General features: G+C 46.4%; 12 protein-coding genes and 1 long non-coding RNA gene across 18 annotated transcripts; 6 read left to right on the top strand and 7 right to left on the bottom strand.

The window, feature by feature from the left end:
* Positions 1-26,047: 26,047 nt before the first annotated feature.
* On the bottom strand, positions 26,048-27,570 carry LOC118504773 (protein FAM177A1). The gene is made up of 2 exons (XM_036039702.1): positions 27,207-27,570; positions 26,048-26,922 (listed from the first exon to the last, which is right to left on the bottom strand). The coding sequence occupies exons 1-2, from the start codon at positions 27,396-27,398 to the stop codon at positions 26,587-26,589; spliced, it is 528 nt and encodes a 175-aa protein (XP_035895595.1). The 5' UTR covers positions 27,399-27,570; the 3' UTR covers positions 26,048-26,586.
* A 351-nt stretch (positions 27,571-27,921) lies between these two features.
* Positions 27,922-28,404, bottom strand: LOC118504774 (NADH dehydrogenase [ubiquinone] flavoprotein 3, mitochondrial). Its single transcript, XM_036039703.1, has one exon. The coding sequence runs from the start codon at positions 28,296-28,298 to the stop codon at positions 27,999-28,001; it is 300 nt and encodes a 99-aa protein (XP_035895596.1). The 5' UTR covers positions 28,299-28,404; the 3' UTR covers positions 27,922-27,998.
* A 1,171-nt stretch (positions 28,405-29,575) lies between these two features.
* LOC118504767 (ribokinase) lies at positions 29,576-31,361 on the top strand. Its single transcript, XM_036039697.1, has 4 exons — positions 29,576-30,069; positions 30,164-30,712; positions 30,790-30,943; positions 31,037-31,361. Exons 1-4 carry the CDS (start codon positions 30,002-30,004, stop codon positions 31,241-31,243), a joined length of 978 nt encoding a protein of 325 aa, XP_035895590.1. The 5' UTR covers positions 29,576-30,001; the 3' UTR covers positions 31,244-31,361.
* Positions 30,805-37,682, top strand: LOC118504768 (26S proteasome non-ATPase regulatory subunit 8). The gene is made up of 4 exons (XM_036039698.1): positions 30,805-30,943; positions 36,515-36,717; positions 36,806-36,981; positions 37,068-37,682. The coding sequence occupies exons 2-4, from the start codon at positions 36,619-36,621 to the stop codon at positions 37,579-37,581; spliced, it is 789 nt and encodes a 262-aa protein (XP_035895591.1). The 5' UTR covers positions 30,805-30,943; positions 36,515-36,618; the 3' UTR covers positions 37,582-37,682.
* Positions 31,261-36,337, bottom strand: LOC118504764. Of its 6 annotated transcripts, XR_004905345.1 has the most exons (6): positions 35,656-36,337; positions 35,328-35,558; positions 34,700-35,231; positions 33,659-34,617; positions 32,352-33,556; positions 31,261-31,788 (listed from the first exon to the last, which is right to left on the bottom strand). XR_004905345.1 is itself a non-coding variant. In XM_036039694.1 (5 exons), exons 3-5 carry the CDS (start codon positions 35,181-35,183, stop codon positions 32,513-32,515), a joined length of 2,487 nt encoding a protein of 828 aa, XP_035895587.1. In that variant the 5' UTR covers positions 35,184-35,231; positions 35,328-35,558; positions 35,656-36,337; the 3' UTR covers positions 32,143-32,512. The 6 variants fall into 6 exon arrangements, 2 of the variants coding, with proteins under 2 accessions (XP_035895585.1, XP_035895587.1); XR_004905344.1 differs by having other exon boundaries at positions 31,262-31,788; positions 32,352-34,617; positions 35,328-35,583; XR_004905343.1 differs by having other exon boundaries at positions 31,262-31,788; positions 32,352-34,617; positions 34,700-35,255.
* On the bottom strand, positions 37,618-41,097 carry LOC118504766 (DNA repair protein XRCC1). The gene is made up of 5 exons (XM_036039696.1): positions 40,942-41,097; positions 39,558-40,871; positions 38,496-38,584; positions 37,940-38,422; positions 37,618-37,875 (listed from the first exon to the last, which is right to left on the bottom strand). The coding sequence occupies exons 1-5, from the start codon at positions 40,990-40,992 to the stop codon at positions 37,716-37,718; spliced, it is 2,097 nt and encodes a 698-aa protein (XP_035895589.1). The 5' UTR covers positions 40,993-41,097; the 3' UTR covers positions 37,618-37,715.
* Positions 38,632-39,571, top strand: LOC118504769 (serine-aspartate repeat-containing protein F-like). The gene is made up of 2 exons (XM_036039699.1): positions 38,632-38,764; positions 38,839-39,571. Exons 1-2 carry the CDS (start codon positions 38,671-38,673, stop codon positions 39,486-39,488), a joined length of 744 nt encoding a protein of 247 aa, XP_035895592.1. The 5' UTR covers positions 38,632-38,670; the 3' UTR covers positions 39,489-39,571.
* Positions 41,098-41,326: 229 nt separating the features above from the next.
* Positions 41,327-45,823, top strand: LOC118504770 (ADP-ribose glycohydrolase OARD1-like). Its single transcript, XM_036039700.1, has 2 exons — positions 41,327-41,480; positions 45,265-45,823. The coding sequence occupies exons 1-2, from the start codon at positions 41,379-41,381 to the stop codon at positions 45,733-45,735; spliced, it is 573 nt and encodes a 190-aa protein (XP_035895593.1). The 5' UTR covers positions 41,327-41,378; the 3' UTR covers positions 45,736-45,823.
* Positions 41,489-44,159, top strand: LOC118504775. Its single transcript, XR_004905346.1, has 4 exons — positions 41,489-41,952; positions 42,063-42,752; positions 42,822-42,922; positions 42,999-44,159. It is a non-coding gene; the product is annotated as an uncharacterized LOC118504775 (long non-coding RNA).
* Positions 45,824-45,827: 4 nt separating the features above from the next.
* LOC118504765 (HBS1-like protein) lies at positions 45,828-50,206 on the bottom strand. Its single transcript, XM_036039695.1, has 6 exons — positions 49,970-50,206; positions 49,685-49,899; positions 49,395-49,629; positions 47,122-47,705; positions 46,645-47,050; positions 45,828-46,579 (listed from the first exon to the last, which is right to left on the bottom strand). Exons 1-6 carry the CDS (start codon positions 50,007-50,009, stop codon positions 45,948-45,950), a joined length of 2,112 nt encoding a protein of 703 aa, XP_035895588.1. The 5' UTR covers positions 50,010-50,206; the 3' UTR covers positions 45,828-45,947.
* A 219-nt stretch (positions 50,207-50,425) lies between these two features.
* LOC118504763 (peptidyl-prolyl cis-trans isomerase NIMA-interacting 4) lies at positions 50,426-51,061 on the top strand. Its single transcript, XM_036039691.1, has 2 exons — positions 50,426-50,640; positions 50,714-51,061. The coding sequence occupies exons 1-2, from the start codon at positions 50,544-50,546 to the stop codon at positions 51,028-51,030; spliced, it is 414 nt and encodes a 137-aa protein (XP_035895584.1). The 5' UTR covers positions 50,426-50,543; the 3' UTR covers positions 51,031-51,061.
* LOC118504762 (protein-cysteine N-palmitoyltransferase Rasp) lies at positions 51,028-52,894 on the bottom strand. The gene is made up of 2 exons (XM_036039690.1): positions 52,493-52,894; positions 51,028-52,433 (listed from the first exon to the last, which is right to left on the bottom strand). The coding sequence occupies exons 1-2, from the start codon at positions 52,587-52,589 to the stop codon at positions 51,055-51,057; spliced, it is 1,476 nt and encodes a 491-aa protein (XP_035895583.1). The 5' UTR covers positions 52,590-52,894; the 3' UTR covers positions 51,028-51,054.
* Positions 52,895-52,993: 99 nt separating this feature from the next.
* LOC118504761 (insulinoma-associated protein 1) lies at positions 52,994-57,601 on the bottom strand. Its single transcript, XM_036039689.1, has one exon. It carries the CDS (start codon positions 57,345-57,347, stop codon positions 55,773-55,775), a length of 1,575 nt encoding a protein of 524 aa, XP_035895582.1. The 5' UTR covers positions 57,348-57,601; the 3' UTR covers positions 52,994-55,772.
* Positions 57,602-66,943: the final 9,342 nt, after the last annotated feature.

Below are 66,943 nucleotides of genomic sequence, written 5' to 3'. Positions count from 1 at the left end.
CTTCAACCGTGTCTAATAGAAGTAAAAAAAAACCAGCTGCCTACCAGCAAAACCCAGAGCCATCGGGTACAGCCCACAAACGGACTGATAATATCAAACGCTTCAATGACTTTTCTAATGCGACAGCACCGATCCATCCAACCATCCATCCTGCCGAACCTGACGTACCATTATGTGGAAGGCGAGCGAGTGAGAGTGTGGAACCCGAATGCCAAGGAAACAACAGTGTACTTTCTTCCAATCAACAAAATCGTGAAAAGAACGCGAGTGAAAGCGCGAACCACCCCGTTTCACAGCCACAACATCCATGTCATTTGATCTTGTTTTCGCAACAACAAAAAAATTCTCGTCCTTGCTATGTGCGTCCTACTCTGTCTCTTATTTTGCACTCGCTTTTTCGATTACAAATTCCCAACCACCTCCACCGCCAGTCGCATTTGATGGCGCTGGTATGAAAAATTTGCAAACGTGACATTAACCTATCGACGGGGCCAGAAACCAAGGGTCGAAACCATTCGCACACTTATCCCACGTGCGTTCGCCCGTTTGCCATCGCGAAGGGTAAGATTACTTTCATCCCGATGCTTGCCTATGTCCCATCTCCCACTACCACCTCCCTCCCCCCCTTACATAGGTTGTGCAAAAAATATTTTCTTATTTCATTTGTTTATTTCCCCGGGAATTGGGACATCGGGTGAGGGTAGGGTATTGCCGTTTCCAATTCCCTGGTGGCAGGTTGCGAAAAAAATAATTGGATCGCAACCGTGTGCCGGCAATGGGCGTTTAATTCGCGAGGGGGATTCGCACGCGAATAGCTAACGAACTCACCGGGTCCGTACCGGCTGGCACGAAACACTTGCCTCTGACAGCCATCGACAGGAATCGCGAACACCCCATTAGGATTGGCGAGTATTTATTAACGCTCGCGTTTTCGCCACCTCGCCGCCATGGCCCCAAGAGTGATGCATCAATATTTATGCGTCGTTTACATCTTTGCAACTCCGGGATGGAGTTGTCATTCTTTGAATGTATGTCTCACACCTACTAAAAGCCGAACACTTTTGCGTGGAGGTTATGTGGATTGGAAATGTATTTAGAGAGCATTTTCTTGGTTTCTTAGTGGGTCTCAATGGTATTTGATTGCTAGGTTTTTAAAGACCTAAACATTATAATAGTATTATACAATATTTCTTACTGAAATGACGCTGGACAAAAAATTAACTAACTTCATAATTACTTAATAATAATAAAAAATAACGAAAAGCCTAGAAAAGACTGGACTAAAGGACGAAACGTAAGATCTGGCCATAAAGAGCATTTCATCAGTATATCAGACTCAGGAGCATGAATAACCATTTGTAGTTTCCAATTTCTTTAAACCTTAGTTGTTTGCTAACTTAATAACAGCTTCAGAACTTGTTTCGTACTTCATTTACTAGTCAGAAATTACAACCATACCGCTTACTTCTATGTATGCTTACATCTCGTCCGTTAATGGCCTACAAACACTATACGTTCTGGGTTGTCCGGTAAAATTTTCATGACATGCCAAACCCATCTGAAGTATAGAATTAACAGCTCAAACAAGCTCGGCATTATAGCAACTCCTTCCATTACAAAAATAGGACCAGGAAACCTTGTAAGCATCTTTCTCTCAAACGTGCCAAAATGGGGTTTGCCAGTGTCGAACAGGGTCCATGTCTCTTATTCTATTGTATGATTTTGAGAACCAGTCTGGCACAGGACTCAAAGTCTTTAAGAAAAACAGAATAAATTTATTATTCTATAGCTGAAGGCTTTATTTCCTGAACATATAGTCCAATGACATGTCCTCTATCGACGTAGATGCCTTAATAAGACTAATGACTCTTAGACACGATGATAGCTCTCTCGGTAGAAAACTATGGAAAAGACTAACAGCTTCACCAGAGATTAAATCACTAGTCACTCCTTAAGAATGACATTGGACAGTATTGATCTTGGTCCAAAAGAACCTGGATACATAATTTACAGATCTTCTTCTTCTTCCTTAACACTACAACCTCGAGAGGTCTCAGCCTGCCATTTCTGGCTTTCTGTGACTTAGTTTTACCCGTAGTAAAGTAGTCAGCCTTATGTACGGGAAGGCGGTCTGGGTGGGATTTGAACCCCGGCCCTGTTGTGTGAAGACCGACGCCGCTGTCGTCTTGGCCACCGCCCCAATTTACAGAACAGGTCACTCAATTGTGACTTTTAACAATCACATAACATCTCAATACTGCTCGACAGATGCAAAAACTTATTGATAGGCTTATATTATTGCTTATTGCCAGGTTATACAATATCCTTCTTTCAAGCAACTGAAAGCCCCAATACAAAGTAAATCAAACAAGTAATCCTTCCAACATGCCCTTACAGGTCCAATATACATGCTAATTATACTACAAGTGTTGTTAAAGCTAAATCCTTTTGAGAGATAACACGGCATACATTGTAACAGTAGCAAATACATGGCCAATATGACCAAACACGAGCCGTACACCCTTGACGTGCTGGCAGTTGTTTATTGCTCCACATAAAGCACCGAACTGCTGCTGTCCCTGTCGTGACCACCCAGCTTATTAGCCCGTACGGTAGCACTGCTAGTGAACGCCGGTCGTCGGTGTCATTCGTCGTAAAACGCTACAGCCACTCCCAATGTGTTGCAATTGTTAGAATCGGTTGGTCCTGTCAGTTTGCTGGTGTCTAATTTAATCCGTTCCGTCGCTCTTTTCGGATCCATGTGTATTAGTCGTATGTACACGTTTCTTATCTCGTACAGTACCTACCATCCCCTGGCCAGCCGGGGACCCGGGAATGGGAGCTTCATTAAACTTTCTTCTGTTTCCACCGGCACCTCCTCCCGGCCCTACGTTCGACGCGGTCTCCGACCACAAACCGACCCCTCCAAAAACTCCCGATTCGCTCTTGACTCTCGGCGAACGGAGGCGAACTGATTGTATCTGTGACAACACAACACAAATCTTTCGCGCACAACTCCATCCCGTAATCTTCCCGCTTCCCGCTCCAAACTCTGTCCGTACATCGAGACGGAGTGAATAAATATAAATGAAAAGACTTTTCTATTTCTTCGCTCGTCCTTCTGCGTGCCAGCGCGGCATTCGCCGGGATTCACCCTCGAGGTCCTGCTGGGTGGGCTTCAACGTCGTCGTTCGAACCAGATTGCTATGTGCGAAATGGCTGTACCATACATTCGCCCTGTCGCTAGGACAACCCATGCATTTGGCGAAAACCATCCAAATTCCAGTCTCCGGGTGCTCGGGAGCCACAGTTTTTGGAGCCTGAGTTTTTGCCCAAGAAATCTCTTCCTCCTCACCAGAAGGTTTCTCTCTCTCTCTCCTCCGCGCCGATAACTCCCGACGGGTGATTCTGATGGGTGGCCGTCGACATCACCCCATCTCAAGACCGCTCCCCGCGCCAAGGGGTTCTAAATTTCGACGACTAGCACAGTAACCGCACACATTTCCCATTATTTAACGCTTGGAAGCATCGCAATATGGCTTATGAGATTTGTTCGAGTGTGCATACTTTATATTCCACGACTCTCCAGCGGCACAATTGGTGCACTTGGAGCTGGTGGATCGGGCGGATGCATGGCGGGGATCGGGTTCGAGGATGTTGTGAAAGATGTACTGCCGTGGATGTTTGCCGTCCCGGAAGCAGGAACCACCAGGATGTATCGCGTATGTGTGTGGATCTGTGCATGTGTGTGTGTGTATGAGATCGCGTCCCGTTTGTCTTCTACCGGTTGCACCATGCTCTCTCTCTCTCTGTCTCGTGATTCTGCAACTGGATCTCATTAGAATTATTCATGAACTTCAGCTCAGTCTCCAAGGCCCAGGCCTTTTCAATTCGTTGCCTTGACTTCTTTTTCGACCGGCTGGTTTCTTTATAAATTGGCTTAATTTTTGCCCTTACCATAGGAGAGAGATTTCGCTTCCTCCTCCGAACCCCGACTCAATTCTCTATTCTCCAACTCTTCCAGGCAAAACTATCCCCTGTAACATATGCAACCGCAACTCGTTCAACACTCTCGAACGACTCTCATTCGATGAAAAACCAATCAATCGATCAAACTATCATTAATCACGCAGCGCTCACCAGCGCACTAGTCTACACGCGGTGTGAGTGTCAAAAGAAAGCAAAACCCGATCATTAATCATGCCCAGTTAGGGACCATTGATCAAACAGTTGAAAAGTGACGCTTTCTAACTAGTTTTAAATTATTATTTGCCCGAACGACACCCTTGTCTTTCTAACGCTTAATTGTTGTAATAGTTTTGCCGTGTGATAAAGTACATTAAGTTATACGTTCAACACGTAAATCTGATCTCCCAATGATGTATGTAAACACGTACAATTACGCACCTCTTCACAATCCGTACCACAAATTCCAGAAGTTAATTACATCGCCAAACAAAGACACATGCAGCACAAATTAACAACCAACAAGCCCCAAATGCTTCATTCTCCTACCCAGCTTCGGGGGGCAACCAGTTCGGATTTCAAAACACTCATTATGAGCTCTCATTCAACCATAAATAACACACATTCCACAGCCATCCATCGCGGCCCTTACTTCGCCATTAACTCGTCCCGGGGAAAACCGGAAGCTGAAAAACATAAAATTCAAATTATCGAACCAGAAGGAAACAAAATAGCACCACACACACAAAAAAAAAACAACGAACACACGCTTTCCCAATTTCTCCGTATGTCCGCTTGTGCGAAACCGTCGTACTTTCCGGGGTTTTTTTTTTTTTTGCTAGCAAACTTTTCCACTCCAAGCTGCTGTCACTCAGCGAAACGAAGCGGTTGCGTTCCCGAACCCCCCACCCCTGTACACACATACGCTCGTATGTACGTGCCCGATGGTGGTCCAAGCATTTGCTTTTCCGGTTATCTCTCGTCCTCTCTGCCCGATCTCTTTAAACGGACAAGCGACACGTACACGTTCGCTTTTCAGTCGGTTCGCTTCGCCAGGTTCGTCGCTTGCGCGTCCCGCAAGTCCTCACCGTCCAGGGCATCCGTGCAGCGGCAAACGGTTCTGTGTGCGGATTTTAATTTAAGCTTGTTTTATTATAAAATTTATACTCCAAAAACCACTGTCGACGAATCCGGACGTTTCTCTCTCACTCTCCCCCTCTGACTCCTCGTTTACGTCTGCTATCCGAATGTCCCTTCTTCGGCTAGTCGCGTAGAACCATCCTTCAGTTCACTCATGGCAGGGAGTTTTGTGTGGGGTCGGGGGAGGAAGATTTCGTTCTGTCTTTCGTTTGGACCGATGTGTAGGAATCTCTCCCAACCAACCAACCAACCAACCAACTCCCAGCCAGGATGTGCGCTGTCGTATCAAACATGCAAATATCTCATATCCTTTTTCCCAACTTTGCGTCCCGCGTTTCCAACCCATCCTCTTGCCCATCCTCCCACACTGCCTAGGGCCACCGTGTGTACTGGCAACACAGGATGCTTCATATGAAGCATCAGGAGAAGAAACAGCGGGGGGCACATTCGAAAGCCTTTCCCTAGCGCCGACGCTTCCAAACCGAACCACGTCCACGTCTTCGCATTTACCGCATTCGAAGAATCCTGTTTGATGGCCGACCAGAACTCGCTGCCGATGGAGGTGGCAGTGATGGTGGTGATGGTGGTGGTGATGTTGCTCCTTCTACCACTTCTCCCCTCTTCCACTACTTCTGTTGCTGTTGCTTATTTTTAGGACTTGAGGCTAACTTTATTTTCTTCACAAGTACTTTCAGAAGGGAGCATAAGCACACGCTATTATATATTTTACCTTACGCTCGGGCATGGACATCTTGAGAGCCCTTACACACTCCTTCTTGTCTCACTCACACATGGCATTTCTCGTTCTTCCAGTGAAAGAAACCCTCACCCACACATCCTCCCTCCTCCCATCCCCGCCGCTCGAGCGATTCGCATGTCCCAATCAACTCGCCCATATCCTTCGGATTCGTCTTCCGGGACAGTGTGCTTTCAATTTAGTTCACCTCCCACCCACCCTCACGCCCTCCTTTGTTCCCCCGCCCTTCCTACCGGCTTTCTCCCGGTCAATCATACGACAAAGTACGGAATGGTACGGTACGGATGGCCAAAAACCGCCCGGTGTCCTTTTTCGCCTGACAGCGTGTGCTTCACTTGAGGTGGAAGCTATCGCTGGTGAAGCTTTATTGAGGATCGATGCGAGCTAGCGGAAGATTTCTGTTGAATTGGAATTCTTTGGCTTTTCCGAAGCGTTCCTAGCAACGACTCACAAGAAGATGGTTGAATCGTTTTGAATGAAGGGATTTATTGTTCAATAAGAAATTGGATTTTTTTTTAATTTAGAAACTACATATTTGTTGTGAAATAAAACTAATAACATTAGGAGCTTGTGATTTAAGCCTAATGAGTGGGACTTCAATATCTGTAAACGACTGTACTCCGCCTCTAGCAGCTCTTCATTTATAAATCTCATTCTACATGATTCTCTACTCTTCAAGCGTCCCCTCAAACGTCCAATCTGTAGTCCAAGCTAACGAAATTCACATATCCGAAAGCTCACAACTTATCTCCAAATTTATAATGCATGTATTTGCCCGTCCGATTTTTCGTCCATCCTCAACCAACCAACCAACCAACCAGCCAAACACACACACACACGCAGCCACATGGCCACAAAATTCGGCTGCGCGGACATCTTCTCGGAAAACCTTCGCCGGAAAAGCCCCGGTTTTCGGTTTTTGGTTAAATGGATTTTTTGTTTACCTCGCATGGTCCGCTCACACACACACCGGGAGGTTCGGATGGATATTGGAAAAACCCGTTGGCTGTGGCTATGTACGCCCCATCGCGATGGGCTGTTTGTTCTCCGCGACGTTCTGTTATCGATCGATTCGCTCATTCTCTTCCCCACCGGATCACACACAAACACACACACACACACGGTTAAAGTGGTTCGGTAGCGAGAATAATTGGAAGGTGGATTGAAAGGATGTAGCGAACCTGCGAGAAAGGATGCCCAAACGTGGCTGCGTGGGACCGGGTGGGAAGAAACACCGGGGATCGGCGGTAATGGATGGTAACCTATGGCTATGGCTTTTCATGGAAAGCCATTTTTCTGCTCTCGTTGATAGGGACACACACACACATCTAAGCTCGCGGCAGGAAGCCCACTCCAAACATGCCTTTCTGGTGGAGGGTCTGGTGTTTTTGTGGCCTTTCGGTCGCGTATTTTACATCCGATGCCGATAACTTTTCCATCAAATTTTAGAAAATGGCAAGAGAGAGAAAGCGAGAGAAACATGGGGAAAGGCTTTCCGGTGTGTTGTGCAGTATCGGTAAATGTCTTGACGTGATGGGTGTTTTTTTACCAACTTTTTACGTTGACTTTGATAAATCTGACCATCGAAACAGTGGAAGAGATGGTGCAACATCGCTCAATATTGATGATTTTATTAAATAGCATGATTTTTTTTTTACATTTTTTGTATATTTCTTTCGCGTAAGATTTTAAATACTATTTTTTAAACTTATCTTACAGCTCTTAGCCACTTTGCATAATGGCAGGCGCACGCGATACTAATATAACCCCTCAAAGTATGCAATATTGTGCTAATTTTCGAATCTTTCGAAATTTAGCAAAAATTAAATCGTTTTTTTATGTATCAAGTGTATTTAAACACGATATGACCTCACGCATCTCGGTGTCAAAAGAAAAAACTAAAACCAAAAATCGTTGATCAGAAATTGCAAGCCAATCAACTCACCGTCCGCCCAAAGGACACGCAGCCAATAAGAGCTAATGACATGCGACACATTTTCCATGCATGCGTGCAAAAATAATAAAAAAAGAGCTCGGCTAGTAAAATCAAGTGACACACTATCATCAATAGAAGCAGTGTCATAAATGGTGTAACGCTTCCCTAAAGAACGAGCAACAGAACGTTGACATTTATCATCGCAAAAAAGATATTTGTGGCATCGGAAGCGTATGTAATCTTTTTCCCAAACTTCAAAAAGACACCCTGCTGCTGTATGCAAAAAAAATTGGCCTGCATTGGCTTGCATACACAACGAGACAGAGAGAGAGAGCGAGAGAAAAATAGCCCCCGAAATAGGATGAACCATGTACAGCAAAACCATGAAATCAAATATTCTCCTACTTCAATAGCTATCGAGTGATAAAGTTACACACGCATACGTTCCGCTACCGCTGTCAAGAGTGTCATCCTAGTTGGACCGTTTTTTTTTTGTTGCATTATTGTAAACATATTTAAGTAAGTTTACGCTACTTTTCAAATCAAACTTTACGGCTTTCTCTCTCGCTGCCGGTCGCCTGTGACCCTTTAGAATAATTTCACCCCATTGGAAGTGTTGCCCGTATGCAATCAACCGATGCAACGCATCCTCGCTGCTGGTGTGTTGCACACATCCTGACGTGGCGGCACACAAGTGATAAATTTAAATTGGGAAGAGCCATATCCGCGCAAACAATGGCTTACGGGGTGTCATGTTTTCCTTTCACTCTCCGGTCCGGGACCTCCCGGAACCTTGTATCGATCTTAAATTGGCATATGCAACTGGAACGCATATGCGAACCGTAATCGAATCCGGCCGGAAAAGGGTTCGCGAGCCCCGTGTATGCTGATTTCGGTTGCTGAGCTCCCTTTATCCGTTCTATATCCCTCGATCGCGTGGTTTTCTGTTCGTACCTCGGTTTTTTTTCTTCTCTCTAGCATGGCAGCTTCATGCTACTGATTAATAGATTTGCGTATCGTGTGATTTTGGGACACAACAAAAAAAAGCGTAGACACAACAGGCTCACCGAGGGACGATTCCAGAATAAAAAAAAAAGGATTCACAGTTATAGTTGTTGGCTTGGTTGTGTTTTCGGTTACTGGAACTTCATCATAAGTCACGTCCGCATGCGAATCGCGTGGACCCCTGCGTTTCGGGACCGACCGAGACCGAAGAATTATTATTAATGGGAAGGGTTGGATTTATTTGCGTACACTTTTACATTTTACGCTGGCGCCGATTCCGATTTGCTGATTTGCGCTTGCTGTGCGGCAACAGCATCCTTAGCTCAGGTATTCGGACCGTAATACCCTTAGGGCGTCCGAATACCTAGTTACCCCTTTTTTTTCTCTGCGCTCTTCGCACGAACAAAAGGACGAGCCGAGAATGTTCGTCCAGGCATGCCAAGACAGTGTTTTGTTTCGCACCGGTCCCTCGTCTTGCCACAGCAATGTTGATCAGGGATCGAATTCCTTTCCATCGGAAAAGTGCAACGGTGCTGCGAAGGAAGTGTCGGTTCGCACACTCGGAAGAGGAAGAAGTATGCAATTTTTCCACCCCGTACCAGTCAAAGTGGAAGAAAGTGTTTTGTGTGGAATGTTTGGAACCCTCCGTGTGTGTGTGTGTGTGTGTGTGTGCGTGTGTGTGTTTGGAATTATTTTTCTCACCAGTAACCATCAAGCCCGGTGGGGAGGGGAGTGGGCCTCTTTAGGCCTGTCCAAAACCTCCCCATTGAATATCAATCAAACGGATCAGACTTCTGCCGTGTATCTCCGCGGGAGGGCGATATGCATTTAACGGAGATTAAAATTCATTTTCTCGTCTAATGAGGAGGCATTGTTTTAATGTGCAGTCTGGATTCCCCGCGGGGGTTCCTTTGAGGTCCTTTAGAAAACCAAGCAAAAACATGCTGAGGTCTCTTGGTAAATTGGGAATTAAATCTTGTATGGTTTGTGGGTTGCAATAAGAACTACATAGATAGTTATAGAATTCGGTCATTTTTCAATGCCTTCTTCTTCCTCGAATACCTTATCGCCCAGAACATTGTCCTAAACATGTGAATCATATGATGATGTCTAAGTCCAGAGTACAGGGCGAATAGTGTAGAGTTTTCTAATAAAATGAATTGATGGTAAACAAGAAGGAATTATCAGACCTTTCCTGGGGTATTTTGAGGCTTTGATTCTTTCACTCCATGGTTCGATTGGAGACATGAAGAGCCCAACTCTAGGTTTAAAATTCAAATCCTGTCACGTATCCTTTTTTGCATATTATTTTGTTCATGCTGTTATCTAGGTTTGCTGTTACTTGCTCCAGCTTCACAAAATTTCCCTTTATTAGTGTCCAGACCTCTTCCATGGCTTAATTATCTGCTATGTAATGCCAGCCATCTAAAGAATTAAAAGGCTCATTGATGTTAGTTGGATTGATAATCCTCAACTCGGGGAACGGTTTGCATGGGATTTGATCCCCGGTCCTCATGTGTAACTATGATACTACGCACTAAACTATTAAGAAAAGGTTGAACTTCAAATGAGGATAATTTTAAGGTACCTCTTACATATTACTCTATAAATCCTTACCACAGCCAAGTCACTCAAAACGGACCCTAGTAGTAAGGTATTGAATAAGACAAAAATTACCTAGTGAGCCGTTAAGCAAGAACGCAGATTGAACAAGATCCGATTCCCCTTATTGTGATCGTGCTAAGCCTCACACGTTACTTTCACTCATACGAGGCAAACCAGGCAGCAGGCATGTTTATTGCTTTCAACTGGTTGCGCTTAATAAACATCCTTCAAGTAAACGAAACACATCGCAACCCCCCCAACACTACTACGGTTCATAAGCACAGTGTGTGTGTGTGTTTGTGAAAACAGCAACAAAAAGGGAAGGCAAAAAAACGCACAGAAACACAGCTCCTTTTCAACCGAGCACTCAGTGCACCGCTGCGAACATAAATTCCTGCGCTCTACCAACAATACCCAGAATTCATTTGCTCTATTGGATAGCTGCCAGCGATCTAATCGAGCAAATAAACAACCCGCCCCGGACTGGAGCGTAACGGAAGGAAAAACTGCACTCACACGCCCGCTCATCCCACCCGGATCGAAGTGATTTTCATTACGCAAAACCTCCTTCCCATGGCGGCATGTGTCTGCACACACACACACATTGGCACACATTTCTCGCACTTGACGCGGGGCACGAACGAGGTTTCGATTTTCATTCCACGTTCCGCCATTTGACACCTTTTTCCGGATTGGCGCTTGTCCTTCAAATGGCAGTGAAGAGGGGGGGGGGGGGGAGGTGGGGTTGCAAGGGAGGAGAAATCTCACGGGAGCATCCCGAAAGTGACATGTGATGGTGGAACCGTACGAGGAAGTGTTTGACTTCTGAAGACGATCCTACTGGGAAGCGTCGTACGAGAACGAATCTTAATCCTGCCAGCAGAGGGAGCGAACCAGAGACACGGTAAAAGAAATAGAAAACATTTGATTGAAATCCCACTAAGAAGGGAGCGCATCAAACGGAATGCGCCGCGTTACGGTTACGGAGATTTCTTTGTGGCAGCGGCAGGAATACCCACATATGTCAGATCGGCCCGAGCCAGGGAGTATGGGCACTCGATCCGGGTTTGACGCGCTGACGAGCTGAAGGCTACCCCGACTACAAAAGACTTTCATCTTCCCGTGCCGAGACTCTGCACCTCTGTCTACCCCTCCAGGGCTCGCGAGTTCCGGCGACCTAGCTACCAAAAGGAAAAGGTCCAAGCAGTCACGCATCCGTGGGCCCCTGTTTCTTGTACGTCGGTACGCATCCGGAAGAGCAAAAAAAACCTTCCGATGGTCTTTGTCTCCGCGTGCCGGATTCGGAAGCTATTTATATTTTATGTTTTTCCTGGATTCGCGTTTTATCTGCGTTTGACGAAGTAAAAATCGTGCAAGCATGAAATATTTATGCGCCAGTACGGCTGAGTTGAATGTGCTGTTCCGTTCGCCATCTCCGTGCCATCCCACCGCTGGACCATCCTTCTCACGGCCAGACTTGTGCGATAAGCGTCCGGGGGGAAGCGTACGCAGTTGAGGGTTGGGCGAATGGGACACATCATTTGCGTTTTTTTTTTTCTTCTTTCGCCCTGTGCTGCGGATAAGAGTTTTGCTATATGTCCACGGGCGAGTCCCGCAGGACTTATCGGGACCGGAGCGTAACTTCGCGATTTGCAACCCATGCCTCCTGCTCATCTGTCTTATCCGTTTGCTAAAATCATCCATTTCTTTCACCTTTGCGAAACGCCAACCTTTTCTGCGAAGGGTGCGACAGAACGGATACATGTATCGAACGAGGGAGGGCGAAGCGCGGGGGCAAAATGGTCGCCAATGTCCCTGCTGAATTTTTCACCAAAGCAAGACAAATGGCAGATATGGGGTTTTTTTCCAACAGGCAGAAGAAGAACTAAATTTGCGAGGGTGCAAACGTTGACCCCTTCCTGTGCGTTGTGGATTCACCCTCGGCTAGCTGCCTGACCGGTACGTGGTAGTTGATGAGGGATGTTTGCTTTCTGCTTCCCTCGAAACGATTCCGAACGTTCCGATTGGTTGTACAACTACTCGATAAAATCGAGTAATGGCACAACAGTTCTATAATGCGAAGCAAATCGGATATAATTTATACCTTTGCGCTTCTTTGCAAACGGTTGATAACGATTACCAATGGGAAAATGGACATATTTCTCTTGAGATTCACTGTTTGGATTATGTATATAAACTAAAGCAACAGTTGGAAAAATTTAGAATCAAATGCAGTATTTTTTAGTTCCATCAACTGTCATCTTAAATGCCGTGTATCGAAACTCATCCAAAGAAGTCCCTCAAAGAGGAGGACTTAAAATCTTCGAGAGGTATTAAAAATAAACTAAACAATAAGGAAGAGAATCAGAGAAAGGGTAGCTTTGCCAATACTATCGAGAATTGTTCAATAAATTGATACTAAATTACCAATTTAATGCTTAAAAGCACAATTTCATAATACTCCAATTTTTATTTTCAACTTTATCGTCTCTTCTTTCCCTTTCTCTTAAGTGTTTTATCCCTTTCTAAAGGTTTTCTTTTAACATACTTAATTGAGTTTATGTGTATTTTTCCTTTTGGTTTCCTTTTGGAATCTTTTTTTTTATTGGTTCTTAACTACTGGAATAATTTTTTAGACATTGATGACTTCAACAATAAGAAATTTATCTCTTTTTCCACGAAGCGTCTCTTTTCTTTGCTAATAGATTGTTAAGAAATATAATTATGGAAGCTCTCTACATGCGTTGAGAGCTCGCTTCTCTAGTTTCAAAATTATTTGTCATGTCGTAATGATCATAATCGTTTCCATACAACTGTTTTCCTTTTCCCACAAAATATTGTTACTCAATTAAACCGTTCATATGGCTTGACGCGGCTTGATGCACCGCCATTCTAGCCGAAGCCAATTATTTGTCACAATACAATTTCGTCGTCGTCGTCGCCCTGATATCCACCGTTGGCGAGAAGCGATTCTTTTCCCATTGAGTTTCGCAACTCATTCTAAGCGGATTTATGCAACTAAACCTCCAGCACAATAAGTGTCCTCGCGAGCAGCGGTATTGTAGCCTGCCTTTTTCGGTAGCTCGGTCCTCCTTTCATTGCATCACTAATTGGTTTGCCAGTGCGGAGACTCGTTAGAAAAATCCTTTCTCGACAATGCATGCACGGCAAATATATATATTGATAAGAGTGCTCTAGTGGAAAATAATCCCAGGCCAGTGTGGTGGAGGGTTGGTGGACGCATGCACGCGCATTCAGTCACGTACGAGGGAAACCGTGCCGTACGGCCGTGTGACGATCGTTTCCGGTATAGTTTATGTTTTGCTGCTCCATTAGTTCATTCAAATCGTTCCTCCTGCGCCATGGAATGGGGGTTCCGTTGGGAGAGAAAATGTTGGAAAATAAGTAAAGTCCGTTTCCTAAGCGACTGGCCAAGCGTAACAGTGCGCCATGGATGTCGTTGTCGTCGTCGTCATGGTATGGTTATTTTCGTTCGTTATGGTTGAATTTAACAACAGCAGAACGTACCACAGCGCAGCGAGACGGAATGTCAAGTACAATCATTTTCCTCATCATTATTACGCCGGAGCATCAAACTGGAACTCGTTCCGAACTCTCTGCCCCTGCACCGCTCTCCAGGGTGGCCATAGCAATAGCCAAAGGACATCGCATCCACATCCTACCCCCTTTCACCCAACCCCCCTCCCTTCTGTTTTATGTATCACCCACACCCACTTCATACGCGCGCGAGAAAACACATCGCACATATTAAACATTCCAACGCGTCGTCCCGAGTGTGCTCCGTTTACCGTTCCACGCCATCGAACACACATCGGCACACATAAAACAGTCACCCAGCACACAAAACAAGCACCCACACACAGGCACTTCCACTCAATCGCAAAGGACAACCCATTCTTCATATGACCGAAACCCGAAAAGCCCCGAACGTCCGATACGGGACGGAACCTGGCCGAAACCCCCGACACCCCTTGGTCCGACACCGCCGAACAGCACCATCACGTGACACCGACCGAGCACGGCCATCTTGTTTTGCTCGGCTCGGGCTCCCGCCGACCGGGTGCGACCCGGTCCGATTATTCCGGTCGCCATGGCAACGGCCGTCCGTGGAACCGTCGTCGTCCGCTATCGCATGCCGTCCACATAACGGCAGCGTGTATGTATTACCAGCGCCGAAAAGAAGCACGCACATAATGGGGACCACCCACCCCCCTCCCCAATGGTCTTTAACTCCAGTAATCCTCCGCCGCACCTCTCTGGGCCAACTGCCCTTCCTCTCGGCGGTGCTTGTCACGAAAACCAATGCTTCACATCCTTCACGTCGTGTGTTATCGGAGGATTGATAAGGGTTTGGATCGTAGGTCTTTTGATGAAGGGACGATAAATAAATTTCTTTACCTTAAATCGTATGGAAATTTAATTTCGGAAAATGAAATCACTTTTTATAGTGCTCCATAATTTAAATGTAGCTCAAATCGTCCAGCCACATAAGAGCACGTTACAGTATCGTGCTTCGGCGCTTGGTCTTATGCACCCGAAGATCGTGGATCGAATCTCGGTGATTACTCTCAGCAAGGGCTTTTTACTAAGAAGCAACTTGGCAACAGTATGGTTTGAAAATCAGTATACTCGTAAAAAGTATTAAACAGTAAGCCATTTATTCATCCAAGGTTGTTGAAAAGGTATACCATATAACCCAAAAACAGCATGTAATTGAGAGCTCTTTTTTGGATTCAATGAGGTTAAATTACGTAAAGATTTTTTCCGAAGCTCCTAGAACAATCTTTAGCCAAACCTTCAAAATTTTCTAATTTTTCTCTCATACTTTCCTCCCTTCATTCTCAGAACTTTTCAATCACCCCATCTATCTGCCCAAAGGACGAACCGGTGGACGCCGTACCAACCAGTGCTTACGTCGGCACAAATAGAATGAACGCGGCATGACCGTGGCCGAAGGAGTTCTCGGTCCGCGGTCGAGGAGAAAGTGCGCGCGTACAGAAGCGAGAAAGGTAAAGGTTTTTCCTCATCCTCAGATGCAAATGCCTTGGCCCCATACGGCAAGCGAGAAAAACGACCCCAGCATCGAACCAAACGAAACGATGCGAATGCGAAAGGATATGCTGGTGATGCTGCTGGAACCGTCCGCGAACGACGACGACGATCGGTTTCGGGGGTGCCGATATGAGCATACATTATATTCGACGTTACCATGGCAAAACACACCGAGCACAGCAGAAAAGCGTCAACATTCGGTGCGCACGAGATGGAAGATAAAGCACGTGGCGCTATTACTCTCACACACGCTCTGTCTCGTTTCGTCACACACATGCTCCATCTCTTTCGCGAGGACATATTTCTTAATGCTTCTCTGCTGCTTCCCGTGGCTGCTTTGGGTCGTCCAATCGTACAGAATCCCCCTTTTCGCAGGATGTGAGCTCCATGGCAACGAAAACACTGCTGGCACAGGGCACACTGCGATAAAGGGCTTTCGCTTGTCGTGTTTGGCTATCGCTCGAGCAGCATTTGGACAGTTCCGTTCCGTCCGTTAGGGTTAATGCCATTTTCGCCAACGTGCGAGTGGGAGGACACACTACAGTCCATTCAGGCCCCTTCCAGCCGTGCCAGGAAAAAGGAAACAAGTGGGGGGGCGGTGGTTAGGACCATTCCGTTGGAGAGCAAAACCCTTCGATTTTATCCCACAGTCCGTTGGTTCGCACCCTGGTAGCACCCTCGCGATTAATTGTACTTTATGTGTTTAAGCTCCAATGCGACCGATGTACATACGACGGTACGCGTGTACATATACATACGTGGGCACGATAAATTCTTCGATCAGGACAGGTCCGCACCGCAGGACCGGTCACATGCGAACGAAGCCACACACCGACACACACACTCTCAATTGGGGACGAAACTCTCGAAAAGCGGGATCCCGGAACCGAGCACCCGAAAACCAATGACGAACGTTTTTCGGGAGGCCGTCCACCACCAGGACGATTTATGTGTCCGTACGTGCGTGCGAGCGAGTGTGATGGCCAAGCGAAAAAAGGATATAATCCTACCGTGGGCTGACAAGGACAACGAAGAGGTTACGCGGGAGTGAAGTTTCTTTAAATTAACTCACACGTAGCTGACGGTCCTGGTGGTCTTTTGTTTGCCTGCGACTTTTATGGACTGTATATGGGGGCGCCCAGTTTTCGCAGCGCGTAATTTATTGCCATAGCTGTGAGGAGTGCTTTTTGTTCTTATCGACCGCTGTACGAGCTTCGCATGAGAGAGTAATGAGTGTTTGAATACATTTGGGCGATGGATGGAAATGGGGCAGTGGAGCGGGTTAAGCGGGTTTGATTTTTAAGCGTCCTTTTCGTGGAAGAAAATTAATGGACCCAACGGGTAGGTTCGAAACAGTTTTGAAAAACTTTGTATTTGACAATCTATTGATCATGCCAAATGTTGATAATATGAAGACAAAGATTAATAATTTTACACATCTTCTCCCCCTGTTGCGCTAGAACCTAGAATATATCGTTGACTTGATTATACCGGTAATTGGATAGTTTGTCCTACCTACTGGTAAACGGTCCGAATGGGATGGATACCGCAAACTGAGTGTTAAAAAAAAAAATTCCAACATTATAAGTTAAGATCTAAGATAAGTTCCAACATCACAGCCCGAGCGAGGTGCCATGGTCCCATGGACTTCGGCTATCTTTCTAGTACACCACGGACTATCAATCTCTGGATGAGTTGATGGAACAACGAACAATTTATAAGCCACTTAGTAAAAGAACTTCAAAATACGGCATTGAGCCATTCTATGTAAGTGAATAAAATCGTTTAAAAAATGATAATAATCGAACTGTTCAAACTTATAAACAAAAAGTTGTTAAACAAAACAATAAACAAAGAAAAATACACCTAAGAAACAAAAAAGAGAGTGGAACAAGTTAAAGAAGTAGAAAAAAAAAGATTCAGCAAAAATGTTTAGAAAAGGCGAAATAGATAGAGAGAAAGAAAAAGGAAAGAAATAAAAAGAAAGAAAGTTCTATCGAACACTGAGCAGTCTTAGTAGTAGTAGACTTATATGTGATAAATAAACTAATAACATCTAATTAAAAAGAAATGGAAAAATCTGATGAAATGACAAGTAAATAAAAATCTCTTTAAGTTTTATCCAATTTCTGGCATTTCTTTAACATTCCTTTTCCCAAGCAATTCTTTCAAATTGCTTCACACACGCACACACACGAGCACGATCCAGGGCCAAGAACCACATCCTCCGCAAGACGTTGGCCCGGTTCGGTTCAATCACCCATCTAGACCACCGTGTCTCCAGGACACCGGATTGCTCTCTTTTTCGCCACACATGTCACCCACTTCCAGTTACATCACATGTGTGTGTGTGAGTCTGAATCCAATTTCCCAACCCTTGCCTTGGTCGGTGTGGAGTTTGAACTTTTGTCCTCCTTGCCATTCCCAACGGGGACGACACTTTCGGATTTCTGCCCCGGTCTGGTAATGGCGTCCCCGAAACCGAACGGCGAATAATATATTTTTAATTAACATTCTTAATTATGGTTCCATTTAATACTTCCCTCCCCCCCCCCCCCTCGAATCGTAACGGTCGCAACGATGCGCGAATCACGTTCGGGTGGATCGTCGATTTTAATGGGTGATGTGGGAATTTTTAGACAAATGATTCCCTCACGCACCGCACCGATTCCGAGCCGTCCGTTGCGAGTTCGATTCCGTCGGGGCGGCATGGACTTGATCCATCGCAGGGCACATTTGACAGTCGAGAAGTTTTCTCGGAGCCCAACCGAAAGTGTGCTAATTAATCACATGTCGTAGCCAGGAGCCGTCCGTATAACCATCCGCTCGATGGCACATGTTTGTTGGCTCGAGGTAAGCCCCCTGGCGTTAGGGGGGGGGGGGGGGGGGTTCGCCTGCATCGAGCCAACCAACCGACGGAACAGGCACTTTTTCTGCGCAACACCACGCCCGTGGGGGGGGGGGGGGTTGAGATTAATTTACGCACTTTTTGTACGTCCGCACGATCGCTGCGTCATCGGTGCGCCGTTGGATGTATTAGCATTCGCGCTGGATCGAGCCACGGTTTGCAAGGACACCAAAGGATAAAGCTAATTTATGTCCGGGCCCGAAAGCACACGGACCGCTGTGTACCAGTACCGCTCCAGTGCGTGAACCGTTTGGCGCAACGTTGCGGTGGAATTAATCGCACTTTTTCGGCTGTTTTTGGTGGGTTTTAGCATAATTATCGTAGCATTACCGGAAGGATTTTGAGGGTCTGCACAGGACATGATTGGTAGCGGGCATATTGAGCAAGGCAACGGGCACAATTTATAATCTTCCCATGGATGTTAATGATACGGGCAAACGTATCGTATGCTATGGACGGGAAAGGCTTTCCACCGAGAAGGTGGCTGAATAAATTTTGAAAAATAAATTTAAAGCTAGCCGCGCCTAAAGGTATGCAATCCGCTTGACGCAACATCTCGTTTTCAAAATGTTTTAGCAGGCATTTCTCTCTTCAACAAGATTATTATCACACTCTAAAAGTGATTCGTTACAACAAAAAAGATCAACGAAACGTCCCTTTTCAATTCAAAGATAAATAAAAGGTGTCACCCTGAAGTCCCACTTCACTGCACACGCAAATTGAAATGTCAACCCGCTCTTAACGTTCGGTTTGAACTCATCGGCGCTTTCCAGTCCCACGGTCGGTTCCACGCTTCACTAGAGCAGGCAACAGTTGCGCGTAAACCTCAGCGTGTCCCATCCTTGTCGTCTTATCTATTCCGTCCGATCTACGCCGCTCAACTTGAACCGGTTCGATTAGGACAAAACCGACAAAGTACACCAGCCAGTCGGAAACAGTCGAGCACTTTATGCTTGTGCTTCAATCGAGCTGCTCGAAATAGTGGTTAGTTGTGTGAGTTTTCTTCCAATATTCAGCTTGTGGCATTACACCGCTACCGGCTTAGCTTGAACGAGTCGTTTGTAATCACTTTCTTAAGCGAAAATCATCGGCAAGTCAATGTCTTATCATTTCCGGACCAACAATCCGAAACTCCTTCACAGCGACGCATCGCAAACGCTTAGCTTAAGCACAAGGATAAGACAATTTGCCCCCCCTTTTTCTATCTGCACCATATGCATGCGAACATTAGCAATTTTTCTACACTCCAAAGACACTACTTGTTCGGGAAGAAAAAACCCAGGCTCTCAGCACTAGTAACACTCAGCGCCCTCAAGCGCCCCTTTTCCCCACTCGCAATCGACAGCAGACGACAGCACTCAGTCAGTGTAGCGACAAGCAGGCAGGCACGCGCAATTCTTTCCCGACCCCACACCCCACCGCTCCAAATGGAGCAACAGCAGCATAAAATGATGCATAAAAATCTGGGTCATGAAAAGTGAAAGCCCCCCCACCCTCCGGGTGTTGGACAAAAAGTGCAACAGCATTGGCGAAGAAGAAAGGCAACAGTGAGAAAAAAAGTAGACCCACGGGAAACCCGCGTTGCACTGTAACCGTAACGTAAGGAAAGCAGGATAAATGCGACAGCGGCGTACGAACGAACGAAAAAAAACCCACGACGAATCCCGCCACTTGGTGCCACGCCACGGAGTACGCTGAACTAGGAAGTGAAAACGCGCCACGCCAAGGTTAAGCGAATTCATTATGCTGAACGGCGGGTTCGGGTGGCGGTGGAAAAAAATGTTCCCTGTGTGTGTGTGTGTGTGTGTGTGTGTGTGTGTGCGTTTTTTTCCTTTCTTTCTTGGCAGTGACTGCAATTGATGAGAACGTCTTGCCTAATAATGAAGACGTTATGTGCTGCAGTGGATGGCAGCATTCGATCCTGGCGAGTTTGAGCGCTTCCGAACGAGATTGCCTGAACTTTAACCTATCTGGGGTTGAAAGAGTAATTCCATTTTGGGTTAACAGGGTCAAGAAATCGTCCTCTAATTCTTCCGTGTCCTTAACAGCCTTTCTTCTTCGGCCAATTTCTTCCAGAGGTCCCCTTACTGTCTGCTGAAGAATTTCTGAACCACAAAAAGGAACCTCAATTTCTTAGTCCCTGTTGATGTGAGAAAATGCTATCAAGACTTCTTTTCGGGTCAAGAAATTCTTGCGACGTTTGGACCCCTTTCACACACTGTCTTGACCCCTCCCAACCAATCCTGGACTGGACATCGCATCCTCTGCCCGTTTTGGAACGAGTTTCACACAGTCGGATTATAATTGACCAGTGAGTCGGAGACCCTCGGAGACCTCTTCTGGGAACAAATGGTCAGTTGTTGTACATCTGGTTTCTATCTACATCCCAAAGGGGGTTCTTTTTTTTCGAAGAATTTTTGCCCAATGTCCAATCAAGAATTCTTGATTGTTCCCGTTTCCTGGTCCAGTGTCTTGGATTGACCCTCCAGGGACGGGTCCTAATCGGTATGTAAATTGGACAACGGTGTTGACCACCGTTTGGTCGGTGATCCCAGCAAGATGATTTATTGACCGTTTGTCACGTGCGTATGGTTGTGTGAGTTTTATTGACTTTAATTAGCGTCTCGCTGGGGAGTCCCTGGAACAAACGTGCGCAAAGTTCCGACGTATCGAAGTCGTGCGTCATTTCTGCCGGTTCTTTGTAACGCGAGTTTGGTACCGTGGGCGGTACATGCTACCTACCGGTGAGCCATAATTCATTCCCATCCCCATCTGCACCACCTGAGGGACAGCGCCGTGTTCCACATGTGTTCGACAAAGTCATCCATCTTTTAGGAAGGAGAAAAAACGGGTGATCCCACTCGTCAAGCGGACGGGACGAGAGTGATTCGGTCTCGAGGTGGGTTGCTGATTACGTGAAAAACTTGTTAACGGAGAACCCAGTGCTGCGACTGTGCCTACGCCATTTGAACTACTGACACGTGACCAGACGTGGAAATGGGGGGAAAGCCCTAACCAGCTCATTTTTCTCGTCTTTCTTTCGAGCAGTCTCTGGAGCTGAGTGAGTGTATGTCCACAAGCATCAACGCCCATGAACAGAGCTCTGATTTCGTTTTTTCACCTTACAAGTGCTACAGATCAATCAACCACGCATAGAGAGTTTAGATTGATGGAGCAGTGTTGACTGTTCATTTCACGTGATCGGTACTCGCGAAAAATTTGACTCCTCTCGACGCTTTCCTACAACACTAAACAAGGCTCTTGTGAAGATGTGAGTTCAGAAGTAATATCGACGATTTCTGCGTAGGATTTTAATTGCCAAAATAAGGCATATTCAATTTGTATGTTTCGAAGAAAAAACCAACTTCTAGGGCAGTAGAATCACATCATTTCGCCTAAAGGTATGCAATCTTCTTTCAAGATATCAATCATCTCACGATCATTATAGTATGAGGGTCTTGTTAAGATTCTTCGTCAAGCTGCTACATACTTTTAGGCGCAGTCTACTTAGAATTAGAATAGAATACAATTTCCCAACCTTCTCATTTCTCTGCCCAATATTAAGCCATCATACGACTGTGCGACTCTGGTCATCCAACCCTGCAGCTTTACCACGTGTTTATGTGCAAGACGTCATGACCCCCTTGAACCCTTAACCTCTTTCACACGGCAGCTGGTCAAGAATAAGACTCCCATCTCTTGGCCGGACAACGTCTTTGCCATCTGCTAATCCGTTTACCGTGCAAGGAAACCGTGTCCCCGTATCAAGCACCTCCGACCAGAACATGTCATCGCGCTTGCCGTCATCCCATCCCCTACACAGGGTACCGTGAAATTTAATCACGAATTCGTCTGTTTACTCTCGTCCTTCACTCAGCTCGCCCGAAAGGGAACGGACGTCCTTTCCCAGCTCTTCCCAGTCCGCCCGAGCAACGTTCTAATCGAAATCAGAGCTACCTCAACGTTGTCAAACTAACTGGACAGAGGGTCTGACCTTTCGGCGTACGGACAGCACCCAGGTCACCATCGTTCCCGTCTGTGGCCTTTGGGTGAATTAATTTATTCAAAATATTTTATCACAAATGGCGAAATAAGGGACTCGGCTAGCGCTCGGCCAGCAGCTGCCGTTCCGTTACTCGCAAGGGTTCAGGTAGCGTCGTGGTCAGCCGAAAGGCCATACCCTTCCTTACGCGAAGGGTGCCCTCCGCAGTCGATCGAAAGAATGGCTCGCGCCTCGTTGCCGTTTAATGTACGGGGAGTGACCCCTTCTCGGGCGTCTCGATTGGATTGGTCGGCGAATAAATATGCAAATGCAAGGTTTCCCTTCCAAATAAAGAACGAATTGGTCAGCCGGAAGCCTGGTAGGGAACATTCAAGCTGACCGCACTGATCGCCATTATTCAACCCGTTTATGGGGCGTACACGGTTTTGTGTTTATGTGCACGTTCGGGAAGGATTAACCGAAATTGATTTATGGATTGGCGCTATGTCCGCCGCTAATAGCTGTCTTATGTTGTGGACATCTTACAATCGAGTCTACGACTGGCTGCATTGTGATTAATGGTTGTACAGGAGTTGTTTTCTGTACGGAATTCAATCACCGGGTGATAGCAGCCGACACACTGCTGGCGGTGAACGTCATTCCGGGCCATCCTATCCCATAAACCTCAACTTCACATTTCCCCAGCAACGACGGAAGCTAGGCGCTCGCTTGGGAAACGTGATCGCGTTCCGATAGCTGCGAGCTGCCGCTAGACTGCCGGAACAATAATGCGAACGGTGCCAAGGATTGATTGAAATTCCAGTGCATCCGCAGCCCCGAAATCTCTTGGAAAATTGGATACGTTCGTAAAGGGGATATACACACGGCGGATTTCCGGCACCCGAGTGCGGTGTCAGAACACATGTGCCGCTCGGGAAGTTCCTTTCGATCGAAAGCATTCACCGGGTGATTCGAATGCGGTGACTTCATCCCCAGTGTGCTGAAGTCTTTGTTTTTGCCCCTTTTCTCCGAATCGAAAGCTAGCGAAAAACATTAACCAACACCAGGCAGTGCAACGAATAGTGCCTACAGGAACCAACTGCGTTGTCGTGTTCGTAAGCGGAATACATTCTGTGATACTGATTTGTAGTTTGGCAGTGTACAATTGTGCCCTGTACGCTCGGCGCTACGAAGATCAATCTGATCTGTATTCTCCTTTTCGTCGACCACAAATACTGCTGCGCTGAAAGCAATATTTATGCTCTCTTGAGGTTTATTAAACAGCTGCTTAATTAAGCTTCCCTTGCAAATTGCTGAAAAAACTAGACTTTTCTATTATATACAAGGTTTGGAGAGTGAAAGATCTCAAACAGGCGAGGAAAAACAGGCGTATTGCATACTTTGAGGCGTTTTTACTTCCAACGTACGAGAAGTATGCAATCCGCTTGTCAATACCCCTAAATTATCTTGCATCGCCGTTACTAGTTTATCAGGGATATTTTGAATAGAAGCAATTCTAATTCTAGCTTAGAAAATCTTTCACGAAATTAAGTCTTTGCTTAAAAGATCATCTAATGATATTATTTTTGCATTATTCAAATACACATCTTTGATCTGAATCATTCTTGCTATCACTCATCGCAGCATTTACTTATGAAATTCGTTTGAACTCGCCAGCAACATGTTTCAGGGTCATTTATTTATGTTTTAACCTCCTCTTCCATTGGCACTCTCCCGTTAAGCGTTTTCCATGCGGTGCTGTCGTCGTGTGTATCCCGCTGCCGGCAAATAGTTTCGCACCCGTCACGGCATCTCCCCGCTGAGGTTGTTGAATTTTTGTTTTTCTTTTCTCCCGCCGTACCCTTTCGGAACTCCCTTCGTTGAAGCTTTCAATCATAACCTTCAACGGCAGTCGGCACAAACACGTCACGTACTGAGGCAGCCGGGGAACCTCCCGCCGGAACGCGTATGCAAATTGTCAACCAAGCCGCTGGTGCGCTATGGCTATGGCCTCCAGGATCTAACGGCCTGGGCTGCCGACTACCTGCCGATGCGCTCGGTAACCGTTGCGAGGACACAACCGTGCCATTTGCCCTGGTCCTAACCGTCTGGCGACCCGATTCTGCCAATCTTTTTTAATTAGAGCAGCTCGCAATATGGGAAATATGGCCACCCGTCCATCATTCTAGCTTCGCGCGTGTGACGCAATTGCATTTGCTACGGCGTTTGAGAATGACAACGCAACCCGCCACAAACCAGGGAGCGAAAGCGAAGAGGGAGCCGAGGTAAAGCAGTTTTAAATTTGATACCCTTTCCGATCCGCGCGAAAGGTGCTACACACTTTGTGTTGCCGAGCCGATCCGGAGGGAGATCTGGACGTGTGCAGGTAGATGATGATTTAAGGATGCGTATGCGAATGCCGAACGAGCTGGCGAAAAGGGGTGAGTGTGTATAAAATTTAAATTTTTAATGCATGCCACATAAATAAAAGCAACACACAATCAGCACCGGCGAGCAGTAGTAGTCCACGTTCGATCGTACATCGATGCTGGCCGGGACGATCGGGGCCAAACGGGATGGATTTTGGAAATGGAAAACTGGTAGGGAAAGCATCGATTAACGACTATTCTTGTGAACAGTTTCAGAAAGGACATGGGTGGGCTAGAGTTATGAGTTGCTAAATCATTAATGAACTACTATTGTTCTTTGGAGCAGTCCTTTCGGACAAAGGAAGAAAATAGGAGCTAAAAAACAGGAAGAAAGGGATGTTTGCTATCATGAGTACTTTTCTAGAGGTTTATTGGGTAGTGTGAAACTTCACCGTATAATCCTCTACAAATGTTTTATAAAGGGAGTTTAATGGCTACTTTACGCTATCAATAGATCCAAGTCCGAGGATAACTTTCGCTAGTAATCGACAAGCAGATTGTTCTGTTCAATCAAAATTCTTACTCCTTTTAGGAAGAAAACCTCCTTGTGGAGCAATGTACAGAAATCTTTAACGATTGTCCAAACAACCCATTGGAATGATCACGTGCTCTACAGAGATGTTCAAAATTGTCCTAACGATAGTGAATTTGAATCTTCTGTTATTTCGAAAATGGTGTTTCGAACTACAAGTTCAAACCGTTGTTCATTGCTTCGAACATCATCCAAGGAGCAAGGAAAAAATGGGCGTCGTTCGTGAGTGTATACGAGACGCGAAGTAGGCGTGGCTATCATACCATTTGTTCAAATCGAAATGAACACCAAATGAGCCTGAATCTACAGTCGGTGCAGAATTTTAAGCAATTGTAGTAGGAATACTTGTTCATGTAAGTGCTTTTCTTTTCAGTTTGTTTGTAATAATTATTTTGTGATAATTAGAGCGCAGAATGATCGAACGATTTTTTTCAAAGTTGTTCGTTAAAATGTGTTGTTGATGTTAAAAAAAACTGTGATTCTGAAACAACTTCCACGAATCTTAATGTAAGCAAAAACTCTTTGTTGCATGAATTACTCATTTAAAACATATTCCCGATATTGCTCACCAACTGTTTAATCAGCCGTTGGAAACATTTCAAAATTTTGATTTACTGCGATTTCTAAAGCCGCACTGCGCATGTGTGGCGTCCAGCAGCTTTCAGCAAACGTTAAGAATTCTCCGATTCTACTGTCCCCACATAGAATTTCTCGTCAGTTTTTTTCAAATCCTTCATTTTATTTTTGTTACTGTTATACATGTGATGTTTGTACATTATGCCATATTTTATTCCTCATGAATAATGGTAAGACCATCGCAATATTTAAATATGATTCCGTAAATGTGTTGATTAATTTAAATATTTATAATTTTCAATTTCCCTTCAGTCTCAAAGGGTAAGTTTGCTGAAACCGTCCATACATCGTCATATCAGTATAATTAACGGCCCGTTTTCGCTAATCAGCTTAGAGATCTCGTTCGCAATCCAAATCAATCCTTAACTCCTACATCGTTTAAATATTCAGTTCTCTAAACCATAAAACAGACTTATTAGCTAAATGTTGCGCCCTCAACGGCGTGCTTTTGCCTTCCTAGCATGATTTGTGCTTCGTTCTTGTGTTCGTTTCAAATGACTTAACTTACATTTTTCGTTCTATAATACACGCACGCATTGCTTCTGCTGGTCGCTTACACTGATTCCTTATCAACAAAATCCAGCTAGGGTCGGGAAAAATACGCACCACAAAATGCTTCAAAACTTTTGAATTTCGTTTACCACACAAACTTCGCTGCTGTCTTTGCTCTTCGGGTTTGATACGGCGATTGCATTTGTAGCGGTTGGTGCTTCCGAAACACTGTGATTCGTGTGCTGAGGACGGTTTTGCTCCACGAACGTTTGAATGGCACGGTCTTCGGCCTGCTGTTCCGCTTGCATCCGTTTGAATTCCTCAATCTCGTAGCTGTACTTCGGTGTCGTAATACCCAGGAACGATGCAAGTCCTTCACCTACGTAGTCACATCCGGCCAGTACCGTGGTTCCAAGCTTGCACGTTTTGTAGCGCATCCATTCGCCCCAGTTCAGTTTAGACTGCAAGAAACATGCGGCAAGTGTTTTATTTTTTATTTTTTTATTGGGATAATTTACTCAGTCAAGAAATCTTGAACAACAAGTACTTGTAATTTTTCACGCTTAGCCACTGCTCTGAATCATCAACAAGCCCCTTGCAACCACAGTGACAGAGCGGTGTCAAGGTCTGAATAAATAAACAACGGTTGCTATGAAAAAACCAGTCCGAAAAAGGCGCTTCCCGTGCACCTTTTACGGAATAAAGCAGCAGCAGTTGGCCTAATTGCAATGGATGAACGGCTTACCTCATCAACTGGCGCTGGTGCTGGCTTATCGACCTGATCCTCCTCATCGTCACTAAACTCTTCCAACGTTCCATCGCTAAAATGCAACACCTTTTTCGGTGCCCGTACCCGCACCTCAACGTCCTTCTCGTTTTGAATGAATGTTTCCGATGGGTCGGACTTATTCTTGAGCGGGATTTCCACCTTCGTCATGCTTGATCCTACGTACGGCGTTTCCTTCGACAAGCGGCGTCAATTTACGGGCAATCTTTATGCACTTTCCACGATCGTAACGAAGCACAACGCAGAGAAAATGTGCTTTTATGCTACGCAATTTTCACTTTGTTCGTTTGTTGTCACAACAAAATAAGGCAGTGAGGCGGATGGCAATCGTTCGTTTATCCGTGTCCTTCCACGAATAATCCGAACAGGCGAACGTGCACAGTGTTGCCAAACTGGTCGGTGCTGACAGCTTTGTTTTGAAAAGAAATTGTTTGCAACTGTATAACTATTTATTTGATTAATTATCGAATTTAAGCTCGATTTATTGAGGTAATATACAGACGACCTCTCGTAATACAACTGTAGTAATTACTACTACATGTACAAAACGGCTTGCAAGGCTTCTTAGCGCTGGCTGAGACAAATAATTGAACAAAATTTGGAGCTTGGAGCTACTGGCATGGTCTTTCTTTCCAGAGAATTCATTTAAGAACAACATGACACTCAACACGCGTACACTTATATCCTTCAACTAATCACTTTATTGTACGCGTCCGTGTCCCTATTTACAGCTTCGCACGAAACCCGCATTCAGTTCTTCGCCGATGGCTGCGGGATGCGGAACTTGGACATCTCAATCTCAGCCTCAAAGTAGCTCGTTGTGTTGTAGCTAAAGTATTCCGGCACCTTGTACGTTCCGTTCCGTTCGGCACCAGGCCCAACCGGACCATCCTTCTTCGCGACGCAGCGTGAGCTAAGTCCGGGCACATCCGCCGGTGCAGCTGGTGCCGATGGTCCTTTGGGTGCGGATGGTGGTGCCGGCTGGCTGTATGCTCTGGCGGCCACCAACTTCACGAGAATGTCGTTTTTCAGCAGAATTTGTCGGATCATCCTTGGAGGGCTCTTTTTCACGACGACGGTACGATGAATAGCTGCGCGCAGCAAATCGGAATCAAAACATTGATTATCCAATCGGACGTCCACGGCTGAGTTTGGCACCGATGGGCTGAGTGCCTGGACATGGGGGCAGACATTCGAATTGCATTTTATGGACAGATTTTTGTTAAAATTTACTTAAAATTGTGAAATATTTTTCTTCGACGGTTAGGAATATACTTCATCGCCATGTGTTGCAGTATTTTTCAAAATTTTGCATTTATTTTGCTAAAATTTGCTAATAATTTTTCATGCATCATCTAAAGCGGTATGTACACGTGAGCAATCGAGATTGACCCGATTTTGATACGCGAGAGCTAGACACAATGATGCAGCCTTGCAAGAACAGCTAACTTTTTAATACGCTTATCGATAACAAGAGCTAAAAGGGAAGACACTTAAAAAAACGCAGATTCGTGTGAATAAAATCTATGGTGTTAAAATGCAACAAAGCCAACATTAATCTAAACAGAAAACACTCAGATCAAATAATTTAAAAAAAGTTAAATACATATGCAACATAATTTAAAGAATCATCACATTTTCTAAACATTTTGAAAATTATTGATAAATGTGTGTTCAATATCATAAAACCTCAAAAAGTAGAAAACGAATAATCAGCAAACGCTGAAGGTGAAGGGGAAATTATTGCATTTTGGTGTGTTCTGCATTGCACAAATTTTCGTATTGTGGTATGTTTCACTATATTAGTAATAATTCATATTAGATTATAAACTGTTTAGTTCAATCAATATTCATCAGCTCTTCACAAGATCAGTATATTGCAAGAAAGTGTTTAGTACAAATGCCTTTGTAGAGATTATTTTAATTAGCGCCTCCCAATTAAATTATAAAATTTATCAAACTAGATGCGATAAATTTAACATTATTAATCAAACTCTGCTTATTCTTCTACCCTTTATTCGTTTTTGCCATTTTACGACAGCTTTTTATCCTCAATCTACCTTCAATCAAATTTTCCACCAACCATTCGCATGAAATATTCACACCTGATCTGATCTTATAATATTCGTCTTTTTAATTACAGCCGATATGAAAATAGAATATTAAGCTTCCGGATTGAGCAAAAATTTCCCCACGTGCGTCCCAAATGGGATGGCTGAAAGAAAACATTCGGGGGAAAAAATCATCCTATTCAAACGAACCAAACATCCAAGCGCAGACAGTTTGACCATGTGAACTGTTTACACCCTTCTCTAAACCGCGTAAGCATGACGACGACGACGAAGACGGCGACGGTGACCGAATGAATGATGATGAATGGACGATGCTGATGGTGTCGCCGTACGTCGCGTGGAAATCGGGGATCGGTTTAAATTCGTTCATCTGAGTAAAGCACGCGTACACGTGAGTTAAAATCGGGATTGTGCCGGGAGTGTTCAAAAGAAAGCGCATTTGTTGCAGGAATGGCATGGTACGGGCGCCACAATTCGAATCCATCCATGCGGTGTGCGTGTGTGTGCAAAGAAACATCCAGCCAGTGTTTGTGAGTGTACGTTTGTGGTGGTAGCTCGTTTGATGACGGCCGTTTATTGCTGTTGCTCTTATCAGCTGTGCATAAAGGGAGGATAACCGCGGAAAAAAGGTCCCATCTTCCGTGTGGTGTCATTTTTGCTCAAAGTGCAGGTGTGCGAACAATGTCCTCGGGTGACAATGAATATTACGATGTGCTGGTGTTCGGATCGTGCATAGTGGATTTCATAAGGTTTGCGCCTGTTCGCGGTCGATCGATCGCTGGAAGCGGGTAATGGTTAACGATCGTTCTCCCTGCTTTCGTTCGGTTCAACCCAACACTCTAGCTATGTGCCGCGGTTGCCCAAGGTCGGAGAAACCCTCCACGGCACCCGATTCGCCACAGGCAACGGTGGCAAAGGTGCAAACCAATGTGTGGCCGCCGCTCGGCTCGGTAGTCGAACCGCGATGATTGGCAAGCTGGGCGACGATCCGTGGGGAACCGCCTATCGCACCACCCTAGCCGCCGAAGGTGTCAACGTGGAGCAGGTGGAAGTGCTGCCGGGCGAAAGCACCGGTATCGCACAGATCAATGTAGCCGCCAATGGGGACAATCAGATCGTAATTGTAACCGGCGCAAATAAATGTCTCGCTCCGGCGGACGTTCTGGCCCGTCCGGATCTGTTCGAGCGGGCCCGCATTCTGATCTGCCAGCTGGAAACACCGATCGAAGGAACGATCGCAGCGCTGCAAGCATTCCGGGGCGTCTCGATCGTAAATGCGGCACCAGCCGAAACCAATCTGCCGCACGCGTTGCTTTCGCTGGCGACCATCTTCTGCGTGAACGAAACGGAAGCAGCACTGCTGACGGACATGCCAAGCGTTGCCGATGTTCAGTAATGTCTCACCGGTGATACCTTTTTTTTGCCCGTGGCCCCTCCCGCTAACCGAACGCTGCGCAATTCCTTTGCAGACAGGCAAAAGTGGCCGTGCACAAGCTGCGGGACATGGGATGCAAAACGGTCATCATCACGCTCGGTGAGAAGGGAGCCGTGTTTGCCGAACCGCACAACCCCACCGTATACCACGTGCAGCCATTAAAGGTGAAGAGCGTTGTGGACACTACGGTAAGTACGTAAGGCGGTAGGGCCGTTTTTCTATCTCGCAGGCAAACACTCTTGCCGTCGTCTCATTGCATCGCTCGCTGTGTGTTTTCTTAGGGTGCCGGTGATGCATTTATCGGTGCGTTGGCACATTTCGTAGCCAAGCATCCGGATGCCGCGCTGGGCAATTGCATTGCGGCGGCTAATCGTGTCGCGGCCTGGTCCGTGCAGAAGCCCGGCACACAGGCCAGCTTTCCCCGGCAGGGCGATGTTGAGCTGCCGGCCGATTTGGCCACCCTACACGACCAGTGGGAGCGTGTTTGATCGATCGATTCGGTTTACTGGTTTTATTCTGATTTATTTGAATTCATTATAGTCGGCTAACAAAATTGAAATAAAAAGGTTCAAACGGTATCGTTGCTACCATATTTTTGCTAACGAACCATATTTTTTATAGCTTACATGTATATATATATACGCGTCGTGTTAGAGGTGTGTGTGTGTGTTTTTGTGTGATCAAAAACTTGCTTTTTCATAAAGGCTGTAGATAAAATGGAGCATTTTCTCCGCAGCTTTTCTCTTTACACAGTGATACTGTGTACATCATGGGGAAGGATGCATCTCCACCTGCATCGTTTATGCGGCATGGAGCTGTCTCTGAGTACGTGTGTGTGTGTGTGCGCGTGTACTGCTATATACTATTACTCTCTAAATATTCTACCCATAAGCACACCCGGCTTCATTTTTCTTCACGTGCGATTTTTGTTGATTTTCGTCGGTTTCTAAAACAGGCACAGCTTGTAAGATATCATGCATCGACCGAGGACCGCCGAAACAATAGCGAATAGAGTTTGATGAACTGAAGCGATCTGAAAGGAAGGTTTGGGAGGGAAAAAAAACACAATTACTACAATTAATTGGACAGGTTTTAAATTTCGAAGCGCATTTCCTATTAGCATGTGCATCGATAACCAAGGTTGATAGAGAAAAAGGTAATCGGTACGAAATTATATTTTTTATGAATTCATGATGACAACCAAGGTGTATTCATATTGCGTCCTTATAAAAAAAAGCTAAAAATCCCAACAACCCTGACCGAGGTTCATAGATGCTACCGAAAATGGGCTACTTGATTGATATTTCACGATCCATGGTCCGTTGCCGGAGCCTATTTCGAGAAAATTGCGGTCCAGTACAGATTGGTTAAAATGTTGCCTAGTCAGTCCCGCATAACGGTACTAATCGGTCGGTGGAAGTTATTTATTTACATCATCAATCGACTATCTCGCGTGGCGGTTTTACCTCTTCAAAAGGTACCTTCTATCAGATAAAACTTATCATTCAAAGCTGTGCTAGTGGGGCTATCAACATGCGCGTTTGTTTGTTTGTATGGGGGTTTAAAATGATATAGTGCACCAGCTTGCATATTTACCTTAAACATTTGTACAAAACATAACAAATGTAACAACAACGGCCCCTGTGTTGGGCCTGTTTCGTGCGGGTGTTTTTGCGTCGCGCGTTGCATGTCCCGGTCCCATATCCACGTTGTTCCCGTTGCGTGTTTGCGCTAGTGTGCGCCTCTTTGCGGCACGCTTAAATTATGACTGGATCCTTGCTACCAACGAACCGCTTGGTAGCTACCGCAGAATCCCTCGCCACCATCCGTGCGGATGGTGGCAATTCGAGACAACCATTTTTAAGATCCACAAAGTCGACTATCATCAGCAACGTTTCGATGTCTTCGACCGTTTCCAGCCGGCTCGGTGCGCCCATCAGCTTGCAGCTCTGCCCGTCCACGTTGAGCTTGTACGTGTCGTTGCAGAACGTGACCAAACGATCGAACTGCACATTGAAGCGCCCGGGCGAGGCGGCCTTCCGGCGGAATATGATCTTGTTCGGTTCGTACCTTATTTTGTCTTCCTCCTTGATAGTGAGATCCGCTGTCTTGCCGATGAACACTTCGTCCCCGTCCGCCGGCGGTACCTTGCGCTCTTCCACCGTCGTACGGTACGCCCAGGCAGATGATGGCAACTTGATGTCGTCGGCGATATTGCCGAGGCTAATCATGGACAGGGCCAGATGGGGTAGTTTTTGCGAAGAGTCGATCGATTTGATTTGCAGCACGTTCCATGTCTCGTACACGGTGACACGCTTCTTTTTCGCTTCCAATGGCGAGCGCGCCCGCTCCCGCCCTCCCGCCAATGGTTTCGCAACAGTGCCAGCGACCGGCTTTTGGCTGAGTGTCGTTGCAACCGGACCGCTCGAAGCGGGCGATCGTTTGATGGGCGAATTTTCGTTCGAGGAAGCCACCAGCTTCACGTTGTTGTCCGGATCGGACAGGTCGATCGAATAGTGATTATCGCCCGACCCGCTGGACATCTTCGAGCGGGGATGGTTATCGCCCAGCTTCATTGTCGCGTTCAGTATTCGGGGCGGTTGCAATGAGCGTCTTGTAGTGGCGACGGGTTTTCCCACGCTCTGCCGATTGCCCTGCTGTGGGTACCGCTTGGCGTTGGGCGAACCGTAACTACCGCTGTAGTTTTCATCCTGTGGCGAATGTGACGGCGGCCGTCCACGCCCACGCACCGCACCGATCGTAATCGAGCGGGCGCCCTTGTTCGCGCTCACAATGTTCTTCTGCAAGACATCCTCGAAGTCAACGATATCTTCTTCTGTAAGCATTTCCGAAACGTCCCTACCGGCACGCTTCGGTTTCAACTCTACTACTCTGTTACGTACCAGCTCGTCTCGTCTGCGGACGCCCTGCAGATGCTCTAGCGCGATGGGTCGTTTCCGTTCCAGGATGGATGCCACCAGCTGATTGTTCGTTTTCGCATCATCCTGCGTGCGGCCGCCGGTCTGCTGCTCCTCAACCTCGGACACGTCCTCTGAGTCGGCCTCTTCTTCCAGCTTTCGCCTCAGGTCGGTAGCGCTTTTGGAATTCATCTTCATAATATCGTTCACATTGACGATCGTTATCGTAGGTTTGGACGATTTAACTTCGGGAAACGAGCGATTCCCTTGCGAGACGTTCCGTTCCGACTTGGTGCTGAGCTGACCACCGCCGGATTGGTACGCACTTTTAGGGGGACGACCGCGGCCCAAGTTCTGGAATGAGGCAGATCGGTTAAGTTGCTTTCCTCGCGCCTCACTATTTTCGTCCGATTCCATTTCGGCCGATTGGCTCGATGCACCACCACCACCACCACCACCACCACCACCACCCACGCTTTTCACTCCGTACGAGCGGCGCAACATTTTCGATTGTTGCGATTCCTGCTTAATTTCTTCGGCCATTTCCATCGCTTTGCGCTTAACGACAGGAGTGCTGCTGGTGGTGGTTTTCATCCCCGGTAGCAACACTTTGCCGCCGAACGGGGATACCTGCTTGAGCGGATGCTTGCGGGGTCTTCCCACCGGGCGCTTAACCTTTTGGGCTGGTTCAGATTCGCTCAGCTTTGCGTCGCTATCGTCAAAATATTCTCCCTCGTCCTCGTATTCGTCCTCTTCGGTTGTGCCGTCATGAACCGGCTGTCGGTTGGGCATGCTGCTACGGCGGTCGGTGATTTTGCCGAGCAAATGTTTCTTCAAAGAAGCCGCATTGTAGATCTTCTGCGAGCGACTTGCTGCATGTTCCGAGCTGGCGTGGGAATGCTCTTCCATTTCCATATCGTCCATTTCCTCCTGATCGGCGGAGTCTGTGAGGGACGGAAATCATAAAAAGAAAATCCGGACATCAGAACCACAAAACTGCGTTGCACGATTCTATTTGCTACCTACCACCATCATTGGATTCTACGGTCAAATTCAGCCTGCGCCTTCCGTCAAGAAACTGTGCCGCCATGTGCCGCGATTTGCTAATGCTGATCGTTTTGTAATCCATCTTTTTCAACACCTCCTTGCGAAGGTTTTTCACCGGCTCCGTGCGCGGAGCGTCCAGATTTTTGGGCTTCGGTGGGCGACCACGTCGCTTCGGTTGCCCATCCGCCGTCTGCGGCGTGGAAGTGACTACCGACTTCCGAATGACCAGCCCAGAATCTTCCGGATCATCGTTCTCCTCGTAATCCACGATGTACTCATCACCGCTCATGTCGTTATCCTCCTCGATAGCGCTCCGCGTAGGTATGAGCATTTCATCGTTCATGTACTTCGGATTGGGCTTTATCGTGCGGCGCGATCTGCCCGCCGTTAACGTTTCCGGAATTTCTCTATGCCTCGACACCACAACGGGCTCCTCATCGACACGCTTTTTCAATCGTGGCATGTTGATGTCTTTCTCGCTTGCCAAACAATCGACGAGAGTAACAACAGGCTGGGAAAAGGAAAGAGGATCAAGCTATGAAAAAAAAAAACATTCCACCCCTTCCGCGATGGCCAATCCTTCGGATGAAGCGCTCTCACTATTTACCTGAAACTTTTTATCCCAGGCGTACTTCAAATAATGGACCGTATGCGATAGCTGGGCCTGTAGGCTCTGCTGCTCTGTGCGGGAATAATGCTGGCACTTGTTTTTATGGTAGTTCCGACGGGTTGCTTTCTTCTTCTCTGCACCACCAGCGGACCGTCTAGATGTGACTGCTTTTTCTGATTTTCTCTTACCTTTCTCGCTTGCGAAACAATCGACGAGAGTAACAACGGGCTGGGACACAGAAAAAAAACGGGACCTTATTAAGAAAACATTCCAGCACTTCCGCGGTGGTCAACTCGGGATCGGATAGCGCACTTTCTCTATTTACCTGAAACTTTTTGTCTCGAGCGTATCTCAAATAATCGACTTTTAGCGACGGCTGGGCCTGTGGGCTCCGCACTTTGCGGGAGTTCTGGCGCTCGCTTTTCTCGTAGTTCCGACGGATTGTTTTGTTTATCTTCTTCTCCACAGTGGCCCGTCTAGAAGTGACGGCGGCGTACTTTGAACGCGATTGAACGACGCTAGATGTCGCTCTCGGCGGTATTGTGAAAATGTAGCTCACCCTGTTCCCGAAAGATTATCAATCAAGTTGCGAATTGGCGCGCGCGAATAGCCACCACAATTTATGCTTCCGATCGCATCCACGTACGCGCTTGCAGATGAAGCGCCCCGAATAAATGCACCTCCGGAGTCACTCGGACCCTACCATCATGCAAGCCAACGGTACCGTACCCAATAATTGTTCACCGCCAGCCAAGCCAAATTGGGACGAAATCAAGCGCTGTGTGAATGGGGCAGAGCGCTAGCGCTTGTTGCCGTACCTTTTCTCCACACCGCAATGCAACCGAATTTCTAGCACAATTTTTTAACCCACCGCCGGTTAGCGAAACAACTAAAAGCACACATTACGCACAAAAACTAACGCTTCGATTTTCTGCAAAAGTTGACACTATTTTCGATGAGCTTCGTTCGACGTTGCGTGGTATCCAACAAGGTGTGTAGACAGTGAAAAGTGACGCTGTCAAGCTTGTGACGCCGTAAATGCGATCCAAAATGGCGCCCAGGCAAATTTTATTTGTTGCGTGTGCGTGTGTACAGCACCGAGTTGAGCACTTCCCGTTGGCAAGGGAGCGAGCTGTCAGTTTTGACACGAATGACACACACAAATTTCTACTTATCATCTGCAGCACTGGAAGCAACGAACACGAAGAGCGAGCACAAAAGCGGCTAGATTCTTCGAATTGAAAGTATTTTTCCTCAACGCAACGGCAGCCTAGACGACTGGGACGGCATGGATAACACGGTTACACTGTACAAACAGCTGAAAACGGAATGGACCAAGTCTCCGATCAATCTGAAAGTGTGTGGCAAAATCTTGGACAAACTGAAGGTAGGAGAGCGAACGAGATCCCAGTCGCACGGGAATAGCATTGTTTGCGAACGATTGTTTATGCGCATACTGTGTTGTCTGGTTTCAGGTGGCACTTGCCGGAATGTCGTACATTCCCACCGGCAACACGCAGGCCAACCAGCAGGAGCTGCTCATCGCACGAGATGTCCTCGAGATCGGTGTGGAGTATAGCATCGCCACCAAAAACATCCCGGCGTTCGAGCGGTACATCCTGCAGCTGAAGTGGTTCTACTATGATTACAAGTGCGTACCCGTTTGTTAGGCAATGGGATGCTAACGTTTGTGCCATTGCTTATAATCGCATGCTGATTACGCTTTTCCACTTCCAGCACATTGATTGGCGAGTCCAAGAACAAGTACCAGCTGCTGGGATTGAACTTGCTGTTTCTGCTCTCCCAGAACCGGGTGGCTGAGTTTCACACCGAGCTCGAGCTGCTGCCCGCCGACATTATCCAAACGAATGCGTTCATCCGGCATCCGCTGGCCCTGGAGCAGTATCTCATGGAGGGACGGTACAACAAAATCTTCCAAGCGAAGGGTAACGTGCCGGCGGAAAGCTACAACTTCTTCATCGACATCCTGCTGCAGACGGTGCGCAACGAGATCGGCGCCTGTTTGGAAAGCTCGTACGAGCGGATCTCGCTGCAGGAAGCGGCGAAGCGTTTGAACCTCAAAACGAAGGAGGAAGTGAAGCAGTTTGGCGAGAACAAGGGTTGGAAGATGAGTCCGGACGGGTTCTATCATTTCGTGAACGAGCTAGCCAAACCGAAGGAACCGATACCATCCCAGGAGTTGGCCGAACAGGCGATCATGTACGCACGGGAACTGGAAATGATCGTTTAGGCGGGCGAACGCCTTTGTTTCGATAATAACCTCTTATATAGCAAACGCTCCGATGTTATTTCGATTCTCTTTTTCGATCGGAATAAACAATACAAAGGAAGGTTCGTTTGTTGTTCGTCTTGTTTAAGCACACCCTAAACAACTCGATATCGGTTCACCGGTATCAAACATTCCATGTCGTTGCATTCGTACACCCACAGCGGCTTCACCAGCTCGGCTCGGCTGCTGGCCGGTAAGGTATGTTTGTTGCGAGCAATCACGTAATCTGCGCTGGCCATATCTTTGCACACAGCTCTGTAAACGATGGAAAATCTTCAATGTCGAACCATTTTAGGTTTAAGTCGACTGCTGCACTTACCCCTTATACGTTTCAATGTACTTTTCCAGCTTTATAATATCGATCGCCCCCAGCTCCTGGTGGAGGAAAAACTTCTTCCCTTGGAAAAAATTCAAACTGCTGCCACTCGCCGCATTGTCCTCGTGACGGTCGCCTTCCTCTTCCGTGCTTTTGTCGTACGCCTTGCGTTCGATTTCCCCGATTGGTTCCTCGTCCGTGTCGCTTAATTCGTGCAGCATCACAGCATCTTCCTGTGCTTGCTGCACCAACGTTGGTGGACTGCGACTTTCCTCCGCTGGTTGTTGTACCGCCTCGGCCGGTTTGTTCGCTATATCTACTATCTCGTCTTCCGAATCGGACACCTCTGCCTCCGCTGTGTCGAGTGCAAACTTGCGCCAGGAAAGTCGCTTCCGGTTGGCGTAACACCGTTCGATCCAATCTTTCTTCACGATTTTTCCCTTCCCGTGCACTTGGTTGTACTTCGGTGTATTTTTGTACGCACAGCTGGCGGATCGATGGAGGCGAGAGAATTAATTCATTTGTTTGGTTTAATTAAATCCCCATTCAATAAACTCACATCAGATGGGTACAGGAAGCATCCCAGTCCGGCTTGTACTTTGCTCCCATCGCCAGCGCTTGGCTGCGAATGTTGGCTCGATCAGGATTCTGTAAAGCATCAAAGCAACCATAGAAAGCTAGCATTAGCAAGCAGTGTAGCAATTTGAACCGTACGCTAGAGAGACCTGAAAAAGATGGGCGATTTTGCGCATACCGAGAATATACCGAAAAAGTACTATCGATACTTTTTGAAAGGCCTAGCATACTACACTTGCCACCTGAACAAAGGTAAGCGAGTGAGCAAAGGGTAGTTTTGGTCGGAACTGTAATTCCTCTTCTGTTCTGCTCTGTCCCTCATTCAGCATGCACTCGGACAGACCTACAAGCGTACGTGTTTCTGAAGAGCTTACAGCAACTGACCGAAGCCGACCTCAAATTTCTATCGGATCACGTAATGAAGCATCTCGTTTCGACCGGCATTGCCAACGAACAGAACGGTTACTATAGGTTGAACGAGTTGCTACGATACGCACACGGTTCTTCTTCACAGCGAGCGGAGGCTAGTGCTCAATCACGCGATGCCGAGCTGAGCAGTGGATCTGGGCTGAGAAAGATGGTAAACTTTTCCAGCACCGTTACCATGTGGCCTACCGACACGATGGATGGTGTCGCGATTATTGGTGCCAATCCGACCGAATCAGGTCCAACGATGATGGATCAGGACGTAGAGAAACGAGCCGACAAAACTGAATCGGATGCCGACAGCGATGAGGATGCTGACGATAAAGCCAAAACAGCTCCAAACGCTTTACAAGGCAAAACTGACCAGGGGAAGCAAACGGATACTGACTCGAGCGATTCGAATACCTCGGAGACCCCGGAGGTAGGGTCCGATGATGATGGCGATGCGGATGATGAAAATTCCAACATTACGCAAAAACCAACCAAACAGGAACCGGATGGAGAATCGAAAAAATCGGAGAGCGAAGATGACACCCGAAAGCAGGAATGAAAGATCCAAATTTAAAATTCCTCATCAAATAGCAGTAATTAAAAAAAAAGAAACGAAATGCCAACATACCACAATCCCACTAATGACCAGCACAACGTTTTCTAGCAGCTTTCCAAATGGTTTGTACTGGACCGGTTTTTGCTCTTCCACGTCCTGAACTGCCACTTTCGGTTTCTTCGTAGCAGGTGAAATAGCATTGCTCATGTTGTCGGCAGGACTTCTTGTGGGTGAAGTCGTCCGCTTCGAAGAAGGAACGGCTTGCTTTTCGATGGACAATGGTGGACGAGCTTGATGGTCGTCTTTGGCTTTACTCGGTGTCTTCTTTCTGTCCAGCTGTGATGTGCTGTTGTTGTGTTGAGGTTTTTTAGCTTCCGGGGTAGAATGCGAATTCTGTCTCGACTCCCGTTCCGCTCCGGTAAGGTTAAGAAAGTCCTTAAATTTGGACGATGACACACCACTTGTCTTTGAAGCATTTTTCGCGTCAGGTCTTGGGGTAGCGGGCTCCCGCTTTGCCATTCCGGCCTCATTTCGAGCGTGTACTGCAATCGCGCTTTCATTAAGCTTCTTGGCCGGTTTATCATCTTCCGCATCGTATAACACGGATTCATCGTTACGATTTATCTTGGTCTGCTTGTTAACCTTCTCCTCGTCGCTGTCCTCAAACGCTTGAGGTTTGGGTCGCTGTTTTGCAACGGTTCGCACACTTCCCGGCGTGGGAAGATTCTTCTGCAATGCGTTCGGTGTGTTTGTATCGCGCATCAATGCACTCACGGATGGGCCACCGGTGGTTGAGCTCGTTGTATTTTTATTCTTCCAGCGAGCAAATACATTGGAGCCTCCGGCATCATCCGAATCTGGTGATTCTTCGCGCAGCTTAAACCGGCCAAAATCGAGCCCAACCGATGGCTTCGGTTTGTTTGCTTCCTCTCGTATTTGCTGCTGGAACTTTTCCGGCACCAAGCTCTTCCGCTCCTTTTTCTCCGCACCGCTGGTGTGTAGTGCGACGAACGTAAGCCCATACTTGACGCGGGAATTGAACGGTTGCGTGCAGATGAGTTTCACCAAATCCCACTTTTCGCTTGCCACCGACGGAATCAGTGCGGATGCGTTAAAACACTGCACCCCGTTAGTGCCCGTTGAGTTGCGACTGTCTACCGGATTCATAAACTTTGTGGCTAGTAGAATTTCACGGAACGATGGACTGGAGGGGCCGCTACGTGCGACCAGCACTTCGATCAGCGCCGAGTGTTCATTTCCGATGTCGATGCCGGTGATATGCGTCAGTTCCTCGAGCCGTATCACTACGAACGCGCTCTGTTCGCCCGCTTCACGGCACTTCCATTTCTTGTTGCCGGGCTTTAGAAGATTCGAAGCGGGATAGTTCTGCAAGGGACAGGCGGAAACTATAGGTATTTTTGGTCCGAAACGCTAAAACGTTCCACTCGATACTCACCGGATCTTCAGAGCTAAACGACTCTATCGATTTTAAGTTCACGGAAGGCATTTGCACGGTGCGAAGTGAGCGTGTAAATACAGGAATAACGATTATTGTGCGGTTTCTTCCCGGTGGCGCGTAATTTTGACAGTTGATAAATAAACACCGGACTATGGGATTGAGAAGGCACCACAGGGGCTACAATTTTCAAACGGTTAAATTTAAAAAAAAGCTAATTATAGTCACGATTTTTGTTACGTAAAATAACTTGAAAATATGCGTTGAATTCTTTAACAATGAATAAAACACATTTGTTTATTAAAACATGGGTTTACAAATAAATGGGTTTTGCCTGCGCCGAAGGTGTAACTGACACTTCAGAACAGCTGTGCTTGGCGCGCCAGTTCTTTGTTTGCTTTTTTTTGCTTGGCGGTCTTCTCCAAACTCCAGACTCCATGACACTTGGTCAGTTTGCTCGGATTGCCGTACGTTCCGTCCAGGCCCCACCGATTGCTGCGTCCAACAGTCGCCACCAGCTAGCTTCTTTCGTCGTGAAACGCCCGGCAAACAATTCGGGTCAGTTTGTAGGTGAGGGGTATGTAGAAATCGTGCGAAAATGGGTGAAACTCGTGGGGGGGCAATCTCGCTCGGGCGAACTAGCTGTTTTGCTCGTTGCAGCGCATGCGCTGTGCTGTCTTTGAATGTGTGCGTGCGTCAAAAGCGAGCAAAACGCCGCTGTGTCAAAAAATGTGTAAACAAACTCAGTTGGAGTTCAGAAAAGTAAACATGCGCAATCCGCTTGGTTATGTGCAAAAATTCGTGAAATAATCTAAATATTCTTTATTTTGATGAATCGAAGCTATTACCGATATGTGCAGTGCCGTGGAATTACAAAAATTGCTTCAAAAAAGCTGTGTGTGTGGCTGATACTCCAGCATCTTCCCAATATGTGTGTAAACAACGCCAAGAGTATTACTGTTTTGTGATCATCATATTTCATTCGAATTGCACATTACCGGGCAGAAAAAGGTAACGTATTGTTTTCCATACTACTGTGTTCATAGCAACGCCTACTGTTATTTCATTTGCGCTAATATTACACCTTGTTTAACCTATTTTTTTCCTACCTTCACCCATAGCTTCAAGCAACCAATTTTGTTTCGGCTGTCTTCTTTCTTGCACGGCTAGGTCAACATATATTATACATATCGAAGAGGTAAGATTATACAACTCATATCTATGTATATACGCGTTACTAGCTGTTGCTAACATTTGTTGTTGTAGAACTTTCCTTCTACCTACCATAATGTCAATTGGTAAGGAGGGAAACATGTACCTAAATCATGTACCTAAATTACACAACAAATAAATGTAAACAATTCTTCATCCGATACCTACGATAGCATATACCAAATTCTACTATTCTATTCGTTGGTCGTTGGTTATATACATATGCAAATGTCGTTTTCGTGTTCATTCGGTTCGAGTTATCGCTACAATCGGTGTCTTTATCTGCGCGCGTGACAGTGTTACAAACTTCCTGAGTGAAAAACATAGTGAACAAGTGTGTAGAGAATTTGTTCTAGCTTTGCGTTAACTATCAAGCAACTTACATACGTTTGCGATTAAGTGACGCAAATTGCTTACATTTCTCAAGTGCATTCCTTGTAGTAGTGTTTGAAGTGTAACAATGTCGGTCAAAAGAATGCGTCGAATCGGCCAAACCAGCAAGATTATCAAAGCTAATAACGCTAAACTAGAGGCAGAATTATTTGGCGAGAGCAGTTCATTCGGTGCTAACATCATTCCTGCAGCAACCACGTATGAAGGTAAGAACAAGATTGACTACATGAAAGCATATTTAATTGCAATATTAATATCCATCTTTTGCATTCCAGATCCGGAACCAATTAGCCATCATTCGTCATAGCCGATAAGCTCATCCAAATACGCGTTAGAGCTATCATCGCAGATTCACCAGCGCGTGCGTTCATAAAAGGTAAGTTAGAGAAGCAATTACATAATGTAATTTTCGCATAACTAGCACAGTATATTAATTATCTTTTTTCTTTTAGGTGTTGCATACTTCAATCATAAACATGGGTGCCAAAAATGTACAGTAGAAGGAAAACATCACAGTGCGGCACGTCTTTCCTATTTTCTGGATATCGACGTCGTGGAGTAACGTAATTGTTTTCGAAAAAATAAATAATAATCACATATAATCTGGTGTATATTACATTGTATTTGCGGCAATCAGTATACTGATGAACCTTTCAATATTAAATATTTACTTTTATCACATACATAATTGACTTAGTTGTTTACGTGATTGTTTCAGGTTTTAGTCAGTTTTTAATTTATCACAGCTTGTGTTACTTTCGTATCACATTTTTTGTCATAATTTTATATGACAGCAGTCTTTCACGTGGCCGGATCGAACAACGTATCCCATTTGGATCGTTTTGCTATACGCAGGACGCAGCTACGAATAAAGTTAAGATAGTCAGAATTAAATATATACACTACTTAAACCTATGTTTGGTAAATATGAAAAAGGCCGTTCTAATTTAAAAAAAAACAAAAATTAAAACGTTAAGAGACTACAAAAAGAAATATAAAAACTAAATAAAACTTAAACTAAATAATAACTTAAATATAAATTTACATAGTGCGTCTTGTGCGACTGAAAGTTTTTCTAATGCCTTGCAGTGCTACTCTTTTAGGAGCATATGCAAGTTTTTTTTTTATGTACATTTCTACGAAGTTTATATCTACTTCTACGCCCATGTGGTTTGTGGCTACATTTTTTAAAAATTGCATAGTATGTACATAGTTTTTGAACGCTATTTTTCTTCCACCCGATCCGAGCCAGCTACATTTGGCTAAAAATTGTTTGTCGAACATTATATCCAACACTTCATGCAGTCGGCTTTTCGCGTTTTGGCTGGATAATTCAGCATCCGCACGCTGTATGAAGGTGTAAAACAAATTTTCATCTGTAAGATGCTCTTCAAACCGGTCCAGTGACTCTTCGTTGCTTATATATTGTATCGGGATGGTTTGAGCATTGCGTCGCACGCCTTTCATCGGGTGTATTGTGGCCGAAATTTCATTCACTATCGCAGCCGTTTGGGCAGTTCGGGCATCCAGTTTTAATAATAAACAGTGTGAACAAAAATCGTGCCCAGGACAAGTTGTTTTTACTTGAACTAACTCTGTGTTCTTATTTACATTAATAGATACGGTGGACGGATGAATGCTACTTGCTGACGACTGCTCTTCGTGAAATGTTGATCCCGGTGATGATGAAACACACGGTTCCGGTGTCATGCTTGGTGACGGCTGACGGAATCCTTGATGCACGACAGTCGTTTTTGCCGGATGCGCAAAGTCATGCGCGCATGAACCAGCAGCTGAAGCAACAGACGATTTCGGCCTCGCACTTGTGGTCGCTAGTGGAACAACACGCACGGAACTAGCAGGCACAAGGATCATCCCACGTATCGCTTTCTTTGAGGGCTGCGATCCTCGCTTTTGTTCCATCGATCCTGCCGGACGCGTAGCGATATCCACGGAACCAGCAGTGAGAGCAGTAGAAGATTCCGACGTCGCAGACGATCCTGCCGGCCGTGGAATGACACGCATGGAACCTGCAGCGGGAACAAATGCCGGTACCGGCGTCGCACTAGTGGACGGCTGCGATCCTCGCTTTTGTTCCACCGATCCTGCCGGTCGCGTAGCGATATCCATGGAACCAGCATCGGGGGCAAGAGACGGTTCCGGCGTCGGTCTTGATGACGTTCGCGGTCCAAAAACACGGACGATCGCTCCTGTAGAGCATAACACAGCCGAAGGCAGTTGTTGCAGTGCAAAAAGGCGCCCTTTCTTTGGTGGTTCCGACATTATATTTTGGCTGAAATAATCAATCGTTATATTATTTTTTATGTAAGTATGATAATAATTTGATTCATTGTCATGCACTTAATCTTACTTACTTTTATTTATTTATTTTTCAGGTGAAACTGCTGAGTTGTATTTGAATGCTGCTTTGCGGTTTGAAATCTCGATGTTTATGTTTTCAGCTGTGAATTTCAATAAAGGGTAACAATCACACGCACAATGCCACATTCATGCTAGATGACACGCACACACTGAAAGAAATCGCGGCGAAACAGCCAAGGGGCGAAATGGAAGAAATGGGCGAAAAGCTGTCGAAATTTGAAAATCGTCATAAAATGCGTCTAAGTGATGGCTTTTATGACGGATTTTTGCTTCGGGATTTTTCACCCATTTCGCTCGATTTCTACATACCCCTGGCCCTCAATCGTGCTAGCCGGGCGGACATTCGCATCCCCCTCTACCATGGCAAACTGTGTGAGGGAAATCGAAGGTGACCTCTTCAGCGCTCCCAAGGACCACTCGCTGGCGCACTGCGTTGCCGCTGATCTAAAGATGGGCGCCGGTATTGCGGTCCGGTTCAAGCAGCTGTACGGAAAGGTGGACGAACTGCAGGCCCAAAACGTTGGCGTTGGAGGAGTGGCCGTGTTACCGGACGGTCCACAGCGATACGTGTACTATCTCATCACCAAGAAAACGTACAACCTGAAGCCTACGTACGACGATCTGACCAGCTCGCTGCAGGCAATGAAAGAACACATGGCGGCGAACGGTGTTGGAAAGCTGGCCATTCCACGCATTGGGTGCGGTATTGATGGGCTCGAGTGGGGCAAGGTAAAGCAAATCCTGAACACCGTATTCGGCCAGAATGGTTCCTACGAAATCGTCGTGTACAACTTTATTCCAAAGTAATCGGATGTGAGGTGAAACGCCGAATGTTCCTTACGTGCGTAAAATATTCAACAAGCAAATATAGTGATAAAATAATCTACAAACACAATCCAAACGATTCCGCAATGACGGGGGGTTCCGTCCTTCGCAAATAGTTTTATTCCTCCGCACGACGAAACACAGCACATTCAAAGCGAAACAGTATGAGAGGGAAGATTTTTGCTTCGTCGTTCTTACTTAACGATTTCCGTTACCAAGCCGGCAGCAATCGTGACACCCTCCACGCGCAACATAATCCTTCCCAGATCCTTAAAATCCGCATACCGCTCCATGCCGATCGGTCGCTGAAATTCAATCTCAACCAATGCGCACGAATTGTTGCCCAGACAGCGAGGATTCTTCTTAAGCACCTCCCCGGTGCCCTTGTGCAGCTGTGCCTTAAGCTTCCGAATCGTGGCCGGCTCGATCAGCGACTGATGGTGCAGCAGCACCGGATAGCCCCGCGTAATCGGAACCTTAATGTTAAACACAACGATGCGCGCGAGTATCCGCGTAGCCAACGGAACCGGATGGTAAAGGTCGGACAGAATGTACCCGACCGAGATGGTGTTGATGTCAACGTTGGCCAGCGTTAGCGATACCTGATCGCCAGCGAAGGCGGTCTGTTGAGGTAGCTCATCGATTGTGATGTTCTTGACGACGGCTTGCTCCTTGCTGGGGCACACCAGCACCTTGTCGTTTACGCACACCATACCGGATTCGATACGACCGCACAGGCAGAAGCCGGACCCGGTGCCTTTGAAAATGTCTGCCACCGACAGGCGGAACGGTTTGTCGATCGCACGTTCCGGTGTTTTGAAGGAATCTGGAGAGTAGAATTCGAATGGTTAAATATGCCCGAGGGTAGTACGAAGAGCGTCCCGCACTTACCAATCACTTTCAAAAGAGTCGGTCCATCGTACCACTGAATCAATCCGAGATCGGTCGGATCTTTAACCAAATTCTCGCCGGTAAGTCCCGAGCAAGGGACGTACGTGACGTCCGCATCTCGGAAGCCAGCCTGCTTGAGGAACACCTTCAGCTTGTTAACGATCTCATCGAACCGTTCCTTAGACCATCCGACTGTGTCCAGTTTGTTTACGACCACACCGAGCTGGCTGACGCCAAGAGAGCGCACCAACAGTGCGTGCTCCCGCGTTTGTCCACCCTGTTCGAATCCGGTTTCGAATTCGCCACGCGTAGCGTCAACCACCAGCAACGCCACATCGGCCTGATTCGCTCCCGATATCATGTTTGGAATGAAATCCTTATGGCCAGGGGCATCTAGCAGTGTAATCTGGAAAAAAGAGAAGGTACAGTCAATATCCTGCGGTAATGTGGGCGCTGTCCTCTCAACCGATTCCTTACCTCCTTCGTTGTGGTCTCGAACCGCGTACTCCCGACGTCCATCGTAATGCCTCGTTCCCGCTCCTCGCCCGTTTCGTCCAGCACCCAGGCATACATGAAGCTCAGCTTGCCCAGCTTTTTGCTCTCCTGCTCGTGTTTGTGCATGACGCGCTGCGAAACGTTCCCGGTATCGTACAGCAGATGGCCCATAAGCGTGCTCTTGCCCGCATCCACGTGGCCAATCACCACCATATGAATGTGATCCTTCCTTGTGCCGCGCTCCTTGCTGAACAGTTCCTTCGCATTTCGCACCGGTTCCTTCGGAGTTGCCTTAAGCGATTGTTGCTGCAGCTGTCGAGCTTCGTCCGTAATTTCGGGCGTATTGCGGCCGGACACGCAGGGAGACTGCACGCGTGGGCTGTTCACCTCAAATGCGAGCGTTTTTTTAGCCACCGACGGATTCGGAGTGATTACAACAGTCGACGCCACATCACCGCCAGCAGGCCGAGCTTCGATTGGTGTTGGCGTTGCAACAATGATCGGTACGTTGTGGAGCGTCGATTGAAGCATCTTTCCCGAGCGTTCTAGCAACCGCTCACCGATGCCTACATTCGACAACGAACCATACATTCGATGGGGAAGAAAACAAGGGAATAGTATTGTGCAATAATCTACCGAGCTCGAATGGAAGAACGCTTTCGGGATAAATAAAATAGACGGTTTATTCGATAAAACTTAAAACGCTAAAAAAATGGACACCAAAAATAGGGTAAGTGAAATGGTTTAATACAATACACGGCGAATGATTCATCGAGTGTCGGTTGCGATAGAATCAATCAGAGTCTTAAAAGGTCCTGAATCGTCAGAAAGAGCACGCTACGGTCTATATTTCTTGATATGCCCCAGCACTATATCGTCCGGAGAAGGCATATCGAACCGAAAGCGTTCGATGGAATTATAAGCTGGAAAGTGATGCGAAACGCGTAACGGAAGCTTTCGCTTCCGGTATCGTACACCAAGCACAACTCCCAGAGGCGAAGATGCCATGGTACGGTGGCTGGAAAGATCCCGCTCCAGCACCGAACTAATATCGATCGTACAAAACTCATCGATCGTCGGTTTCACCGTTTCCGTAATATCGCAATCGATGAAACCGTACTCGATTGTATCCGCCTGATTCGGTCCAGGTTTTTGTGGGCTTTTGTCCACACGGGAAGCTTCTTTTGCATCGGGTTTCTTTTTTATAAGTGCCGATTTCAAATCCAGTATCCAACCGCCCTCACTGAGCGGCTGCTGCACTGATTGGGCTTGGATCGGAGTGTTAGAACTACCCGATAAGGCCGATGGAGGAGAGGCACAGGCAAATGGTTTTTTGAACAGCTGAGGGACGGCAAACCTCGGCGAAGCATTGGTTGGGAAGGCAGGCGGTGTTCCTTGCACTTCCAGATGATGCTTTGCTAGGTCCGATAGGTTCGTGAAAGATTTAATCGGAACGGCGGGAGAAGGCGCCATCGACGTGCTTGTACCACCAATCGAAAGGGCAGCAAACTCAGCTAGCGTTTGGGCTTTCCTCGGGGCGTTATTTTCTTTCTCCCCAACTGCAACGCCGGTTGGCTCGTCACTTGATACTTTCCCGAACGAATGGCCCTGTTTCATGCGTTGCTTCACTAGATCATTCAAATTGCCACCACCGGTACCGGTGGACGCACCGAACTGCACTTTCGGTAAAGTAAAACGAGCCGAGCCAAGAGACGTCGGCGTAAGGTTGGCTTTGGTGTCCACGGTTTTAGAAGAAGCTTTTAAATCTTACCTTCCGTAAGCAATCCAATTGTGAGGCCCATCCGGTGTCGTGAATTGTTGCAGCCACGCAGCAAAGATGAGAAAACCCGAGAAAAGATACGGTAAAATGAACTTCCGTTAGTACAGTAGTTAGGTCGCGCGCCAGAATCACATTGAAGTCGATTAAGGTCGGGGCGCATGTTTATATAGCGCACTGGGCACATTGCTATCAGCGCATAATTTTGTTTGATTGCTAGCATATTTTTTTAAACCATCCGGAAAGAAACCCTGATTAAATTTACACGCTTTCCTGGCGATGTGAGTGTATGGTAATTATTTGAAAATTATTAAAAAATTGCACAACCCGCTGCTGCCCATAGTTAAATTTAAAATTTCACAATATGCAAGTATTCTGCTAACCGTTATGAGCCATGTGGTGTAATGCAACCCCCCGAGTACTGCACGTACCGAGTACGTCTGTCAGTGTATTGGTGACGGCGCCACCCCAATCTTACCTTTTTCCATCGTATCAGCCGTTAGTTTGCTTCCTGATTTCGCGACAAGCGCGGGTGGCGTCTTGTTGCTGTTCAGTATCTCGTCCAGCGCCTTGCTGCAGTCGTAGTCGTGCTTCATGATTGCCTCCACCATCTGGCGGTCACTGCACGTTTCACCCACGATATCACGGATTTCATCCATACAGGACAACAACCGTGCGCGATCTTCATCGTTCAGATCCGGCATTTGAAAGCACTGAGAGAAGTGCAATTAGTAACGCTGTGCTACAAAACGCGCCCCATTCGCTTACCTCGGAATCGCGCCGTTTGTGTGCTGCACCGTCGCGTACATTTTCCGCCGCCAGTTCATCGTCGTCTTCTTCTTCGATGTCGCGATTGTTGGCAAGAAACTCGGACATACTCTGCTGACCTTTGGCACGGTCGTAGATCCATTGCTGTGCATCGGTCGGGGAGATGCATTCATCCTCCACCGAGTGTCCGTACTGATAATCATCGTCGTCGTAATCTAGTGTGAATAGGTAATTGTTGGTTGAAAGTATTACCAACCAACAAGCATCTCAGACAATATTACGTACCGTCGTAGACTGCGTTGCGTACATTTCGGTGACGAGACATGATTCGGGGATTTCCTCTGTTTTTCGCTAGCTAACACAAACTATACAGTTTCGCGATTGGCGATCACATGCAGCACCAGTTTGCTTCACTTAGCACAAGATTTTACACTGCATTATCTATTTTATTGCTGGCAGAAAGCACGACGTGTTTATTTATTTTGGAAGCGAATTCGTGTGCACTCGAAGGCAAACGTCAACCAATTTCACCTTCCCCGGTTATAGCGTATGGTTCGTTACTGTAAAATAAAAATAAAAATATTGCGACTGGTATAAAAAGCGAATTAGATTATTTAGCTTATAATAATGCAAAGAAAATCATTTAAAAATGTATTATTAAACGACATTCCATCGAATATTGTAGTTTTCATCACAGAGTATCTGACAACAAACCACCGTGGCTCGTGCTCAGGTCATGAAAGATGACACTTCCGTTCGATCGGCACTTATTGCCTGCCTGCCGGCTGGCGGTAGGTTAGGAAATCTCATCCGCACGGTACCGCCGGCAGGAGAATTGTTTTGAAAACAACGCGCTACAATGCCGCCGAAAAAGGACGCAAAGGGTGGTGGAAAAGCTGCCCCAGCTAAGGGTGGATCGGGTGGCAAGAAGGGCGGTGGTGGTGCTGCTGAGGAAGGTAAATTTAGGGTGCGTTTTGTCCTTTTCATTCAGTTTGCTCTTACCAATCTGTCTCTTGTCGCACTTTACAGGAGCAGCAAAGGAGAAAAAGGGTGGTTCGGCGGTGAAAGTACGACACATTCTTTGCGAGAAGCAAGGCAAAATAATGGAAGCACTGGAGAAGCTAAAGGAGGGCCAGGCGTTCAATGTGGTTGCGACAAACTACAGCGAAGACAAGGCACGACAGGGAGGTGATCTTGGCTGGCAGATTCGTGGTGCCATGGTGGGACCGTTCCAGGACGCAGCTTTTGCGCTTCCCATTTCCACCACCAACGCTCCGAAGTACACGGATCCTCCCATCAAGACCAAGTTCGGATACCACATCATAATGGTGGAAGGCAAGAAGTAGGATAAATAAATGCTTTCTATATTTTCACTTCTTTCGCCGGTCTTCGACAGCACGATTCGTCTGTATAATCTTCACTAGCTGTCCGGTCTGATAGAAACAATACGAGGCCACGTACAAACCGACATAGTTTCTGATGCCCTCGGTGTAGGTTCGTTGGAGGTAGATGTAGCCCACATTTTCAGAGGCAAAAAAGAAGAAATTGGACAGCACCGAGGGTATGAATACATGCGTTCCGATGATCGCACGCCACCGACTCTCGGCAGGAGTGCAATGGTTGACCAGCCGTTCGAACAAGATGCAAACCCAATTTATCAGCGACCATATGAAAATGAACAGAAACACGCCATGCCAGATGTAGATGAACGCGAACGTGGCCAAACTGGCAACAATTTTGCGCGGCAGTGCGGACGTTTTCGTGCACAGCTCGGTGTAGATGTACTTGAACAGGAACTCGTACAAACTTCGGTCGAAAAACTTCCACATGTCCGAGTACTGGTTCACTCTGGCAATGCAGATCGGTTTGGCGGGCATGTCAACACCGTCGAACCGGCCAAACGCTATGCCTACGCCGTAGAACACGACGTACTTTATGCAGAAAAACTGGCCCATCAGAAAGCCCAGTCCATACAGTGCCCAAAGGTTCACGTGCCGTAGTAGTTCCAGATCTTGCTGGATGAGATTCACGTAGAGAAAGTGTTGTCCTGCTAGCATGACCAACGCCCAAAACCAGGCCATCATTAGCCGCTTTGCTAGCGTCCACATGCGATCCGGAAAGGAGTGAGGTTCCAGCTCATGTTGAAAATCGTTGTGGATCGTTTTGAAGCGGCTGTAAACTATAGCGGGTCCCATCAGGAGCAGCGGAAAGTACAGCAAATAAGCCATCAGGTCATGCAAAGCGTAATGCTCCTTTGCCGGTGCTTCCCTACACCTGTCCAGACAGAAGCTGGTGCACTTGATGACGTTCCATGAGGTGATGAGGCTCAGCTCCAGCAGTTGATCGTTGTGGATGTTGAGGTGTACATTTAGCTTATCGTAAAAGTACCACACCTTGAAGTAGTTTATCACAGCGATCCATAGGAATGTTTTCAACCAGATTGTGCTTCGATAATACTTTGCTGAATTCCCGTAATAGAACGATAGACTTTGCACTAGAATCACCATTAATACTGGCACGTTGTACATGCGATAGATCACCACGAGTCCGAATATCGTTAAAACGGTGGAAATGTGTTTCGTACAGAAACGGCGAGCAAATTCCATTACCACCACGTGCACCAGGAAATACATTCCGTGCCGTTCGATGAATCCGATGTAATGTTCCCATTCCCAATCGAAATCGTCGCGTCTTCGGTAGTTGAATATGTACCAACCGGTATCGAGGCTGTAATAGTTTAACAAGTTTTCTGCCGGAGAAGCACGTTAGTTGTGATATTCAAATTAAACGCTTCTAATTCAGACTCACCATTGCTAAGTTCGTAGTTTTTGTAAAACGAATACAGCAAACATCCCACGTAGAGAGCACAGCACACAAACAGGTCCGTCGAGGGTTTTTGCACCATTTTGGAACTGCATTTAGGATTCGATGTTTTGACGAAACAACCAACAAGTAACCGGCCGCTAAACTTGCATGATGATGATAATGGATGTGATGTTGCTAAGATTTAACAGCGAGCGGGAAGAAGGCACTTTGGAATAACTTGCTCAGTGTTACCTGCACCGCAACAACTCATCACCAAACATTTCTGTTTGTTTACGTTTGGATGCCCCCGGCAAACGAAACCAAACAAATCGCCTGATAGTGAGACCGCCAACGGACACCAGATTTGACAACCTGTTTAATATTCAAATTATCCGGCATAAACGACGGTTGATTAGTAGACATTTGTTTTTTAACACCGGAAAACCACATACTTACCATAAATTAGCACGGTAAAACTAAAGAACAAACTCACATTATGTTTCGTTTTTTTGCATTGACTTTATTGTACTTTCTTTTCACTTTTTATATAAATGTTCAAAATCCACTTAAAATAATGATGCACTGGTTACAAAAATAAAAGTTAGTGTACATGTACTTATGTTTGTAAATGTCTTTTTTTTTGTCTTCTTAAAATCAAAAATGCAAACTTACACTTGCAGTTGGGAGCAGAGTTACAGCTGCAGAGTTGGCGCAAAAAGCCTTTACTTAAAAATTAAGGTTGAGAAGCAAACCGTGTTAAATGACATGCAACAAACGTAGAATGAGGTGAGGACAAATTCTTAAATAAATTAAAAGGAAAATCCTGCACGAAAGCAACACAGCAAATCGTGCGTACACTGGTAGCAAGGGGATGATGGGTTCTTTGTAAAGATCTTATGCACCTAATATCACATGTTTGATTTGTTTAGAAACCCTCGAACGTTTGCGTTCCGTTGTAAACGTTCTAATATTCAAAAGATTTGACGCGTTGTCTTAATGTGTTTTTTTATATCTTTCTGTAAATATGATAGAAGCTCCTAACAACATGGCTACAACAAGATATTTTAAGCGATTGTTCTCCTTGTGTGATCCTCCTCTCGGTTATTGTAAAAATGTGATGTGATTGTTGCCTCTCCTTATTGTTAATCGTTACTCGTTAGGCTGTTACTGTACCGCCGTGTTTTGTGCATCGTGATGTTCTACCGCCATATGCCGTATAAGCTAAATTATTTAAATACCATTATAAATTGATCAAAATAAATATACATATGTTTTTAGAGCATAAATAGGTGATAAATAAGTGGTTAAATAAATTAGCAGTTCACATAAATAAATAAATATATAAATAGACAGTAAAACCTACACACTGACTTGACCCTAAAGTAATACTATCTTTGGTATTTAACGGTTTTAAAGCAAGTCTCTTTGGTTATGGGCTAATTATTTTTGGTGTTCCGGACTAGAAAATGTACACACGGTTGACTAGTCTGACACGAATGAACTGGGTTTGAGATCTTCTGAAAGCTGATGAAAAGCTTGCGATGAAATAAATAATTAAATAAATAAATATGACTAGACAAATGACCAGAAAAGGAAATGTATGAGCGTTTTCGAAAGGTACACTCACACCCTGACTAGTGGGCCTGATGGACTAGCTGTGTGGTCGACGAACCTGGACTAGAACTTCACATTCTTTGGCGTTAACACGAGACTAGCAAAAATAAGACTTTGCAGTATGACTAGCTTGCTACCCTAACTTCTAACTCCTTCTGCTCCAGAGCTCTTACACCATGATTACATTCTACGTAGTGTGCGCTTTATTGTACAATTGGCATGTTGTGCTATAGTTGATACCTTTCCGGATTGATACCGTCACTGACTTCGCGGAAAACAAACACCAGTGACCAGAAAGGAATTTGCTACCCTAACATGGCACGATTATTCGCACGATTGCAAAAGCCACTCCCGAACCTGCAGCGCACGTTTCAAATGCACCACACTTTGGACGAGGTGCATTCGAAAGCCTTTGCTTGGAATAGAAACAAAACAGAAGAACAAACCGAAACCGAAAATCGTATACCGAATGTGACACCTTTCGCTGTGGAAAGGAACTTTTCTTTAAACAATCACTAGGCAGGAACCGCTCGTTTGCTTGTCCGCAGAGCTGGTACTTGCCCTTTTTTTTGTACAACGCTTGGGACAGGGTGAGTGTCCCAGGCAGGAATGATTGAAATCTTTGGTCAGGTCTTGCTTAGCTCAGGGCTCATAACAACAGAGTAGCTGTCCAGTTAATAATTTAGCGTGAAAGAGCTATGGATGGTGAGGTGTAGTACGTTTGGGGATAGAAGAAATGGGATGAGAATCGATGAACGGGGCGAGGGGGGGGGGAGGGTTTTGGATGGATGAATCAGCCATCGTTGTATGAGTCGAGCTAGATTGCCGATACCTAAACGTAAACTATAGAACCACACGACTAATCCTAAACTTTACACAAATGACTAGATGTTTACTCATCTTTGGGGGTTTGGGTTTGGGAAGTTTCGTAAACTTCAAACCGCGAATGTACAAGAAGTATGGCCGAAGGACGGAAGTTCCTGATTTTGTTTTCTTTTGTTAGGTGTAGAAATAGTAAGATACACAGAAATGAAAGCGAATGAATGATACGATAGGTAAGAAAGGAAAAGAGAAATAGGATAGAAGAAAAAAACAGTGATAAGAAACACTCGAAACTCGCCACCGAAACTTCCGTCAAACAAGAGCAAGAGAAAAAAAAAAGTAATACTACGGACTAGAGTATTGTTGGTTGAAGCTTTGCTTCGATAAAACTAGCGACTAGCATATTGCTCGTTCTCTTTGGAATGTAAACTCTACAAACTATGACTCCCATCTCCTGTCTATGCCTAGCTTAGTTGTTGCAAATCGTAGGGTTTGCAGCGCCACACTGATGCGTGGCGCCAGTCAACCCTACACACTTGCCCTAAATAGTAGTCCTTTGGTATGGCGCTGTAGAATCGGGTTCGATACGATTAAAGAAATGTACAAAAATTTGCATCGCACGCAATGCTTGCTCAGTAGGCAATGAAGGCAAACCGGCGGTAGAACATCACTCTGCTCCTCGGGCACAGTATATAAAGAGTATCGGAAAATGTTAAAGCTACTACGTACGATCGAAGTCTTAGTAGCTAGCAGGTATACTAACTATTCCCACGGCTCTTAATTGGTACGAATGTGACAAGAACCCATCGAAAAGGAATCGTAACTTACGTGCTAAACTTACTGCCACTTACACAACCAGTGCCGTCGTGTGCCGGATGACGGAGGGCCCATTGCGGAGTCGAGCAAGGGCGGCGGCGGCTAGATTTTCCTCCTCGGTGAAACGATCGCAGTAGGCCGACCGGTACTGACGCTCCATCTCGTCGTCATCGTCATCTTCGTTATCGCGGTAGTCCTCGTTGATGACCAGTGTCCGTTCCTCACAGTCGCTCTCCTGATCGTCATCATCATGGTCCAGCGCAACACTTCCCCTTCCGGATGAGGACACTACCGATCCAGCACGTTCCTCCTGCACAAACGTCACGGTGCCCGCGTCCTGATAGTATCCCGAGGTGACTATCTCAATCTCCTGCGTTCCACTATCGTTGGAGGCGAGCGTGGTGTACATGGTAAGTGGTGGCGGTGGCTTTGAACTTGCCGTCAACTCTTCCACAGAGGTAGTGTACGTGACAACACTGCTTTCCACCGATTGGCTCGACTGGTTCGAATGGTTCGAGTCCTCACCACGATACAGAACCAGCGTGGACGCAACACTTGGACTACGAGCCCGCTTGGACGCCGTCTTCACTGGTTTGTTTGGCTGTTTGTTGTGCGTTAGCTGGTGCTTCTTGAGGTAGGCGGGCCGTTTGAACGTTTTGTCACACTGGTTGCACCGGAACTTACCCGACGCACTGTCCGAGTCGGTTGAATCGCTGCTTACCGCTTCCACCTTCCCAGCACCGCCCTTCTTCCCAACCTGATCGCGCGGTTTGTGCCAACGGCGATGAGACGCCAGATTTGCTGGACAGTTAAACCGCTTGCCACACTCAGGACACCGGTACTCGAGCAGCACGATACAGGAGCAACGATGCTGCGCCAACCCGAACGCATCCTCAAACTCCAGCCGGCACAGTTTGCAGTTGTAACCCCCGATCACGTTCGGAATGGCGGCCAGCTCAGCACGCACCTCATCCGACACCTCGACCAGATTGAACTGCGGATCAATGTCACCGGATTCGCGCGGTGTGTCACCGCTGAGCGCTTCCTCCAGCGAGATGATGATTGTGCCCGACACGGGCGATGAGTTCTCCTCGTCGAACTTTAGCTTCCGGATGGCTTTGGCGCGGCGTTCCTTCGTCCCACCGGATGGAGCTACCGGTGCGGGGGGATTTTTCGTACTTTTCGGTTGATTCGGCACGGTTGCGTCGGTACTACTATTCTTGGCAGTGGTTTTTGCTGGCGTGGTTAGATCCTTCTTCACATCGATCACCAACGGTTCGCTGGGTTCCACCGCGCCCGGTTTGACCCGCTTCGGCAGTGGTTCTTCCGTCTTGGTCTGTACATTCAACTGATTGTCTTCACGGTAACGCTTTTTCAACGGGGAAGGTGTTGCCGGTGGTGTTATTGGGCCTGCCTGCGTCGTCGTCGGCGTTACCTGGCGCACCGTCAAATCCAGCGGACTGTCGCCACCGGTGACCGTGGCGATGACCGGTCTGCCGACCACATCGCCGTACTGCAGCTTGTAGGAGGGCGGTAGACTGGCCACCGTGGTCAGGAGACCGGCTGGGGATGGCTGACGGGACTGTGGTTGTACGATTGCTGCCATCCTTGCATGTCACACACCGCGCAAAACTTCACACTTGCCGCACAGAAAAAAAAAGGAATCAAATGCACTGTCTCTCGCCACACCACTAGCACGAATCGGACTGAAGGCCACTACGTTCCAGGGGAAGGTATACTATTTACAAAGTTCAGTCTCTGCGAAGCCACACTAGCTCTACGATACAAAAGCCCGAAACCGTTCTGTTCACGTTGCGTGTATGACCTCGGCCGTGGCCAGGCACTGAATGATCCTCCCTCCGGAAGATCCGGACCATTTTATATGCTCACTCGGCAACTCCCCTTCGCAGCGCTACCGAGCGCGGTACTCGACGGCTTCAGTACATAACGAACACTTCCACAAGGATACAGCCGCGGTCACCCTATGCAGCTCGCTACGGTGTCGATCGTACACAGAACGGCGGCCACCGGAAGGACGGAAAGCGGATACATAAGAAACGGTGTGCGCATGTGTACGGCTTTCCCCTCTTTATTCTCGCTTACTCACACAACGACAGGGCCAAACCAAGCCGTACGGATGTAAACACACCGGTTCTCCCTTCTGGACGCTTGCTTCTCCCTTTTGGTTCTGGCACGCGACTTCGACTTGCACAAAGAACTCGAGCACGTGCGGCGTTGACGGCGTCCTATCCCTTGCGCTAGTTTTGGGTGCGCGTTCCTTCTCTCCTTTCGGTTCTCTTTCCCGCTCACTCCCGGCGTTGTAAGGATATTCGAGGACTCTTTAAGCGTCCGTTCCCTTTCCCCCACAATCGTTCCATTCCCCTACGGTTAGGTTGGGTTCGATTCATCAGGTTCTTCTTGTTCTTCTTCTTACCGGTCCTGTCTCGTGCGTTGTGTATCTTCGAAAGCCGGGCCAATTTTCCACAGCAATATCGCACGCGGGTGAGAATGGTGATTCATGCCTCAACACACACACACACACACGCACACAGGCCTAGTACGGCATCCTTTATTTCGGTCTCTGTAGCTCCTGTTTGGAACTTGATGCAGTTTTCCCCTGCCTCCCCTGTCTTGCGTCCCTCAAGATCATACATAAAGCGATTTTCCCCTGCATGGCGAGGATCCTGGTGGACTCGAACGATCGCATATGAACTGGGGGAACTCTCACAACCCGGTTTTTCGGGCTGTTAATTATGATTAGTTTTTTCTTCTGTTGCGTTGCAAGCCGCCGCGTGCCCTCGTTGCCTAATGCGGCTTTGTTTTGTTTGCAGCCGCCGCCAAACACGGTTCAGTAAAGCGTGAAAGTAGATGGAAATGAATATGCGTACGCATTTTTATCACCACCCGTGCAGATAATGCCAACAGGAACGAAAGGGCAGATTGATTTTCATTCCTCCAATGTTTCCCGCTTTGTGTCGCTATTTTATTATGGCTGTTTCGGTCCACGTTCTCGTTCAGCTCCTCTTGCGCCACCAGCTGCGGATGCATGCGGATCTCGGGTTTGTGGCTCGTGCCGTGCCGTGCCCTGTCTGCACGCTGATGAATTTTTGCCGCATTATTGCTTCTTTTTTCGCCCTTCTCGCCCTACCGAGGTGGATGGCTGAGGTTTGTGCGAGAGGTGAAGTGTGCCAGGGAATACGATCCCATCCTTTTTTTTTTTGGTTGCTTTGAGTCAACCGTTAAGTTACAACAAAATTGCAGCTGCTTTAAGCATAGATCGCCGCAGAACGATCGATGGTACGTTCGTGTGTATGTGTGTGCGATTATTATTGATTTTTAGGACCAGATTGACATTTTGTTGGTCGCAGGTAAGAAGATTCCGAAACTGTTGCCCTCACGGAGGATCGTGTGCGATCATATGTTTGCCGGAGTTCCTTTCAGTGTCAATGAACTTTTTTTTCGGGGGTTCGCAGTTGTGTATCTTAAGTTGCTAGGCCTCCTTTTGAAAGGGATTCCTATACAAAAGGTAGGGCTCTAAAGTTTATAGTCCGCATCCTTTTTACTGGAATCGTCAGCTGGTGACTGTGGTTCGCTAATTGGCAAATGTTTTCGAATTCTTTGCAACATTTCTCGTCCAATTAAGTCGACAGTTGTGCTAGCATTAGCTCAATGTTTCAAGCCGGGTTAATGAATCTGATCTACTAATTTTCTGCTTACTTACAAGCTGTAATCCGTGTCCAAGTCATCCGCTGACGTGTAATGCACCTTACAGCAAGTCCTTAACCTTCCTCACTCTGACGACACCTGTGTCTCGATGCCTTCCCAACGTGACGACAACTAGAGGGGTGTGTTAGCCTTCCTGCAAGACACTTGCCGTCTTACGGAAAGGGCACGCTCGTTTATGGCTCGTTTTTTTTCTTCTTTGCTTCCATTCTTCCTTACATGTGAGCGCCTTTTTATCGTCCATAAACACCGGTAGCAACTACCGGTAATAGGAGCTACCACAAACTCACCCTTTTCTCGGCTACGGCTACGTCTTAAAGCGAGCAATGTCGGGGAATGTGATGACGCCCAGGGACCCAGGAGTTTATGGTTCGTAAAGCACGTCTGAAGCTTACGTGGAAGAGGTGTAGACGTCCCTACCATATCCTCTACGTCTAGCAGCAATATGGCAACGAGAGCTGTAAGCAGTGCGGAATGTTTTCAATCGAGGGAAGTGCTTTCAGCGAATGGCGGAAGGTGAATTCTCTTCCCTTTTTGTATTCTCAAGTTCACGGTCTCGGGACAGAAGGGGTAGAGTGAGCTCTTAAGATGGGCTTACATTACTGACGCTAATGCAATTAAACATGGCGCTTTCAATTATCAATATTCGACCCATAGTCAGCTATAACTATTAAAGTTTTCTATAACAAGAAATCATTTAATCGCTAGTCGAGGCCAATAGCGGAGATACACCGTAGAACGTGTGTGCCTTTCCAACCGTATCCATGTTGTCCACACGCTTATCATTGCTTATTATCTAGCAAATAAGATAATCACGATAAAATCTATCCTTACAGCCTATCTACATACTTTCTCCTCCCCCCATTACAGAACAAGCTGCTACGGGGACTTTAGTTCTTTGGGGGACTAGACTCAGCAACTCCCCGTGCAAACAATGTGTCACGCTGCCGTCCGCATAATCGTTCTGGTCGTGTGCATTTCGTTACATTCTAGTTATTTATTTATTCCATTAATCTACCTTCACGCGCTCAGCACACGCGTGGCACACTCGGTGGCCAGGATTTCTGGATCCGTGGATTCGGAAAATGCAACACGCGCCACCACAAACATACCGAAAGTGCTGCCGACTGTGACTGTGCGACGGTCCTGCGTGGCATAAATTATGCTGCCACGTAGTGTGCACACCTTTAGCAAGCCTTATCTCACCTGGACAGGCACGGTGAACGTGTAAACCCGAACTCCCCCCGATTGCCGAACAGTATTAAATAATGCTGCATAAATATGACTTGATTCTAGCTCTCCATTCGGCGTGTTGTGCTCTAAACACAGGAAAAGGATTCGGAAAAATGCTTCCACACTGTATTGGACATTTAAAGTACGCACTCCATTATCGGGCGTTCGCTCGAGCTGTAATCATTCTGGTATGTTAGGGCTTGCCGAGAATGCAGGATACGAACCAAAAAAAAAAAGAACTCTGGATAGGACTTTCCACCCATTTTTCCACCCCTGTTTCTTCCACCCTATGGCTTGATTTTATTACGAGGCCTTTTTTTATCAAAAAGGGGTTGTAAAACCTTGTACAATGCACCACCCTATAAATATGGTCGATGCTTCACTAGCTTCCAGCCCAGGCTAAAACGAAAGCTAGTTACTGTGCAACCCATCATGTCGCGATACGAACGGGCCTGTGCGCCAGTGGTAGATGCACCACAGGGCTTTATCGTTCACCCTTCGGCAGTTTCAGCGTTTCGGCGTTGCGAGATTTTCCTACCATCCTAAACCGAATGCTGTAGCGGCGCTACATTATCCTCCGTCTGTGTGCATTTAATGCAACGATCCCTTAGCCCAGCCCTGGGTAGTGTTTGTGTTTGTGCTTATGGACTTGTTTTTTAAGCTACCGAGCGACTCTACACCGTAAGCGTTGGTCAAAGTTTTTCCCCCTTGATTCGGCGAAAGGAAAAATCTTACCCTCCTCATTCCCTTACGCATTTCCACCGAGCGAGAAAATTGGGCATTCTTCTACGGTTCTTTCCCCGATTGCCGATGCGTGTGTGCTTGTGTTGGTGAATGTTGGTAGGGTAGGGTGTCCCGATGCTAGAGGGATGAGTTTTCCCTCGCCCAAACGGGATGAACGATAATGTTTGCCCAGCGGTATTTGGTAGATGGATTCGGTGCTGCATTATGCCTGACTGGGTGTTAGGGGGGCAGCAGAAGACTGATGCATGCTCTGCTGCGAGCGTTGATTGACAGATCCAATGCAAGGAGAATTATGGACATAATTAAACGGCACAGAATGGGAAGCAAATGCAAATGAGTTTGAGTAATGTGATTTGGTGCGTTCGGCGTGTTAAGGGATTGAAATGAGACTGGGGGTGAATGGTCTAATACTTACCAGGAGCATTTAGTCTCAGATAGATGTCCTTAAGTTTAGGATAGTTCTTTGGGAGATAATTCCATATCGCTGTCCACTCTCAGCTCGATAAGTAAACAAGCAAGAGAAATTAATCAATCATTTCTTCTGCTCGCCTAAGGTCATCGGCATTGTTACTTTGTCAGTTTTATTGTGGCCAGAAGGTTCATGTCAAGATAAGTATCAAATTATCCTCTCAATGAAGGCTTATCTTAGACTTTGCAGGCGTAGGGTTTTGCGCTCGAACTCGAAGACGATTAGATTACTGAGAGGAGAAATGGACATTGAGAAGAGGATTTCGTTGAAGGAAATAAGATTCCAGCTTTTCTATCAATTCGGTGTTACAATCTACTCCTAACGTTCGAGTTTCAATATGCATCGGCCCGTTTACCCGTGCGCCAAAATGCCTATGACTCATCGCAAATACCACCGGTCTAAAAATAACGCTTCCAGCCGCCTGCTTGTCTTTGGCATCGTTCCAACAACTTGTTGCATTTCGCGGCTCTTTCGGTGCTCGGCTACCAACCTGTTACGTATATACAGCAGAGAGCACGAAGTACTACAGCAAAAAACCGAATCGACAGCCACAATTCCCGCCAACGTTTGACGCGCATGAGTCAACCGTCCGTCTGGCGAGTGTCTATTAGTCACTTTCCCGATTCGATCCCAGCTGCATGCTGGTATGACTCACGGTACGAGCCCACGAATGAGTCTACGCATTGCAGTTTGCACTAATTTTTTTTTTTTGAATTTTTAAAAATAAAAACACTAGGCGCCTCCATCGCCTCGCCGATGAGTAACTGGTGCCCTTTTTTTTTGTAAAACCGTCGACTGTTAACGGTGTCGTCGGGTTCAATGTATTAATTTTAATTAAACGTCATAGGCGTAAGGGAATGATGTGCGTAAGAAAAACACGATTTTCCACACACACAAAAGCAGCAAAAGGGAAACCCAAAACCCTTGGCCTAAGCTCTTCTTCTGCACGGTACTTCTTATTCAATTAGGATCTAGCAGCGGCAGATGAATCGGGTTCGGTTTTGTGACGAAAACTCATTTTCTTCCCCAGCAGCATCCTACGCGCTGCTCACCACCCACCGGCATTCCGGAATGGAATCAGAAGGGGTGCGGATTCGTTGGGCGATTGAATTCCCTCGACCGTGTGCAGTGTTGTGTGTGCGGCATAACGCCGCATTTGTCACTGTCTTATCTCCCTCGCTGCTGATGGTGATGGTGAAGTTTAGAACGTATTTTGAGACAGGACTTTTCCTCGCTACTGGACAGGATTGGGAGAACATCCCTATCGAGTTACCGGGACTGTGTGGACACGGTTGTAATTAAGATTGCAGGGTGCACGATAAATATTCATTCGATGTCAACGGATGCGGCAATCTGAGCTATCAAGGTGTTCGGAAGATGGAACGGAACAGCACAAAGGATCGCTGTGTGAGAAAGCGAACAGCGAAGGACTGTAGTGGTGTTGGCGATAGTTCTGGACTCTCGCTTTACAGCACGACGGAGTACTTCATGGTGAAGGATTTTTCGTAACGATGTGCTATCACGTGTCCTTTAAGGCGACACCCCATTCAGTTACGCATTTCGATATACAGCAGCAGCTAAGAAAAAGTGATTTTCCCATGTTTTCCTCCCCCAAAATAGAGCGAGAAGCGGTTGCCGGCAGAAGTAGTCTTTTGCTAGTGACGAATTGTCACACTGACTATCTTGCCAAACGGGTGTGCACGTGCTGCTATACGCAAGCCGATAGAGTGAACTGGAGCTTCAGCACTAATTGAGAAAGTAGGTTGAATGTGCCCTTAATTGCATGCCGTTGATAGGTTTATAATCACAGCTTAAGAAATGGGTGATAATTAATTTTAAAACAAAATTATTGTCACCATGCATCGATTTAATGAGTTGTTTAATATTCCTATAAAAAGCGCTTTACAATACGCTTCAAAGAAATAAGCGAGAAATGTTACCAAGATGGGTGGCGCACATTTAATTACAATACCCATTTTTCTCAGGCTTTTCTTTCGGTGAAAAACACAGCAGGTACCAATCCCGGGATACGATTAATCAGTGTGCGGTACGCAAAACTAACACGCAGTCCGTCAATTGCTACCCTGCTTCAGATTGTTTCCCTTTTATGCTACTCTGCATTTCCCTATTTCTTTTCTTTTTTTTCCCGTTCTTAAGAATGTTTTCAAGTGCCGAACCATGAACAGGCACGCAATGGGTAATTAGAAACGAACAAAGTGTCCAAAAACGCAAAGGGGTTTGGAAATGCATTCAGAAAACAGCAAGAAAGTGGCCCTTGCGATCGTTTGCTACCGATATTGCTCATTCAGCTTGAAGCATTCTTCGCCTGGCGCTCGATCTTAAGAAATGATATCACACTTCCAGCATGGGCAACACAATGGGAAATGGTAGATTCGTTGCTTGCTTCGTTTTTCCCCTGCTGGTAGGCATCACGGGTGCAAATGAGTGTTTGCGGTGAGAAAAGGATATTGGACGACATTAGGCGACAAGAAATATATGCGGGATCGTCGTGAAATGCGTGAGAAATTTTGTTACGGTTTGTTGATGGTTGATCAGGAAATTCATGAAACCGTTACTGAGATATTGAGAGAGCAAATTCATGTCTTCGGGTTGAGATCTGAACATAAGCCTTTACACTATAAAATCCAAGATCTTCGAAGAGGATCTTTCAATTAGGACGGGTAAAATATTGGAAAAAGAGCATGGAAAACTCTCCTGATTTTTTGCTATCATAGACATCTTTTCAAAGACCTCAACTGCAGGTTAACATGGGGATCTAATGATGGTTCAGGCTATTTCTAAGATGTGGCATGTAGGGGGATGATTTCCGTGCACCGGTCCTCACACGACAGGACCGGGATTCAAATCTTATCCGGACCGTTCCCCATACTGTGGATTGACTATCCAGCTACGTGGTATCGTTAAGTCTATCAAGCTAGAAATGACAGGCTTGACCAAAGAGGTCGTTAGGCCAAGATGATAGAAGAGGCATGTAAGCAGACACAGAAATCTTCCCTGCAACGAAGAAGAGGCAATGGCAAGTACTGTTATCATAAGGATAAGATCCCTTTTCCCAGCACTATCAAATAGATTCCAGACAATATGACCCATCAAAGGATCACGAAGGTCCATCACAGTGCTGGTCTACATTATCAAGTCTAAGTCCTAGTTTCGAAGAAATTAGATAGAAACGAGCAGTAGATGGTAGTGAGCAAGCAATTCATATAAATAAATTTAAAAAAAACCCTGAAGCATTCTTATCCCTCTCCTCATGCTAAGCAAGTCCTTATTCGGAGACTTAATATTGATCATAATATTCCTATACGAATTGTTATTCATTCCATTGTTCAAAGTGTTGCACATTTCTCAGTATAATTGCAATACATTTCCCCTATTCCATAGCCCATTTTAAACACCCCTTCCCGTATCGATACTTTAAATAGCCATATCCCCCTTTTAACACATGCATTCTTACGATAGCAAATCCCATTCGTGTGTCCATACTCCGCCGTACAATAAAGAAACTATTATTACTTTCATTGCTCGCCTAATTACAGCCCATGTGTCACATACTCGGATCGGTTGCGTGAAATCTCCATCGCTGGGCGCCCTCCTTACCCGCACCGCCGCTAATTCTGCGGTAAATGGGTCGTGCTGCACAGGAACTCAACCGTAGCTCACCGGGAGGGCGTAAGACGTTCGACGCATACGGGTCTCCGTACACACATCTTGAGGGGTTTAGCGCAAAGGGGCGCGCGTTTGAGTGGTCCACAGTCTTTGCAGGGAATTGCTTTTCTTAGAACGTGATATTAGCCCCCGGGAAGCGATCGTTTGGATAATGGGTAACAATCGTTGTAAACGTTTCAAGTGGCCATCCGAGTGGTGGTGAATGGTCGCCGAAATATTTATTTTTTATTAGTAGCTTTCGTTTAGTGATCTCATCTTTAACACCCGGCTGCTGGTCGAGGTTCGGTCGGTAATTGCTGTGCCGCGGGTCTTGAAGCCACCACATGCCGCGTGACGAAGAAAGGAGTTTGCCTTCCCGAAAAAGGGCGTTCCGACCGTTCTTGGCCATCTGATCGTATCCGTTCCACCATCGTGGATGAGCGGGATCGTTCGGTACGGCATGGTATCGGTTTCAAATTTCCTCAACCATTTGTCCCGTGGAGAATATCGGTTATGATTGCCGACCATTCAGGGGGGGAAAATAAAGGATATTTCTACTCTTTCGAAAACCCCGAACCCGCATATCACACGACGGCCCAATTCCTAAGGAGCAGCGTGTTTTAAGCCACAATTTATTTCCTTCCTTTGTAAGTGTTCTCCGGCACACAACCTACTGCTCCATTCGCTTTGTTACAATAAGGCTACTTAAGCATGAACTTATTCATCCGGTTCTCACTCTGGTAGGAAATGAGCGAATTCGCTTCCAGTAAGCCGGAAAACGGAAAACAAAACAAAATGTGACAACCAAAGTCTCACGAATCAGTTCCGGAATTTGCACCATCCGGTTTCCCGTGTCTAGCGTGTGAGTCACTCCGACGTGTTCACCGGTGGATCACGAGTGGCTTAATAATATGCCACAGCCGACCCAGATAGAATTATGCTGGCATTTTGTTGTCATTCCAGCGCACTCGGACAGAGTGCCCGTATTGCTTGAGGGCTTTAGGCTGTGCAGAAAAACTTGCTGACTTTTGTACGAGAGTTGGAAGAGATCAGATGTGGGTTTCACAATTCATAACTCATTTATAGATAAAAATTCTATCTAAAAAATAACAATTTTTAGCAATACGGCCAGGCCGTTCTTTATGAATAAAAAAAAAATAAAAAAATAACAATTTTTATTACAAAAAAGCACGATTACATCTAATGAGATTAATCAGAGAGTACCGCTTTTCTCCCCCAGTAAATGGGTGGGTGTGTACCGTACCGTTTCACACTAGCGCATCATTAACAGCTGGTCGGACTAGGCGTCCTGCATCCTCTCACCTTCCGTGTCCTACCCAAGCCCGGTCGTAGGTGAGAGAGTAATT

Source organism: Anopheles stephensi, chromosome 2, assembly GCF_013141755.1.
Source record: "Anopheles stephensi strain Indian chromosome 2, UCI_ANSTEP_V1.0, whole genome shotgun sequence".
Taxonomy (NCBI): Eukaryota; Metazoa; Arthropoda; class Insecta; order Diptera; family Culicidae; genus Anopheles; species Anopheles stephensi.
This window is presented reverse-complemented; position numbering and strand designations above follow the sequence as displayed.

What these genes read in the sequence shown, in the direction of transcription:
- LOC118504773 (XM_036039702.1), bottom strand. Translation starts at nt 27,398, where the DNA reads ATGACGAAGGTGGAAATCCCGCTCAAGAATAAGTCCGACCCATCGGAA. An exon ending in CACCAGCGCCAGTTGATGAG is followed by an intron (nt 26,923 to 27,206) that starts GTAAGCCGTTCA and finishes TGTTTCTTGCAG; the next exon opens with TCTAAACTGAACTGGGGCGA.
- LOC118504774 (XM_036039703.1), bottom strand. Translation starts at nt 28,298, where the DNA reads ATGATCCGACAAATTCTGCTGAAAAACGACATTCTCGTGAAGTTGGTG.
- LOC118504767 (XM_036039697.1), top strand. Translation starts at nt 30,002, where the DNA reads ATGTCCTCGGGTGACAATGAATATTACGATGTGCTGGTGTTCGGATCG. An exon ending in TGCATAGTGGATTTCATAAG is followed by an intron (nt 30,070 to 30,163) that starts GTTTGCGCCTGT and finishes CCAACACTCTAG; the next exon opens with CTATGTGCCGCGGTTGCCCA. An exon ending in CCAAGCGTTGCCGATGTTCA is followed by an intron (nt 30,713 to 30,789) that starts GTAATGTCTCAC and finishes ATTCCTTTGCAG; the next exon opens with ACAGGCAAAAGTGGCCGTGC.
- LOC118504764 (XM_036039692.1), bottom strand. Translation starts at nt 35,183, where the DNA reads ATGCCACGATTGAAAAAGCGTGTCGATGAGGAGCCCGTTGTGGTGTCG. An exon ending in CGTAGAATCCAATGATGGTG is followed by an intron (nt 34,618 to 34,699) that starts GTAGGTAGCAAA and finishes CGTCCCTCACAG; the next exon opens with ACTCCGCCGATCAGGAGGAA.
- LOC118504768 (XM_036039698.1), top strand. Translation starts at nt 36,619, where the DNA reads ATGGATAACACGGTTACACTGTACAAACAGCTGAAAACGGAATGGACC. An exon ending in AAATCTTGGACAAACTGAAG is followed by an intron (nt 36,718 to 36,805) that starts GTAGGAGAGCGA and finishes GTCTGGTTTCAG; the next exon opens with GTGGCACTTGCCGGAATGTC. An exon ending in TGGTTCTACTATGATTACAA is followed by an intron (nt 36,982 to 37,067) that starts GTGCGTACCCGT and finishes TTCCACTTCCAG; the next exon opens with CACATTGATTGGCGAGTCCA.
- LOC118504769 (XM_036039699.1), top strand. Translation starts at nt 38,671, where the DNA reads ATGGGCGATTTTGCGCATACCGAGAATATACCGAAAAAGTACTATCGA. An exon ending in CACTTGCCACCTGAACAAAG is followed by an intron (nt 38,765 to 38,838) that starts GTAAGCGAGTGA and finishes TCCCTCATTCAG; the next exon opens with CATGCACTCGGACAGACCTA.
- LOC118504766 (XM_036039696.1), bottom strand. Translation starts at nt 40,992, where the DNA reads ATGCCTTCCGTGAACTTAAAATCGATAGAGTCGTTTAGCTCTGAAGAT. An exon ending in TGGTCATTAGTGGGATTGTG is followed by an intron (nt 38,585 to 39,557) that starts GTATGTTGGCAT and finishes GATGCTTTACAG; the next exon opens with AATCCTGATCGAGCCAACAT. An exon ending in GCTTCCTGTACCCATCTGAT is followed by an intron (nt 38,423 to 38,495) that starts GTGAGTTTATTG and finishes TCGATCCGCCAG; the next exon opens with CTGTGCGTACAAAAATACAC.
- LOC118504770 (XM_036039700.1), top strand. Translation starts at nt 41,379, where the DNA reads ATGACACTTGGTCAGTTTGCTCGGATTGCCGTACGTTCCGTCCAGGCC. An exon ending in TAGCTTCTTTCGTCGTGAAA is followed by an intron (nt 41,481 to 45,264) that starts CGCCCGGCAAAC and finishes GTGCTAGCCGGG; the next exon opens with CGGACATTCGCATCCCCCTC.
- LOC118504765 (XM_036039695.1), bottom strand. Translation starts at nt 50,009, where the DNA reads ATGTCTCGTCACCGAAATGTACGCAACGCAGTCTACGACG. An exon ending in ACGCAACGCAGTCTACGACG is followed by an intron (nt 49,900 to 49,969) that starts GTACGTAATATT and finishes TATTCACACTAG; the next exon opens with ATTACGACGACGATGATTAT. An exon ending in ACAAACGGCGCGATTCCGAG is followed by an intron (nt 49,630 to 49,684) that starts GTAAGCGAATGG and finishes CACTTCTCTCAG; the next exon opens with TGCTTTCAAATGCCGGATCT.
- LOC118504763 (XM_036039691.1), top strand. Translation starts at nt 50,544, where the DNA reads ATGCCGCCGAAAAAGGACGCAAAGGGTGGTGGAAAAGCTGCCCCAGCT. An exon ending in TGGTGGTGCTGCTGAGGAAG is followed by an intron (nt 50,641 to 50,713) that starts GTAAATTTAGGG and finishes CGCACTTTACAG; the next exon opens with GAGCAGCAAAGGAGAAAAAG.
- LOC118504762 (XM_036039690.1), bottom strand. Translation starts at nt 52,589, where the DNA reads ATGGTGCAAAAACCCTCGACGGACCTGTTTGTGTGCTGTGCTCTCTAC. An exon ending in AAACTACGAACTTAGCAATG is followed by an intron (nt 52,434 to 52,492) that starts GTGAGTCTGAAT and finishes CTTCTCCGGCAG; the next exon opens with AAAACTTGTTAAACTATTAC.
- LOC118504761 (XM_036039689.1), bottom strand. Translation starts at nt 57,347, where the DNA reads ATGGCAGCAATCGTACAACCACAGTCCCGTCAGCCATCCCCAGCCGGT.